This window comes from Pholcus phalangioides, unplaced genomic scaffold (genome assembly GCF_987345545.1).
Source record: "Pholcus phalangioides strain wild (caught in Gottingen) unplaced genomic scaffold, Ppha-v1.0 ptg000005l_1, whole genome shotgun sequence".
Lineage (NCBI taxonomy): Eukaryota > Metazoa > Arthropoda > Arachnida > Araneae > Pholcidae > Pholcus > Pholcus phalangioides.
Window position 1 is genome coordinate 4,697,358 of NW_028301598.1, and position 60,948 is coordinate 4,758,305.

Here is a 60,948-nt window from a genome sequence, read left to right on the forward strand (position 1 = left end):
TATTCCGGGAGACTCCACATCTTACAAATCGGTTGACACTGTCACAGACACAGCGCAGACAGTTCTGTATCCTGCAGAATTTCTGAACTCTTTGGATATTCCGGGTGTGCCACCACACAATATGACCCTCAAAGTCGGATCACCTATAATGCTTTTAAGAAATTTGGAGACACCGATACTCTGCTATGGCAACAGACTCTGCGTGAAGAAATTGCACAATTGCATCTTTGAAGCAACGATTCTAACTGGATGTTACAAAGAAAAAGAAGTCTTCATTCCACGTATTCCAATCATCACCGAAGAAATGCCATTCACTTTCAAGCGATTACAGTTCCCGATTCGTTTAGCCATGACAATCAACAAAGTGCAAGGCCAGTTGTTAGCAGTGGCAGGTATCAACTTACTTGAGCCCTGTTTTTCACACGGACACCTTTTCGTCACCTGTTCGCGTGTTGGTAATAGAAAAAATTTGTACATCTACACACCTGATGCGAAAAAGAAAAAATATTGTGTATCCACAAGCGATTGCCTGAAGATTTTATATATACAAATACAAATACAAATACAACGCCACAACAGGCAAAATGCCCAACGAGGTGGCTGATAAAAACATGCCCATAAAAATATGGTTGTCATATGTTTCAAAAATACAGCAACCCAATTAAAAATGCAATTAACACAAATTACAAACAATATATACACATGATAAAATATTATACAATGCCCATAAAGAATACTTATGGTTGTCTTATTCTAAGAATGGATAGCTTCTCGATTTACCCCAACATGTTTATCGTATTTCTTTTTAAACGTGTCAATTGTGTTACAATTTACTACCTCCGGGGGTAAGCTATTCCATTTATTAACAACCCTATTGGAGAAAAATTCCCTGCGACACCATAACCTTGCATTGTCCCTCACCAATCGATACTGGTGTCCCCTTGTAAAAGCAGTCGATTGGCGGTGTACTAAAAGTTCATGGTCCATCCTATCCATCCCATTGAAAATTTTGAACACTTCGATCATATCTCCTCGACACCTGCGTTCATCCAATGTAAACATATTCAAAAAATGAAGTCTTTCTTCATAACTCAAGCCCTGTGTGCCAATAAGGACACGCGTAGCTCTTCTCTGCACCCCTTCAACCAAGTCTATGTCCCTCTGTAGGTATGGTCTCCAAAACCTTACAGCATACTCCAGTCCAGGACGAACTAAGCCTCGAAAAAGCGGAAGAATGACTTTAGGAGAACGCGAAGAGACCTTTTTGAAAATGAGACCAAGCATTCTATTCGATTTTTTGACAACCGCTGAACAATGTTGAGAAAATTTAAGTCGCTCGTCAATGAGAATTCCCAAATCGGTGACTCTAGTTGCATCCGGGATAGTGACACCATTCAACTCGTAAGATAACCATGGGTTGTTCGAACCAAAATGAGCGACCATGCACTTATCTACGCTAAACGTCATGCCCCATTCATTTGCCCATGCTGCAATCTTGTTTAAGTTGGTCTGGAGCAACTCCCTATCGCTTTCATTCCCGATTACCCCCATTAGCTTCACATCATCTGCGAATTTGCTAGTAATTCCATCGATACCCTGATCGAGTTTGTCGATAAAAAGTGAAAAAAGTATGGGGCCAAGGACACTTCCCTGAGGAACTCCACTTGTGACGTCTGTCCAACCAGAGAATTCCCCGTTCACCATAACTCGTTGCGACCTATCTCTTAACCACGATTCTATCCAATTCAGCAAGTTTCCCCCTATTCCAATCTCGTGTAAACGCTTCAAGAGTTTGCCATGTTGGACCCGATCGAATGCCTTCTGGAAATCAAGGTAAACCACGTCGACATTTTTGCTCTTACCCAAAGCCTTAGTCACGTAATCATAGAAGCAAAGGAGGTTAGTTACACATGACTTCCCCTTCCTGAACCCATGCTGATTATCCGACAATACATTATTCTCGTCTATCCACTTCACAAACTGCCTTTTGATGATAATTTCCAAAATTTTCGAGAGGGAGCTCGTCAAACTCACTGGACGATAATTAGACACCACTTCTCTACTACCCTTCTTAAATATCGGAACAACGTTAGCCAGTTTCCAATCTCTCGGGACGATACCCTCAGCAACACTACTCCTGTATATCTGTGCGACTGGCCCCAACAATTCATTAGCACCTTCCCTGAGAACCCTGGGATAGATATCATCTGGTCCTGGTGCTTTGCTTGCACATACATTTCTTAGAAGATTTAGGACCTCCACGTCTTCCACTTGAATATCGTTGAGCGTTTTATTACCCCATGCAACACCCGTATATCGAATATCATTATCTCCATTAAAAACCGACGCGAAAAAGTCATTGAAAGCACTACACATGCCTACATTGCTCTCTACTTTTGAGCCTCCTATCGAGAGGGGGCCAACTGTCCCCTTACATCCATTATTGACGTATCGAAAAAATGCTTTTGGGTCAGAGCCAATGTTATCTGCCAACCTAGATTCAACTTGCTTTTTACTATCCCTTATCGCTTTCTTCAACAGTCTTCTTTTATCAGTAAACAATGATAGGTCACCTCGTCCACTTTTATACTCTCTGAATGCTCTTTTCTTTTCAAGATAAAGGTTCCGCACGCTATCCGTGAACCATAGAGGGTGTGATGTACAAACACGCTTTTTTCGAACAAAGGGTATGACGTCGTGCAAAACAGAGGACAGCTTCGTACTAAATTCTTCCCATTGACTTACCACCCCTACTGATTCCAACCGGTCTTTGAAAACTTCCGCTAACCTTCTTCGCAAAACATCAAAGTTAGTTCTCCGAAAACAAGGAACCAGTCTTTTGTTATCAACCTTACCCGAGGAAAAGTTACAGAGAAATCTGACGATACGATGATCACTGGAAGAAAACTCTTCCCCCACCGAAACATGTTCAACTAGATCCTCAGAACTAGTAAGAACTAAATCCAAAATAGCAGTACCCCTAGTGGCTTCTGATACATGCTGATACAAAAAATTTTCGAGCACCAACTTAAGAAAGTCTCTTTCATACTGATTTCCAGATGAAAGGTTCTCCCAATCAATACCCGGGTAATTGAAATCCCCTAGTATGAGAACCCTCTTTCGCTTACACATGTAGGAAATTTCATCATGCATTTTGGCGATATAATTTTGATCCCTATTCGGTGGATTGTAACAAACCCCAACAATAAGCTTATGACGTCTTTTGTTCTCAAGTTCAACCCATATGGTTTCAATATCACTTCTCTGCACGTTACACTCTCTAGCCTTCAAACATGATTTCACGTATATCAACACTCCACCCCCTTTCCTATCAGATCTATTTCTCAAAAAAGTATCGTATCCGGAGATGTGTAAGAAAGATTCATCCCCATCGTTTGCCCAAGATTCTGTAATGGCTATAAGATCCAAGTCCTCCACAACTATCATAGTTTCTAAAAAATCTTTCTTGTTACCCAAGCTCCTGGCATTTATTAACACACATTTTAATTTGCCCGGTGGTTTGTTGTCAATCGAGAAGCCATCCAAGTCAGAGGTGGGTAATTCCCCGTCAGTACTGTTGTGATTATCATTAACTAACCCGCATTCCCGACTACGTGGTCTGGGAGTAAAAAACCTGACCTAAGACTATCGTAAACCTCCCAGACCCCTCTCTTATTTAGATGGATCCCATCCGAACGAAGCCACCTATCGGTAAATGCGGGAAGCTCCAAGAACGTGACCCCAAGTGAGGAGCAAATGTCCTTCAGGCCTATATTGAATTGGTGGATCCTACTCCTATATCCCCTACTACCCCTTGGCAGCACTGGAATCACTGCCACATCTGAACCCCCCTCCCTAGCGGATAATAGTAAATCCCGGTATTCTGACAGAGACTCACTAATATTCGCTCCTACCTGATTTGTTCCCACCCACAGAATCACCCGCAAGGGCAACTTTCGGCGATGAAAAACGTCTCGAACGTTGCCAATCTTCCCCCCAGGAAGACAACAGCGCTCGAAACCCCGAAAATCCCTACACACTCGGTTCCCAAGTTCCCTAACCATAGAATCGCCGATGATTAAACCCCTATCACTATCCCCCTCTACCTCATCCACGACCACCCATTCGCCCTCTAAAATGTCGTTGTTCGTGGAGATTGCTTCTTCATCAATAGGTGGCTCGACGACCAGAGGGTCCGTTATAACCGGACCCTCTAGCACCCTAACTTTTTCCCGTAAAGCTTCGACGTCGTGTTCCAGCCTTTTTCTATCCAAGCACCCTTTACAATTGAAACTATCAGCTACTATACCCCTAGACCAGGGAAACCTCCCGTCGCAAGCTCTACACAACACTAGTCGAGGTCGAGGCATACTAACACTATTGCTAAAGCTAGATAATAATAATAATACTTAACAATACGAAAATGAGAAACGTTAACTGGAAATTAAAATAATGTAAAATACATTACTATGCAAAATATACGTAAGAGACTATACGAAAAAATTACGTAAAGTAGAATGCTCAGCACTAAATCACGAAGAATAAAATAAATATGTATATAAAGAATACAACACCTTCTAAAAAAAGTATTAAGCTACGAAGTACAATTTATACTTATTAGAATTAGCTAACTATCTCAAAACACTAACACTACAACAATAGGCCCAAATGGAAGGAAAACAACGTTATTGAGAGTACCCGGGAAAAAGTATACACTGTTTGCTAACACTAACGTCCAAAACCTACGAACTTATATCAAAGAAGCGAGCGAACCTGGCGAAAAAACAACGAAAATGAAATGCGAACGAGAAAAATAAATATAAGTCGATCGAAAATACACAACGAAAATTTAAAAAAAAATGAGAGCAATATAAAAAAAAAAAAAACCACTTATCTCACAATCCAACGTGCGCTAAAAAAAAAGAAAATCACCGCAGAATATGACCCAACAATAAACAACACGCTAAGTAAAACTCACGAGAACGAAGAAAAACACAAAGAAAGACACAAAATGGCGCACTGGCGTGTCGGTGAGCGGAGCGCGATAATAGCACGTCCGTTCCCAACGACGTCGAAGACGATTATTATTATTATTAATTAAAATATTTAAAAATAAAAGTAATTTTTTCTTACTTGATGCAGAAATTTTTTGGAGTAAGAAATAATTAATAAGCTATACGTATATATAAATTTTTTACCGGGCGGGCAACGTCGCCGGGTATCAGCTAGTCTTATATATAAATGTGAAAGTATGTATGTTTGTATGTATGCTCTTTATACAAATCTACAGTTTTAATCCGATCGTCGCCAGATTTTGCATATATACCAAACAGGACCGGGATTGAACCGTAGGCTACTTTAAAAGTTCGTCAGAGCTGGGAAAATGCCCGAAATGGGCGAAAAACTGTCGGGCAACAATGGTTTTGGGGTCTCAACAATCACTTTCGGAACGTTTACTTTGGTTACCGTGGATTCCAACAATGCGTTTCAGACGTGAATATATGACTTTACAATGGTTTGTCACACCTTTAATTCTGTTATTATAATAGTTTATTCTTTTATAACGGTTTGTCACTTTTCCAATTTAATTTCAGAAAACCCGGGAAGCGCCGGGTATTTCTGCTAGCCTATATACAGGTTGTCCTGTAATCCTGTAAGTGATAATGCGGCCTTTATCTCATCAACCGCTCATCGTATAGGTATAGTTTCAATTTAAAAAATGCGTAAAAGGCGTTTGAATAATATTCGCTGCACAAGCTGGACGTATGACGTCGCTAACAACAGAGAACAACAACTACGACGACAAAACTCAGAATAAAAATGTTCAACGCCAGCTGATGAACTCAATTCTTGCCTCAAATCATCAACACTCTGGCACGAAGTTAAAAAATTTTCATTATCCACCAACATGCGAGTTCAACTGCAAAATGACTCAGCACTGCTATCATTTTCACATCAGTTGACCAACCAGTAGACCCAAGCACTGGACCGATTGCGTTCCCAAATGGATTTTGCCAGTTGTTAAACTCAGTTCAAGAACTTGCAGACAAAGTCTTCCCAAAAATTCAACAAAATGACCAAAACCATGAGTGGCTTTCTGAGAGCGATTCTTTCACCGAAAAATGACAGTGTGAACAAGATCAACGAAAAAATCCTAAAAATTATTCCAGGAGACTCCACATCTTACAAATCGGTTGGCACTGTCACAGACACGGCGCAGACATTTAGTTCTGTATCCTGCAGAATTTCTGAACTCCTTTGGATATTCCGGGTGTGCCACCACACAATTTGACCCTCAAAGTCGGAGCACCTATAATGCTTTTAAGAAATTTGGAGACACTGAGACTCTGCAATGGCACCAGACTCTGCGTGAAGAAATTGCACAATTGCATCATTGAAGCGACGATTCTAACTGGATGTGCCAAAGGAGAGAAGACGTCTTCGTTCCACGTACCCCAATTATCACTGAAGAAATGCCATTCACTTTAAAGCGATTACAGTTCCCGGTTCGTTTAGCTTTTGCCATGACAATCAACAAAGCGCAAGGCAGTCGTTAGCAGTGGCAGGTATCAACTTACTTGAGCCCTCTTTTTCACACGGACACCTTTTCGTCACCTGTTCACGTGTTGGTAATAGCAAAAATTTGTACATCTACACACCAGATGGACAAACAAAAATATTGTGTATCCACAAGCGATTGCCTGAAGATTTTAATTAGATTTTTGAGTAAGAAATAATTAATAAGCTATACATATATAAATTTTTTACGGGGCGGGCAACGTCGCCGGGTATCAGCTAGTCTTATATATAAATGTGAAAGTATGTATGTATGTATGTATGTATGTATGCTCTTTATACAAATCTACAGTTTTAGGCCAATCGTCGCCAGATTTTGCATATATACCAAACAGGACCGGGAATGAGCCGTAGGCTACTTTAAAAGTTCGTCAGAGATGGGCAAATGCCCGAAATGGGCAAAAAACTGTGTGGCAACAATGGTTTTGGGGCCTCAACAATCACTTTCGGAACGTTTACTTTGGTTACCGTGGTTCCCAACAATGCGTTTCAGACGTATATAATGCCTATACAATGGTTAGTCACATCTTTAATGCTGTCAGTATAACAGTTTATTCCTTTATAATGGTTTGTCACTTTTCCAATCCTCCCAGTAATTAAAAAAAACCCGGGAAGCGCCAGATATTTTTGCTTGCATGTATACAGGGTGTCCTGTAAGTGCTAATGTGGCCTTTATCTCATCAACCACCCATCGTTGAGGTATAGTTTCAATTTAAAAAGTGGTTAAAAGGAGTTTTAATAATATTCGCTGCAGAAGCTGGACATATGACGTCACTAACAACAGAGAACAACAACTACGACGATAAAACAGGGAATAAAAATGTTCAACGCCAGCTGATGAACTCAATGCTTGCCTCAAATCCTCAGCACTCTACTTCACCAAACACCAACTCTGGTCATATCGCTACATTGCAATTTACTGCCATTAGTGAGATGGGTTTAAAGTGAAGGTGCTGTCTATCGGTGGTCGCCTCGAGTTCGTTAGGACATCAACACTCTGGCACGAAGCTAAAAAATTATCATTATCCACCAACATGCAAGTTCAACTGCAAAATGACTCGGCACTGTTATCACTTTCACATCAGTTGATCAAACTTGGCAATGGAAGAATTCCCGTAGACCCAAGAAGGACTGATTACGTTCCCAAATGGATTTTACCAGTTTTTAAACTCAGTTCAAGAACTTGGAGACAAAGTCTTCCCAAACATTCAACAAAATCACCAAAACCATGAGTGACTGTGAGAGAGTAATTCTGGCACCGGAAAATGACAGTGTGAACAAGATCAACGAATTCTAAAAATTTTTCCAGGAGACTCCACATCTTATAAATCGGTTGACACTGTCACAGACTCAGCGCAGACAGTTCTATATCTTGCATAATTTCTGAACTCTTTGGATATTCCGGGTGTGCCACCTCACAACTTGACCCTCAGAGTCGGAGTACCTATAATGCTTTCAACAAATTTGGAGACACCGAGACTCTGCAATGGCACCAGACTCTGCGTGAAAAAATTGCACAATTACATCCTTGAAGCAACGATTCTAACTGTATGTGCCAAAGGAGAAGACGTCTTCATTCCACGCATCCCAATTATCACTGAAGAAATGCCATTCACTTTGAAGCGATTAGTCCCGATTCTTTTAGCTTTTCTATGGCAATCAACAAAGCGCGAGTGCCAGTCGTTAGCAGAGGCAGGTATCAACCTGCTTGAGCCCTGTGTTTCTCACGGACAGCTTTTCGTCGCCTGTTCGCGTGTTGGAAATCCGAAAAATTTGTACATCTACACACCAGATGGAAAAACCAAAGATATTGTGTATCCACAAGCGATTGCTTGAAGTTTTTAATTAAAATATTTAAAAATGAAAGTAATTTTTTTTACTTAATGCAGAAATATTTTGATTAAGAAATAATTAATAAGCTATATATATGTAAATTTTTTACAGGGCGGGCAACGTCGCCGGGTATCAGCTAGTCTATATATATAAAAACGAATGTATGTCTGTAAGGTTTGTCATTCATGCATTACTACACCGATTGCCATGAAACTTCGGGAAGTTTCATGGCACACTCCCGCGAAGGTTTCTGGCATAGTATATCTATCCTAGGTGGCGCGCGTATCGAAGGTTTCTGGCTTAGTTGTATAGCGGGTGCTAGACAACGGCGATTTATATGTTTTATTTTAAAATTGCACTGGCAATTGCATCATCTGGAATTGCGGCAACACTTTTGGATGGTGGTCGAACAGCGCATTCAGCACTGAAATTGCCGTTGAATTAATTGCAAACCACTGAGACGCCAACATGCAATATCACCAAAAATTCTGGAATGGGCAAAGTTCCCCAAACATGTGAACTTATCATATGGGACGAATGCACAATGGCTCACAAAAAAGCATTGGAAGCGCTTGATCGTACACTGCAAGATTTGAGGGAAATGGACAGTCCTTCGGTGGAGCACTCATTTTATTGGCTGGTGATTTTCGACAAACTCTGCCAGTTATACCATGTTCCACACCCGCTGATGAACTTAATGCATGTCTCAAATCATCAGTTCTATGGCGACATGTAAAGAAATTGACTTTGAAAACCAATATGCGTGTTCAACTACAAAATGATGCATTCGCCGAACGTTTCGCAAAACAATTGCTGGATATTGGGAATGGGAAGATGGCAATAGACAGATCTACACAATGTATCACCCCCCCCCCCCGCAAAAGCGTAGCTCAAAAGCCCTGCTGCAGAAGGTGAGCATTTGAACACACACACATAGCTTCTCTATAATATCTATGAAAATATAGGCTTCGGCCCCATCTGATAATTAAAGCCTTTATAATTTGAAATAAGTACCTGGATTAAACGTTATAAGTGGATCCCGCGTATAACGCTTTTCCAAAAACCGCCATAAAAGTCGTTTTTCCCCTTGCAAAGTCTTTGTAGTCTGAGCATTAGTTGAAGATGGGAATACGAAAATGAATCGCACTAAGCGGGAAAAGGTTCTAAGAGCAGTGCCGCAACCAGATGCTTGATCAGCATCTTGGTGTCCCTTGTAATGTTAAAGGGCAGGTAAAAGGTTGAAATTCACGCCCCCCCCCCGGTCCAGCGCCCGGGGCACCATACCTACCTCCTCTTCTCAAGTTTCGGCCTTGAAGAACGTTATTAAATATTAATGAAAATCATTCCAATTTGTATGAAAGTAAGCTTTTGCTATTTAACGTATCTGTAGCGAAAAACTGTTTTTGAATAGGTTTTTGACAACAATTGTCTGCACAAAATTGAATAAGAAATTTATTATTTTAAATCACGCAATATTAGAATTTCATTTGGAAGTTTTTTCACTCTTAAATTTTTCTTAATTATGCAGTATTTTATTGAAATATGCGTCAATTATTTCTTGTTATCGAAAACAGTCTATACTTGTTTCAATAACTTTTAAATGCTATATTTTCATATTTAAAAACATTTTCATATTTTATCTTGACGTCCTATTCGAATAAGCAAGATTTACCATTTAGTATTTCGTGTATTTGTGTTTCCAAGATTTTATATTTCCTGATTAGTAATTCCCTGAAACTCGTGCTAAGGTGGTTCCAAATTAAAGTTTTCATCCTTTATGAGTTGTTTATTTGAAACCGAACCAGAGATTCAGGTTAGGAGATTGAAAGTAATTTTGATGTTCAGTCAGAAGCGCATTTACGGTTTTGCCGCCTGTAGGCTGCACAAATTTCACCGCCCTTTCACTCTAGTCTAATTTTCTCGACTACTCTATCCTCGAATTTTCCATCCCATGCTATAGCCCCCCACTCCTGCAAGTACACCTGTGTTAAAGTCACTCTTTTAAAGGTCCGTCCCACGAGAGTTTGCTAGGGGACGCTGGGTGAGATAATTAAAATTAAAGATAATAAAAGTCTTTGTCAGGATCCGCGGTCGTCTCGGGCTTCGGGGAAGCAATAATTTTTATGGCTTTCAATACAAAGGCAGAGGAACGAGCGTCTTCCTTTGTGAATGACCGAACAAGTACGGATTACTTCACGCCGGCTGTGGTTTTTGCGGTTTATGTCCAACAAAGACTTTTATTATCTTTAGACTTTTATTAACTTTAATTATCTTACCCAGCGTCCCCTAGCAAACTCTCATGGGACGGACCTTTTAGTCCGTCCTACGTGTTTGCATGTCTGGGTACATGTTTGCACCCTGTTTTGGTCCCACACGTGTTTGACGCTGGTTTTGGTTATTGTTTCGTTACCTGCACACGCTCTAGACAATACCATCTTAACGCATTCCCCGCGGGCGGGGGCCTCAAATACAGAGAGGCCTCTGGTTTAAAATTTTAAAAGTAAACGTATCTCGCCAGGTAGGGGGCTCAGAAAAATTACTTTTTTATTAGGGGCCCTTCATAGGGCCCAGTATACACTTCTGACGTCTAACTCTAGGCCACTCACTGAACTGGTCCCTCACTCTTTATATCATTCATTTGTTCATTCACATTCTTACTCACGCTCTAAGTCACGCCTTTGCTCATTCACGTGCTTGCAAACTCTAGGTCACTCACTGACCCGGTCACTTGCTGTCTGGGCAGAGGTGGGTTTATTTGAGGGTTATAAAAATTTCACCGCCCTTCTCCCATTTTGCTAATTTTCTTGGCTACTCAATCCTCAAATTTTCCGACCTTCTGAACTTGCCGCCCTGGGCTATAGCCCACTTAGTTCTCCTGTAAATAGGACATTGTCTTCAGTAGCGGGGCATGAGGATGGTTAAAATCAGTTGCAAAAAAACATTGAGGGGAAAAACAGAAAAATTACCAGCAAAAAAAAAAAAAAAAAAAGGCTGATGGAATTGAATTTTTCTAGAACTAATAGAGATATGAATTATTAGTTCAGTAGACTCTCGATAATCTGGCACATATCACACCAGGGTGTACTGGGTTAACGAAATCGCCGAATTACTGCAGATTGATTGAAAAAGTCCATTTAAATAACAAACTTCTGCTCATAAACATGTGCGCACTATGTTTTCCTCTTCTATGCTCGGAGAAAACCGGCCTAAAAACACCGGATTATTGAAGAGATTATCAAAAGTCTGACTCTATACGTAGTAGTATGGGAAACTTTATTTGAAGACAAAGATGGGTTTCAGACGCAAAAAAATTTCATAAATCGGGCATACAAAGCTGGGAATTTGTAATTTTTTTTTAATTTTCTCGTCTCGTTTGAAAATTATAAGAGGTAAATGAGGAAGTTAAAGGTATTATTTGTAAATACAGACATGTCATAAATGGGTGTTTTACTGTGTGTAGTACTTATTTTCATTTTAAGAGAGAATACAAGTTTGGTGTGCTATAAAATTGTTCACAGAAAGACAAATTAACTGTCTAGAACGTGAGTAACTGAAAGAAGACTGCTTAATGTTCCCTATACCAATCGCCAAGTCCTCGTAGCGTATACGTGAACACGAAAAGTTGCTGTAGTGAGCGTAGCTCGGCTTTGGATGCTTGAGTTTCCAGCAGTGGTTCCGAACCTTTTCAGTGCATACGCCAAGCAGATCATGAGTAAATACTAAACAAGGTATTGAGCGAAACAAGCAAAGTCCACAGAGGGACCCCACGGATGGAAACAAAGTCCCTTTGGTTGGGTCCAGTGCCGAGTGGGGAGTACTGAGCTGATATGAATTAGTACGAGACAAGCAGAGCCAATTGAGGGCCCCCCACATGGATCTGCCGGCAAATAGATAGAATTCTCTATCGAACGAGACAGACCGCAGAGGGCTCACCTGGAATAACTGATGTAAACAAAGCTCATTTGGCCGATCCCATCACCGGCATTCAAAGTCTGAAAAGGGAAAACATCTACCCCGTTTTGTACTGAAACCGCCTTATCACGGACCTTACATATGAGAGGACAAAAGCTACGTCGCATAGGTTCAGCTTTTTATCTGAAAGCATGCAGTAATTTAAAGTTTGAGCGGTCACAACAAGCTCAGTGCGACCCGTTACGGGTAAGGGGGCTGTCATTGTGTGTGTGCGTAGTACCTATTTATTTGATAAATACTTTGTTGTTGTGCGTCAAGTTCATGCTCCCAAGGATGGAGCTGACAGGGCCGGGGACGATTCTCATCATCTTTTTTGTTTTTTTAAGCTATAAATTAACCATAAAGGGGCCCGTGAAAAGTCTGGTCTGGGGGCCCACTAGAGGTTTTAGCCTAAGAGCCCCGCTCTAGGATGTGAAGGCCATGGTCAGGGATTTATATAATTTTTTTTCCTTCAAATGTTCAAGGATCGTCTCTATTGAACGAGGTTTCTTGTATCCGAGTTAGCTTAGAATTCATTTCCTCTGGTTGACCCAGATCCTTATTTTATTCATATTATTTTGCCTAATTGTTATCATAACGTCACAAAGAGAAACGTTTAATACTTTCACAGGGATCAAAAAAATTAAATTTAAACGGAAAGTATCTATCTACTTGAAAAGCTGGAAAAATAGCATTTATCAAATACATCCGGATGAATTTTTATTTGTGCACATTGCTTTGTCCGATTAACTGTGAGCTTTAATTTTTATCAAGCGAAGGAGGAAGAAGTAGTATTCTAGGAACATTTTAAAAAACAATAATTCTTCATATGCTTTTCATATTCTGCTCTATTTTCATCTGTAAAGTTTTTATTTATTTGTACAAGTGCTCATGATACTGTTAATAAAAAACATTTTTAGCTGGTAATGTGCATCAGAATTCCTTACAATGTTTATAAATATAACACACATTATTCAGTCTGCACCTCAAACTTTTTTCATACGCTATTTTTTGCGAGGGTAGCCGGCACAAACGTTCAAATTTATTATCAAAAACAGCTTATTTATTAATTGTAACACCAGTTGCTGCAAGCAATTTTTTAAATAAGTATGTTGCATATTGAAAAAATATAATTTTAATTTAGATTTAATTTTTAACTGCCTTCTCTCAATTTTTAATTAATTTTTACTTTTAATTAAATGTAATCGTAATTAATTTCAATGTTCTATTAATTTTAAATGAAAATTAATTGAAAGTTTTAAATAATTTTAATTCTTAATTTTTTTATTAGTTTTTTTATTTTAAGTACGTTTTGGCACCTGCGGACACCAGGTTGGGTCTCACCGATCGACATCTTCACTGTAAAAAATCGCCCCCCCCCCAACACATCACCCTGGATCCGCGCCTGATCACATTGCCAACAAACTTTTGTAAGATGACATCAACCAAAGAGGAATTGATTCAAAAGGTTTGCCCAAATATCGCGTGGAATCACAAAAATCATCAGTGGCTCAGTGCACGTGCTATATTAGCAGCTACGAACAACGATGTCAATGCCATCAATTTCAGCATTCAAAACGGAATACCAGGCGAAGCGACAACGTATAAGTCCATCGATACTGTGGTAAATCAAGACGAAGTTGACAATTACCCAACGGAATTTTCGAATTCACTCGATTTGCCAGGTATGCCACCGCACATTTTAACATTGAAAATTGGCGTGCCTATCATTCTTCTCCGAAACATCAATCCACCATGACTTTGCAACGGTACAAGACTTTCGGTGAAAAAGATGATGAACAATGTCATCGAAGCTACAATTTTGAATGGGAAATTCAAGGATGAAGATGTATTGTTGCCACGTATTCCAATGATCCCAGCAGATATGCCATTTGAATTCAACCGTTTACAGTTTGCGGTGCTACTCGCTTTTGCAATGACCATTAGCAAAGCACAAGGACAATCACTGCAAGTGTGTGGCTTATCCGTGCTTCTCACATGGACAATTGTATATGCTATCATAACGAGTTTCCTTGAATTTACTTTCTTCTGAGATCGCAGCAACGCGTGACGGGTCAGCTAGTCATACATGAAAATGTTAGGCGTCAAAGCGAATTTCTTAGTTGCTATAGTGACCTGACTTTTATAAACTGTATAATCAATAAATTTTGATTACAATTAATAGTATTAATAGATAAATTATTAAATTAATGAAATACACACACACCGTATATTCGACCCTTTAAGCAGATTTAACCCGATATATCGTCAATCTCTCGCCTCTAATTTTAGCGTTTACAAGACCAGACATTTTGCAAAGTTGATCTTTCTCAAAAACGTTTTAGTTTACCTTATTTGTTATTTTTGTTAGTTTCGTCTAATTTTTTTAAATTCCCAAAAGTGTTTTTTTTTACTCCAAAAAAAAACAAAAAAACAAAAAACCATCAATGTCTGCTCAAGAGCCCCCCCCCCCCCCCCCCACTCGAATTAACTTTTGGAGGGGCAGAAAAGGAGCGCAAGGAATTCCTTTTAGGAAAATTCCGAGTTACTAACTTTCAAAGAGCATTTAAAATTTAAACAAAAAAAATACTTAACAATTGTTCTGGAGCCTCTCAACCCGACCCTCGTGGAGACCATGGTTTCGTTATTCCAACAGTGCAAATTTGTGAATCCTCCACAATTCATTAATTTCACAATTTATCTATCTATGAGACAAAGAATATGCACAGGAACGGCAATAAAAGATCAATGCCATATGCAGCTGGATTACAATCAAGGATGAGTTGAAAAACATTTGCCACACCATAGCTTCTTGTCTAATTTCTTGGTAAGTATTGATATGGGTCCCCATATCCTGAAGCAGGGGATTCCTAAACTGGAATCTTTGGCGAGGGGTCTCCCCCCCCCCCCCCAAACCAGACTATTTCCTGAATTCCACTAATTTGAATTTATAGCATGAAAACAAAAAAACAATGTTAATTATCTTTACTGTCAGCCCTATCATTGTGGGGGGGGGGGGTGGAGGAGGCAGGATTATTGGTGTTGCTACTGTAGAAAAACTAGTTTTTTTTCTCCTCATGTGTGGAAAAAATATACTGTGTACATCATATTTTTCAAAAAAACAACCAACCAGGGACTTTTTTATGGCAGGCATTCCCTCAGTGATGGTAACTCGTGGGAAAAATTGGCCAAAATTGGTCAACATGGGAAATTTCTTGGCGTTTGGGAGAAATTTTGAGAGTTCAGCAAACAAAAGAATTTTTATTGAAAAAAAATATATAAGTGCAAAACAAAAAATGCTTTTCTAGTGTAAAATACTTGATTACATACTTCCACCAATAGATGGCAGCACAATTTTCGGAATGTGTGGGAAAAATTTAGTAATTTTGCTTGACGAGGTTACCATCACTGCATTCCCTCATTGTATGCTTATCAGCGGCACTCTCTTCACTGAGTAGAAAAGACCGTTCTTTAGGTTTAAGCCAAGTGAAGCCAATGACGAAACAACGAGGTCTTTTGTAATCAAATCGAATAAATATCTTTTATTCATGGCTGCGTAACTTCCAGATAACATTAACTGTATGCAATGAACTAGGATCTTAGCCATATGTTCAGAATTAAACATTTTAGAGCTGTTTGAATAAAAAAGAATTCTTTTGTGAAAATTTATGGTAGTTTTTGTGAAACAAAAAATACTTATCTCAGAGAATATTTTGTACAAACATTCAAATATAGGCTGTAGTTTTCAGTGTGCAATGTCTGGCGGAAGTGCTCAAAATAAGCTATAATTTTGGTAACATATCTCAAAAAGTTATAAAAATATTTCAGATCTCTCTCGGGGGGATTTTCTTGTTTTATACAGTACTAGCTGATACCCGGCAACGTTGCCCGCCCCGTAAAAAATTTATATATGTATAGCTTAATAATTATATCTTAATGAAAAAAATTTCTGCATCAAGTAAAAAAAAATTACTTTTATTTTTAAATATTTTAATTAAAATCTTCAGGCAATCGCTTGTGGATACACAATATTTTTTCTTTTTCCATCTGGTGAGTAGATGTAAAAATTTTTGCTATTACCAACACGTGAACAGGCGACGAAAAGGTGTCCGTGTGAAAAACAGGGCTCAAGTAAGTTGATACCTGCCACTGCTAACGACTGGCCTTGCGCTTTGTTGATTGTTATGGCAAAAGCTAAACGAATCGGGAACTGTAATCACTTGAAAGTGAATGGCATTTCTTCGATGATAATTGGGATACGTGGAATGAAGACTTCTTCTTCTTTTTTCACATCCAGTTAGAATCGTTGCTTCAATGATGCAATTGTGAAATTTCTTCACGCAGAGTCTGGTGCCATTGCAGAGTCTCGGTGTGTCCAAATTTCTTAAAAGCATTATTGGTGCTCCGACTTTGAGGGTCAAATTGTGTGGTGGCACACCCGGAATATCCAAAGGAGTTCAGAAATTCTGCAGGATACAGAACTAAATGTCTGTGCCGTGTCTGTGACAGTGTCAACTGATTTGTAAGATGTGGAGTCTCCTGGAATAATTTTTAGGATTTTTTCGTTGATCTTATTCCCACTGTCATTTTTCGGTGCCAGAATCGCTCTCAGAAAGCCACTCATGGTTTTGGTCATTTTGTTGAATGTTTGGGAAGACTTTGTCTGCAAGTTCTTGAACTGAGTTTATATATATAATAACTGGCAAAATCCATTTGGGAACGTTATCAGTCCAGTGCTTGGGTCTACGGGAATTCTTCCATTGCCAAGTTTGATCAACTGATGTGAAAATGATAGCAGTGCCGAGTCATTTTGCAGTTGAACTCGCATGTTGGTGGATAATGATAATTTTTTAGCTTCGTGCCAGAGTGTTGAGGCGACCACCGATAGACAGAACCTTCACTTCCAACCCATCTCACTAATGGCAGTAAATTGCAATGTAGCGATATGGCCAGAGTTGGTGTTTGGTGAAGTAGAGTGCTGATGATTTGAGGCAAGCATTGAGTTCATCAGCTGGCGTAGAACATTTTACACACATTAGCACTTACAGGACACCCTGTATACAGGCAAGCAAAATTACCCGGCGCTTCCAGGGTTTTCTTCAATTACTGGGAGTATTGGAAAAGACCCAAACCATTATGAAGGAATAAACTGTAATGATGGCAGCGTTAAAGATGTGACAAACCATTGTAAAGACATATACACGTCTGAAATGCATTGTTGGGAACCACGGTAACCAAAGTAAACGTTCCGAAAGTAATTGTTGAGGCCCCAAAACCATTGTTGCCCGGCATTTTTTTGCCCATTTCGGGCATTTGCCCAGCTCTGACGAACTTTTAAAGTAGCCTACGGCTCAATCCCGGGCCTGTTAGGTATATGTGCAAAATCTGGCGACGATCGGTCTAAAACTGTAGATTTGTATAAAGAGCATACATACATACATACATACTTTCACATTTATATATAAGATCATGAGCACAATCGCACCGTTTTAAAAAGTACCCCGCACGTAGTCAGTTGCCTTTATTAATTATATAAGTAAGTATACGACGTATATTACAACATTTGTCTTTTTTGGTTACCACCAACCAGAACTTGGAACTCGTCAACTAGAAATCGAAGCATCGATAACACATGAGCGCCACTCACCTTTCCAGTTCAATTGCAATGACAAAAACAAAAAGTAGTTGAAGGTTCAACAGATTAAAAGGCGGAATCTCAAATAAAAGGCTTTAATTGTTCGAACGTAAACATCATTTTCGGTTTGACGAGGGTTACGGGAATGATAAAATAACTTATTTATCGGCGAATTTTTTTCAAAGTTTCATATTCCGATATTTACCGTTTCAGATTAAGAACTATGATGCTCCGCGAGGCTATATTTCCGTAATCGGGTTTCGTGCCAACTTGGCGAATTTCTTTTCTCGCCAATGTGTGATACTTGCTTATATGTGGTAGCTGTGTTAGAACAGCTCTATGTGACGTCATAGCATCCTGTGACGTCACGAATATGCAGAAAAGGTCGATTTTACAATTAAATGAGAACTAATGAATTGAAATTGATTTATTATGTCAGATAATTAATAATAATTTATATTTATTATAAATGTTATTATTAACAATTGTAATTAATAATTTATACTGTAATAATAAGAAATACAAATTAATATAATAAAACGAAGTAATATTATAATAATAATTATTATTTTGATGTATATAACCTATGTTATATTTATAGTCAGTAATTATAAGTTATTATAGTTATTAATTACTTCATTAGACTGTCGGTACATTCCTTTCGTCGGATTTTATCCTTACTGGATTACAGATCTCTTGGTGCTGTTGGAACAAAGTCAATAGTTACCCAGGGCGACCGAGCGTAGCGAGGGAGCTGTGCCCCGCGACCCCCACGCCCGAAGGGCGGGTCGCCGCAGCCTGCTGCGGCGAGGGAGCGAGCGTAGCGAGCGGGAAGCGGATATATCCGCGGCGCAAGCGAAGCGCGCCGCGTTACTTGTTGGTCGATTTTCTTGCTACAGGGGTTTTCTACAGGTATGATGGTCATTTTATCAAGAATGACCATGAATGACCATCTTGCTTGAACCAATCAAGCAAGAAAATCGACCAACAAGTAACGCGGCGCGCTTCGCTTGCGCCGCGGATATATCCGCTTCCCGCTCGCTACGCTCGCTCCCTCGCCACGCTCGCTCCCTCGCCGCAGCAGGCTGCGGCGACCCGCCCTTCGGGCGTGGGGGTCGCGGGGCACAGCTCCCTCGCTACGCTCGGTCGCCCTGGGTAACTATTGACTTTGTTCCAACAGCACCAAGAGATCTGTAATCCAGTAAGGATAAAATAATCTTTATAATCAGTATAATGACCTTTATACTGTTTTTTTAGAATATTTATTTCATTAAATAATAATTAATATTATTATGTAATAAATTAATGTTATTCATATTAATCAAGTGACGTCACAGTCTGGCCAATCGCTGTCGTGGTTATAAATGCCATCAAATACAGTGAAATTCAAGTATTTGATTCGTCAAAGCCGCACAGGTGGTCAAGGGCGTCCGAATTCCAGATGTCAATAAAAAAACAAACATGGCGCCCCGGTGGAAGAATATATAGCCAGATTAAAACGCTCATATTACCTTTAGTTTAAATTCATCACTTCAATAAAAGATTATTTATCATAAAATTGATGAAAGGTAATTATATATAACAATTAAAGTTAGTTTCAGTGTGTGGCATGATCAAAAATTAATAATTTAGGGAATATCATCGCTCCACGTCTTATTAGGGTTAACATAGATATAATTCTTGAGGAATTATGGGTAATATGAAACTCGCCAAACTTGTTACAGAGATTTCGCCAAGTTGGCACGAAACCCGATTACGGAAATATAGCCCTCCGCGACATGGAGCATCTGAATGCAGACCCTCTTCCAGGGATATTTGCGCAAGAGGATGCAGAAACGAACGCAAAAGTTCATGCCCTGATCTTCGGACCAGCCGTATGGAGGAGGATTTTTCTACTTTGAGTTTCATTTTCCAGAGAACTATCCGTTCCAGCCACACGTGGTGGTGTTCAAAACTACTGACGACGGAACAGTGGAATACGAACCGTATCTGAAGAATAACGGGGAAGTTTCACTTAGCCTCCTTGGAACAGAATGGGATCCACGATACGGACTTCGGCACGTACTGATTGAAATCCGAAATCTCTCGAAACTCGAACCAACGCTTTTTATTGGCCTCCGCGTAAACCCAACGAAGTACCCTACCGCGAAGTGTCAAGATTCAATACTCTGCGCGTTGCTGTGTGTGTGGCATGCTGGAAGAAACTAACGGCGATGGAATGCCACCTGTTCTCAAGCACATCATGAGGACAGCTTTTTCTAGAGAAGTTCGAGTTCTACATGCAGATGTGCTGCAAGCATAGCACTCCAGGCAACATCTTCGTATCGTGGTGGTTGAACACAAGCGATATATGTTTCCTTTCTTCATTAGTCGAAGAAAGGTTTTTCAACTACGATCAGCTGAAATCCAGATTGATTGCCATGAAAGAACAATTGAAGGGTGGCACAGATTAGGGAGAGAGGAAAAAAACTCACATTTAAACCAGATTGAGTTAATTTCAGAACTCTGTGTGGATGCATCTGATTCTCCGACACTGTATGTTCCCTTTGAAACTATTGCTCCAGATTTTTTAAATCGGGCATAACTTACTTTATTACGTGTACCAGAATAAAATAATTCTTCCAAATAAATTTGTAAAACCATTTCGGGCAAAATCGCCATTTGAAATTAATCAGTTTCCTTAAAGGTGGTACATAACAACAAATGTCAATCACCACTTCATTGTACACGCAGGTACGAACCACAGACTGTCGAACCCTAGGGTGCCAGTTCGTGAAAATGTCCCGACAAGGACCAGCACCTCCTAGAGATTGGACTACGACGGGCCTCTAGGCCTCTTGACGTCTACTTACTGACGTCAAGAGGCCTTTTTCCCTCGGAATATTTAGGGGAAAAAGTTAAGAAACGAAATAGGATGCTGTGTTTCAAACTGTGGCGAACTTGTTAGGTAGTCTGAATGACGTTTACGGCAAACACTGCAGAGGCCTATTTCTAGGTGCTGCAAGGACCCCCTCCCAGTCCCTTTGAAGCACATCAGTTCTTTTATGCGCTCTCCAGTCAATCAGTTACATGTTTCCGTGTGTAGTGGTTATCACGTGCGCTTCACGCGCCCAATGTCCCCGGTTCGATCCCGGGCGGAAACAAGTGAAAGGTTTCCCAACGGCCATACCATGCTGAAAACACCGGTTCTCGTCCGATCACCGAAGTTAAGCAGCATCGGGCGCGGTTAGTACTTGGGAGGGTGACTACCTGGGAACACCGCGTGCTGTTGGCATCACTTTATGCCGCAGTAGGCAGCGCGTCAGTCTCATAGTCAATCAGTTACAGTGCTGGTGTGTGTACAATGTCGCAGTCACTGAAGTAATCTGTAAATATGCCGCGTGTCAATTAAGTGATTTGGAAATGTGCCATAGTTAATTTTTTACAAAATTCGGTCTGGCCTCGCGGTCATACCAGATGCCTTCGAGGGTCACATTTGGCTCATGGGTAGAGCATGAATGGATGTGAGACACCAGCACCTCCTAGAGATAGGCCATTTCACCTATTGCAATTGGATACAGCAAGCTGACGCATGCGACACCTTTATACCTTTTTTTCAGTATATCCAATGAAAATAGGTGAAATGGCCTTCAGTGACATCACACGCTTCATCACGCGGAGGCCTTATTCTATAGGTGGTGTTGGATAGACTCGCCTTCAGTTAACTCTGTCGTGTTCATCAAAATTGAAAAAAAGGCTTAAAACATTCATACATAATTTATTTTTCCGACGTACGTACACATTTTTCCAACATATAAAAACCTATTTGAGCATTGAATGCACTTCTCGCATCAGACAAAAGCCAGAATCATCACCTCCAAGTTCAGAAAAAAGAAAGCTTTTATCATACAAGTTATTTTCCCCAACATGGACTATGTAATGGTGAATGCGATAAGTAGGTTACTGTGCATAATCGCAAATCGTCTCGGTGAGTTCGAAAAATGAATGACCTTTATCGTTGATTACACGTAATACTCAGGCGTACCTAGTAAATTTGAGAAAACTACTTGAAATTTATCACTTTTACCGGCGTGGTTATGCATAATAGTAATAGCCGTGTAATTGGTGATTTTCCAAAATTTGTAGGTGTGATATATACGGACATCGATAGTAAACACTCCTATTTTATGAATTTCGGGAATTTTTTTTTTATAATCCTGTCCCAGTGAGAATCTTTTAATTGAGAACTTGTAAAAATTCGTTCGCTAAATCAATAATTTCTAAAAATGGGAGTCCATTATATCGGGTGTCAATAATAAAAATTGTTAAACAGAAGTTCGTTATATCGGGGTCCGGTTGTAGATTCTGTAAATACGTATTATACTGGGGTCTGATTGAAAATTCACGAAAACTTAAAAAAAAATTTAGGAGTTCACTATATTGAGGTCCGATGTCAGAATTTGCCAAATAGGAGTCTCGTATTTCGAGGATTTTCGGAAAAATTCATTAAATCGGTTCGTTCATCGCGTCCGGTTCAGACTGGCTCACTCGTACGGTCTTATATATTATCTTACCACGGCAATGGGACTGGTTTTACCATATTTGCCAATATGAAAATGCGATTACGCATAATAACCGGCAAATGCGATAAATTTAGTAAGTGTGCTCACGTATTGTGCATAATCACCGTTAAAACGTATAAACTTGAAGAAAATCAATCAGAGCGTACATATCGAATGCAAAAATCCTCCATACTCGTAGGTTTGGCGAACGTCGGAGCAACAGTAGGCGTAGTTTATGGTTACCAGAGCAAATAAAAAATCCATAACTGGCTTATGCATCGCATTTTTTCGGCGTCTTTTGGTTCATCTAATATGGAATCTGAACGCTGTAAATAGGGAACGAACGTGTACGAAAGAAGTAAACAAAACGTAATTTTGGCAACAACCTCCATATAAACAATAGGCACAAGCGTCGCTATTAAAAAGTGAGTAGGAAAAAAAATGATCTAAACATATAGTACACGAGAGAGCTGGTCACACTGGCCGAAATCTCTCCCTGGATGCATAACAATGTTATCCATGATGGTGTAGTTTCCTTGTTTTTCTTACGTATGGAGAAACTGGCGGGATGTCGACAGTATTTGTAGGCTTAGAAAGTTGTCCCGTTCGAAATCCCGGGAACATTGCTTGCTTCAAGCTGATCAGGACTTTGGTGGCGTGCACAATGGCAGGACTGGTGCGGCTGTAGTCACTCCGAGCAGCTCGTTGAACAGGACGATGGCGAAGAAGAACGTCCCGATCGCGACTAGTGAGATGGCTCCCGCGACGATTAATCTACTTTTCCAGCTCGATAGGTCGCGGTCCCTTTTCAGGATGACACACATCAGGCAGATACCTGCATAAGAAAAAATATATCATTGCAAAATATGGTATGGACCAGCATACACAGACGCATCGGAAACAAGTTCGTCTACCGAGCCTGGGCGACACCTTTTATAGCAAAAGGTCCGATCCCGTGACGTCACTGAAGTCGTCCTTTCACCTGTAGCCCATTGGATATAGCAGACCGACCGACGTATGCGAAATCTACCTTTTTTCGCCGTATATCCAATATCGAATCTGTATATCGACTATAGGTGAAATAAACGACTTCAGTGACGTCACGAGCTTCGGGATCAGGCCTTCTATGAGGCGACTACCGTAGATGGGCCTTCATTTTCCACCCAACTCCACTGGTTGGAAACTGCCGTATGGCTATATATGACCGGAGTTGGTGTGCGATATAAAGTAGCTTACAAAGACGGAGGTACTCTTCCGCAGGGCAGTCTTAAGAGCACCTTGCCGCCCCTCCCCCGCAGTCAAATTGATTTTTTTTCTGAGTCCCCCCACTATATATGATTACTTACCAATTTACATACTAATATCGAAAATCTTGAGATCTCATTATCACAAGCGCCCCCCCCCCCCTTCTTCAGCACTTGTGGCCCGGGTGCGCCCATGCATTAAGGTACTGCTTTTCGTTATGACCATACCACTTAGTGCTTTCTCTTGGCGAATTTTCTGTGAATTTATGCCTCCTATATTTGAAAGTGAACCAAAACTGTGCCACAGGTCACATAAGGGATCTATAAATGCTCCACGGGTCGCTTAAGCGTTCTGGAACTGTGCCACGGGTCACTCAAGCGATATGTAAACCTGCCGCTTAGTTTATTTTTGCAAAATCCGGTTTGAGGGGGCAGGCCACATCAGATAACCGCCAGTGGCACGTTTGGTCCGTGAGCCAAGGGTTTACCATATATGGCTTAGAGGGTGGGTCGCGATGAATTTATTAAAGAGAAATTTTGAGTTTTGAGTGCATTGAAATTAACAGAAATTGATTATAACAACATGTAATAGTATTATCTTCCGAAATTTGAATTAAAAAAAATATTTTTTGCATTAAAAAAAATTTGATCTTCGGGGGGTGGGGGGGAAAGGGTGGCTTGTCCCCAGCGTACGTCGCTGATTCCAATGTGCGTTAAGAGAGGGCAGAGCTGACGAAATGTTGCTGACAAGGGGGGGGGGGGGTTCAGAGATTTTGACTTTTGCCGACAACGGGGAGAGTCAAAAATGGCTAAAAATCTGACGTAACTGGCAGACTTTACGAATTTTGCGACACTCATTCCTCAAGCTTCCGAATTCACCACCCTGGGCTATAGCTTTATTAGCCTCCAACCCCCCCCCCCCCTCTGAAAAATACGCCACGACCCCCAGCTTAACGGCCTTTGTATGCGATTTTCGGTCAAGACATTACCTGGATATACGAAAACGTTGATCGCAGTCACGGAGCTGAGCAAGTTGATGACCTTGCCTATGCTGCTCGTGTAGAGAGCGACCAGCAACGACGATCCACACCAGCAGCTGGCGATGACTATCCGCCTCCTCTTCTCGCCATCGATGAATTCAGCTGCCGAGAGACCCCTCAGCTCTGAGTAGAGACCGTCCACGGCACCCCTGGTGGGAAAGCATATCATGTTAAAGGTTTCGTATGTATACCACTTGAAAAGACTGGACTGTGTGAAAATGACTATGTACAAAGTGTCCCATAAATTCGTGAATAGCTTTAAAAATTCATAAAAGTTGAAGAAATCTGTATATTTCAGGATGTCTTAGCCCTTTTCAGCCGCGACCCATGGGACTGTTTTTTGAAATTACAGTGACCAGTGACGACGCTATAGATGCAATTAACAGGATTGTAAGTTGATTTGTACGACTCATCTAGTGAACCCCCGTGAATCAAGTTTGGTCGTGACCCATAGCTCAAGGATCCTTACTGAAAGGGCGATTGTATCACCTATATAGGAAGTCCTCGCGAATGAAGTTTGGGTTGAGACCCATAGCTTAAGAATTTCTGGCCGAGGGTTTATTTGTACGTCCCATCAAGGAAGCCTTTGCGAACCAAGTTTGGTAGTGACCCATATCTCAAGAATTCCTGGCTGCAAGTGGATTTGTACGAACCATCTAGGAAGCCCTGCGAATCAAGTTTGGGTCGCTATCCATTGGTTGAGAATACCTGATATATTTCAATACAATTTGCGAAAATGTTCGAAACCAGGAATTTTTTTTTTGCAGTACTGGGGGAAAATTTTTTGTTCTACTTTTTGTCGATAGAGGGTGCTGCGCGAAAACACACCGTAGAATTCACCACCTGAATCTTTCTTCAATCTCTTCTGTGTCCGAAACGTTCATAAAGCTTCAGCCAATGACTCGTGGCTGAGGTCAAACAACTTTAGCAATTGTGCTTTATGTTCCAATGGAAACGTTACGCTCCTTGAAAACTCTACGTAAGCGCAAGTAAAGCGAAAATTGATAAATGAGCTGCTAATCTTACACCCTGCATTGTATAGGACTCCGATTTGCATATTTTCAATGATTTGATTTTGTGCAGCGGCTTCTGTCGACAAAAATTTGAAGTAATTTTTTTTCTGCACCCCAGCAAAATACTTCGCGAGAATAACTTGTTCGAAAAACCCCATAGAAATATACCAATTCTTAAATAGTTTTTCGGTTTTCAAATTATGTACGTATTTACTGGACACCCTGTACGTATCTGTATGGTAAATACCTTCCACAGAGAGCCAACACCGGATAAGTGACTATCATCTTGACTATGAGAGCTCCGACACCGACCATAACGACTGGATCCGTGGCGTCGTACATCTTCATGACGTTCGGCTGGACGCTCGTGCCGAATGTCAGGAAACCGTAGCAGCCGATGGTGGAGTAAATGACTAGCAGGAATCCCATCGCCAGTAGGCAGGATTTGGCGAAATTCACCAGGTTACGCTCCTTGAGGCAGGCGTATACGGGTACGACGACTTCTTGTGACTGTAACAAACAAAGACAATGAGGTACTAACTGATTTCGCCCAGCAGGGCCTGAAAAGAAGCAACAAATCAAAAAAAAGCATGGTCATCTCATTTGAAGGGACAAGTTTTGCACCGAATTGGCGCAAACCATTCAACCACTTTACGATCAAGGAAGCAATATCGCGTCCAACCCTTTTTTTTTTTTTTTTTTTTTTTTGAAGCCGAGCACAACTCAGGTCTATCGCCATGGGCAATTTACTACCTAGTGAGTTGTGCCGGAAGTGTAAGTATGTGTACCTAACAGTCTGAGTGCGTATTTAGTGTTGTGTATGATTTTTTAGTGCTGCCATCTATATCTCAGAAGTGAAGTGAGTGTAGTGTAATGACTGAATATTTATACTGTTTGTAGGACTGTCGCTCTCTGTGGCGAGACTTTTTAACGGGGAGATCGGCTCGCGTCCAACCCTATAAAACAAAGTTTTTTCATCTTTGTGATGAGGAGGGAAAAACCTATTCTAAGGTTATGCAATTTTTTTAGTGGAAAAAAAGGTGGCCCTCTGTATCCGCCTATACCCAACACATAATTAGTGCTCCTCTGCAGTCCACTAAATACTTGCAGAACTGGGACATCAATAGTCAAAGCTTTGGAGGGGTTCTCCATCGTGCAAGAATTGGATTATATCGAGTTTGGCCCAGAGCAGGTCCTCGAGCAAACCAGCCGATGCTTTTGCCCCTCGAGTGCCCGAATCACAGTTCAAGATAAAGACCCCTCCCTGCCTACACATCCTATTTTCTCTTTGGCCCAGTGATGGTAACCTCGTCAAGCAAAATTTCCCTTTTTACTAAATTTTTCCCACACATTCCGAAAATTGTGCTGCTATCTATCGGTGGAAATATTTAGTTAAATATTTTACACTAGAAAAGCAGTTTTGCATTTATACATTTTTTTTCTTCCAATAAAAATTCTTTTGTTTGATGAACTCTGAAAATTTCCCACAAACGCCTAGAAATTTCCCATGTGGACCGCTTTCGACCAATTTTTCCCACGGCAATTTCCCATATTCGTGGGAAAAATTGGTCGAAAGGGGTCCACATGGGAAATTTCTAGGCGTTTATGGGAAATTTTCAGAGTTCATCAAACAAAAGAATTTTTATTGGAAAAATTTACCATCACTGCTTTGGAATAAGCACTATGTTTTCCGGGTTGACTTTTCGGAATTCGGCTTCATACTGATATCGATAAAATCACCATCAACGCTAGGAACACTTTGCATCATCGTCATTTATGCGTCAATCGCTCCTTCTAAGGCATCTAGAAAGGAGGGTGGACTCATTGTCCTCAATCTTTGAACATAAAATTGGTTTTGCCTCTTCAAGTGACGTCTAATTGTTACTAGAAGAGTGCAAGATAGGGAACAGTGATAGGACATATAGCCACTACAATAGGGGTATCCGCCTAATAGGACACCCCTATCCAGCCGCCTTAATAGGACATAGCGAAAATACTGACGTCACGCTTTGCTCAAAGATAGCGGATGAGCCAGCCTGGGGATTCAAGCTGTAGCCAATCACTGTTCTTTATCGTTGCTTTTTCTTTCAACGATTTCCGAGACATCACTCCGAGTGGAAAATCTGTTCTTTGCTCAATGATGTACGACGAGACCGCTCTCCTCTAAAGGCGCCTTAACTCGAAGTAATGCGCATGTAATTAGAATTAACGTTAGGCATCTATACGAAGACTCACCTGATAAGCGAGACATAGCACAGGAACAACAGCGCACAGTTCAGCAATGCTTTCCGGCCTACAAAATAAACATTATAATTGATAAATTAAATTTTCGAGGAGACACCAACATCTAAAAAAAGTATTCATTTCAACGTTATACTTGCTCATTTCGAAGATATATGGCAGCACCTGCTTATACTTGAAAAAAGACTTTTTTTTTGATTCGTAGCTACGCAAGGATTCAACATTTTCTTGGCGTGATTACGCTTTGATTGTAGGGGGACTGACGGGTAGTATTGCTGTAATGCCAATTATCTAAATGTTCCGCTTTTGCCTGGATGATACATGGTCAGTGATTGGGGGAGGTGATTCCTTAGTAATGTGAGGAACACTAAAACGGACATTTTTAGACTCTTCACAGGAATAATATGTGACTTTACGATATGTTAATGTCAATTTATGGTATTTAGACAAGTTACTATATCAATACCAGATCTAGTCACACATCAGTTCAATTTGTCTACTTCTGAATCTTCACGGCAATTGTTCCAGAGACTCGTCGCCGCGGAAGTTTTTTTACCGTGGTTACAATTCGGGTCTTGAGACTCGTCACGGCGATAATTTGTGGGCTCGAGACTTATCACGATAAGAACCTTGCGACGCATCAGTGACAAATTTTGGTCTACAAACTTATCACGATGACAAAATTGAGATGCATCGGTGACATCTTTTGTCTCTGGATTTATCACGATGACAACCTTGCGACGCAACAATGATGATTTGTGGTCTCTAGAATTCTCACAATGATAACCGTGCGACGCATCAGCGACGATTCGCAGTCACCAGACTTCCAACTTAGAGCCGATTTCCCCGCTAAAAAGTCTCGCCACAGAGAGCAACAGGCCTACAACGGTACAATTATTACATGTCACTCATAGTTAGAAAAATTGACAGCAGTACTACACACATATATAACAAGCATTACACAGAAACAAACTTCGTTAGGTTCAAAACACGTACACACACATACTTCAGCATTTACCAATTCGTTAGAAGTTCCGTAGAAGAATAGGAATGAGTTGCATGTATGGTTTAGTAGTAGTCACCAGACTTATCACGATGACATGGCCTTGTCAATCACGCCATGCATGTGACAATATTTCCTATTGAAACTCGTCGCGGCGGACATATTTAACCCCCACGGTTACAACTTGTGTCTTGAGACTCGATATGACAATAACCTTTTAACATGAAACTCGTCACGGCGGTAATTTTTGGTCTCGAGATTTATCGCGATCAAAACTGTGCAACGCATCAGTGATGATTTGTGGTCTCGACTTCTCACGATGATAACCATGTGACAGATCAATGACGATTCGCAGTCACCAGACTTATCACAATGACAGCCTTGCGGCGCATCGGTGACAATTTATGGTCTTGCGATGCATGTGACAATATTTTCTCTTTAAATTGGTCGCGGTGTAAGTTTTTGACCCAGTTACAATGTGTGTGTCTTGAGACTCGCCATAACATTAACTTTCAACCTATCGTCAAGGCGATAATTTGTGGTCTCGAGACTTATGCTACGCATCAGTGACAATTTTGAGTTTCTAGAATCATCACGATGACGAAACGCATCGGTCACGATAAATCGTCTCTAGATCAACCTTTGGAAGAGTCGGGCCACTTCATTAGCTTAAAAACGTGTCGTGGGCTACTTCGGTGATCTGTAAATGTGGTACCGATCAGTCAAGTGATCTGAAAATAAACCGTGGGCGTGGGCTACGTAAGTGATCTGGAAATGTTTCGTGGTCCTTTTTAGTGATCTGGGAATGCGCTGCGGATCACTTTACACTTTAAGCGGCATAGGAGAAATCACCGAAAACCTCCGGTAAAATGCTCTCTTTTTTTTTAATGAAGTAGGATTTCTTCCGATTTTCAGTAGGTGCAAAGTAAAGGGAATAGGAAAAGCGTTCCATTGAGAAACCAATTTTATAAAATATCTGGGCTTGTCAATGCTGAAAAAAAGCGCTTTTTAATGAGGCGAGATATCTCGTGAATGCCGCTTAAAGGGTTATGTTATCTGTAAACAACCCGCTTAGTTCACTTTATAAAATTATGTTTGAGGTCGCAGACCATATCAGTTGACTCAGAGGACCAGATTTGGCCAGCGGTTGAGCAATAATTTCTATAAAACTTTGGTACTGGTTGAGCATTTATACCTACAGAGGGACAGAGTCTTGGTTGAAGGGGGTGCAGAGAAGAGCTACGCGTGTCCTTATTGGCACACAAGACTTGAGCTATGAAGAAAGACTTCATTTTTCGAATATTTTTACATTGTAGGAACGCAGGTGTCGGATATGATCGAAGTGTTTAAAATTTTCAACGGGATGGACCACGAGTTATTAATACATCGTCAATCAACTGCTTCGAGAAGGGGACACCAGTATCGATTGCTAAGGGATAATTCTAGGTTGTGACGTCGAGGGAGCTTTTTCTCTAATAGGGTTGTCAGTAAATGGATTAGCTTACATCCGGGGGTTGCGAATTCTTACAAAATTGATACGTTTAAAAAGAAGTACGGTAAGCATATTCAGATGAATCGAGAAGCTATCCGTACTTAGATAAGACAACCATAATATTTTTATGGGCAGTGTATGATATATTATGAATTTTTTTTGGTGATTATGCTTTTATATTGGGTATTTTGGTTATATTTGACATCCATATGTTATTTTTTTAGGCACAATCTTTTCTGCCACCTCGTTGGGCGATTTGCATCGTTTGTGGCCTTTGTATTTGTATGTATGCTCTAGCCTTAACACGATGATAACCTTGCAACGCATCGGTAACAATTTGCGGTCTCGACTTATTGATAATTTTTGTCGCACCACTGTCATTTTCTGCGCACGAGAGCTAATTACACCGAGACCCACAGTTTGTTGCCGATTCCGAGCTGCAGCATTAGACATTTCTGCCTTTTTTTTTTATAATCATAGAGAGGTCGGTGCGCTAACTCCCCGGTGACTCCCTAAGGTAGCAATCTTTCCTCTGTGGTCATATCACCGTTTCTGATGTACCGTCTCCCCGCGTAGGAAACGGGTATCAAACTCGCGACACCGCTGAACAGTCTTTGGTACTTTTGGCGCGTATCTTTATCGACCTGGGTTTACACGCCCCTCTAGACTTATTACGATGACAACCTAACGATTCATTTGACAAAATTTGTTCTTGAAACTTACTCGGTTCGGATAACGGGAGCCTTCTCTAAATCGAGTTTGTAATAGCCATATACTGTCAGAAAAACTGGATACAGCATCGCAAATATACCCAATGACCTGAAATCCAATAAAACAAAGTAAGTTTGACCATGTCCAAAAACTATTACCAGAGCAATTGAATAGTTTCAAGAATGATATGTCTTACCCGGCGTATCTGAGGAAATCGACTCTCCGACAGTAGCACAGAGGCAGGACAAAACAGATCGTGATGGTCGAGACGGTGAAGTGACGTTCCAGGTACCACTGGTGGCAGAACGTCGAGCCGAAGATCGACAAGAACACTGCGGGAGAAAGAGTAATGAATTTCAACAGCAATCTTGAAACGACCAAACCAAAAGCAAGTCGATTAATTTAACCAATTTCACTTACGCCTGTCGAGCTGATCGCCAATTATGATGATCACGGCGACGCCAACTCCGTAGCAAGTGCACGTTATGGACAACGCCGCCAACTTCTGAGCTTTGCTGCCGCACATGGACATGAGGACGTCGTGGTAAGTGACGTCGCTGTTGACGTCGGAACAGTAAGCCAGGATGAGCATCGTCAGGATTATCATGACCAACATGGACTGGAAAAAAACATTAAATTAATGAGCTGAAATTTTTCTTCTTATGAGATGGAAACTGAAGAAAAATGGTGATTGACCGGGGGTGTTGAGGATGGGCCAGTCAGTAAAAGGACACTGAAGAAAGGTTAAAAGAGTACGATACTTACGAGCTGAATGAATGTTGCTGATGCGATCCCACCGGCTTGGTTGTAAGCAGCCGGGAAATTCAAAATTCCGATTCCAAGAGCTGCATTGATCAACAGGAAAGCTGCTCCTGCCCAACTTACGCCTGCAATGAGTACGCACGGATGTAAATATTTTGCTATAAATAACATACAAGTTATGGTCCATGTTCGAATTCTGGCGTCTTCGTAAAATTTCCACCGTCTAAATCATAGTTTCCCAACCATTTTTGCCCCATCGCTCCCTTCAGAAATTTTTTTCTCCCATCGCCCCCAACGCAATCTGCCCCATAGGATCCGTAATTAAATCCGTAGCTTCTACCGCCCCCCTGGAACATTCCATCGCCCCCCCCCAGGGAGCGTTAACGCCCACGTTGGGAATCACTGGTCTAAATCAAGAGAGTTCAACCTATTGGAGAGTGCGAGCCACTTCATTTGTCTGAAAACGTGGCGACGTTTTTTCAAACGGGCCACTTGAGTGATCCATAAATGTGCAGCGGGTCAATTAAATTATCTGTAAATGTATCGCACGTGAGGTCACTAAACGATGTCACATAATTTCCACAAATCAGAATTCGCAATGTCTCTGACGTGACGTGGGACCGTTTAAGTAATATCCGCATAACGTGGCCTACATCAGTGATAAATGTGGGTAATATTAACACATCAATAACAATTCCTCTTTCGAGACTTGTCACACTGATGGGGTACCTCGTCGATAGGCCACAGTGATAGTTCCCAGTTTGAAGACTTTTCATACACCGGCATCACATGTGCTGCCGACAGACACATCAGTTATAAATTTCGGTATCTACAAATCACTTAGAGTTCCTCTCCTCGAAACTCATCATACTAGTAATAATTCCGTGTCTCGAGACCTGTCATATCCATATAACGTGGCCTACCGATACATCAATGACCTTTTTCGTTTTGAGATACTGACATGTCAGTGATAAAGTTTTTGGTAACATCGACACACCAGTGACAATTACTTCTATCGAGACTCGTCACACTGATATTTCGTGACCTACTGACAAATCAGTTACGATTCTTCGTGTCAAGACTCATTGCACTGACATTACGTTTCTTACTGACACATCAGTAATACATTTTTGTCATACGACAATATGTGGCTCACCGACAAAGGGATTCTTCCTCTTCTCGAGACTCGTCACCCTGACGAGTCACTACCCATGTTGTCTGCCGACACAGTGGTAATGCTCCGTCTCGTTACTCATTACGCTCACATAACGTGGCCAATAACGGTGACAAATTTCGGCAATGCGGTATTTACATATCCAATGAACAATTCCTCATCTCACCAACATTACGTGGCCTACCGACACATTAGTAACAAATTTTGGTCTAACGACTGTCTGGATTCCTAGCAAGATATTAGAGATATATTGCGGTCTTTAGACTCGTTACGATAACAAAGCATGGTCTAGACCAGCGATTCCCAACCTGTGGGTCCGCGGACCTCACTCCGGGGGTGGAGATTCCGTGAGTACTTTGTTAGGGGTCGGCGGGGTCGTTTTCATTTACTACCTTTGCACATCCAGCGCAGTGAAATTGCAATTTATTACTTCAATGCTACCCGATATGCAAATTATCGAAAACTATACATTTTGGATTTTATGGAGGGCGTGGTGTAGAAATTAACCTTCGCTATGGTGGGATCTGGTGCATTGACTACAGGGGTGCGCGGCATCAAAAAAGTTGAGAAACATTGGTCTAGTGCAGTGTTTCCCAATGGGGGCGATAGAAGCTACGGGTATAACCTACGGGCACGCTTAAGTTGGGGGCGATGAGAGAGAAAAAAAATTTTAAGGTGGCAAGAAATTTGGGAAACTAGGTACTAGACCAGTTTCCCAAACTTTTTGTTCCATCGCCCCTTCGGAAAATTGTTTCTTCTCTTCGCCCACAACTCAAGCCAACCTATACTACCATTATCCTACATTAAATCCAAAGCTTCTATTCGTCTTTCGCCTAGACCCCCACAGGAGGTGATACCGCCTACTTTGGGAAACACTAGTCTAGCGATAGATTGGTCAAAATTTGTAACGCACCATTGACAATATTTGGTACTCGCATATTGAGGTAGATATCATATACTGGGCATTAAATATCAATAAGTTTTCTTTAAAAGAATTTTATATATCTAATTTCTGTTATTTAATAAATTTCTGTATGCACCCATCCTTCGGGAACGCTTCGATATCTTTTATAGATGTGTAGCAGGGCGTGTCTGTGCTTTCAATGGCACTCATGGCAACATGACAAAAATTTACAGGAAACATTAAAAACGGGAGAAATTACCTTCTTTCTCTGCCTGAACAGGAGGCAACATAGGCGTTGCCGTGCGACATACTTCAGATATGCTCACAGATTTGTTAACATCCGCAATCGGTAGCTGATGTGACCGGAAAGACGGTGGCCAGGCTTTACTGACGAATGGCATCAAGTGCGGTGGTAAATGATCCCCGTTCCTTCCATTACTTCCTGTAATAATAAGAACGAAACGGTGGTCACACGGCATCAACTTAAATTTAAATAATCAATTTATAAATAACACGCATTTGAATAGAAGATGCCATCTGTTTGGGTATTTTGACAACCCATCAAATATCAATGGCTTCTCATGGTAATAAATTGTATTCGTGGATAAATTTGAAGTATCCGACTACCTTTTACTCGTTACTTTTCTATAAAATGGTACTGGAGTGAGCTTTAGTAACATTTTCAGGTATAGTGTCTCAAAATGATGAAAACTATAAATTTTGGACCACCCGTGTCATTTTCCATGAAGAAAAGTCAATTTTATATCAAATTTTAAGCAAAGTCCATGCGATTCATTCTCATGGTAAGGGGTCATTCAAGTATTACGTCAGCATCGAAGGGGGTAGGGGGTAAAAAGGGGTGTTTGATGACGTAAGCAAACTTCAAACCCCCCCTTGTCATCAAAAGTCACCAAATCCGAAACCCCCCAAGCTGCTGACGAAACTTTGCTGACAGGGGGGGGAGGTGGCACGTCAAGAATTTCTTAAAATCTGCTTACGTAATACTTGAATGGCCCGAATGAGCCAAAATTTAAAGGATTGCATGGTATGTTCGTAAGTTGCACCCAAATCTGTTGATATACGTGAATTTTTCGCAATTTAATTTAACATGTCTTGTATAAAACACTGTAATTAAACAAATTCGTCTAACAGATCTTAAGTTTTGATACAAAACCTCAAAAATATACGGCAGAATACAAAATAATTTTATAACGATACAAAATCAATTACTATGATTTTGGAAACTATATGCAAACCCAACTACGGTAGAACCTCCCGATAATGGGCACCCAGGGGACCGCGAGCGGGGAGTGCAAGCTATGGGATGCAAAGTGATGTAATCTCGTTTATAGGACTTTAACATTTATACGACGTTTGGCTTCGGCCGCAATTGGTTCCTATATATTTAAATGCTAAAATGGATGCGTTACAGTGCAAAAGTGACACACCGGTGGTTATGCATGATCACCAATCACCCAGATATATAGGAAGTTTGATTAAATTTCACTACATTTATCACTTTTACCAGCGATTGTGCACAATTCCCAAATAAAGTTTGAAAGTCCGATAAATATGGAAAAATTTATAACCTTTTTTTATCTCCATCAAAAACCACATTCACACACAATTATATTTACCCGTATGTGATACGGGTAAGACACGGGTCTTCACACTTGTGATACGTGTAGTGCGCGTATCACAGGTGTGAAGAGAAGATAAAAAACCATTCATAACACATTATCAGTCTTGTAATGTTGGCTTTCTTCACACGTAACAACAAACAGAACCAACATTACCGTTTCAATTCATCATCCTGGACCATAGTTATGTTTGATTAAGTAATTGACTATCATATTTACCAACACGAGTTTGGGGTTAAACAATGTTTAGCCGAATATGATAAATTCAAGGTTTATCACCACAAATGAATAAATTCGAGTTTGCCTGATTTTGTCCGCTATTCGAAGGGTGTCCGCTAACGAGGAGTATCCACTCCCCGTTAAGGGAGGTTCCACTATAAAATGTCACAAATAACATTGGTTATGACCAATTTCAATAAACACTTTTAAAGTTTTCATTAACTGATTACTCGTATGTAAAGACGCAACACTAAAGTGGACGTAACTTCGATTCTAAGCGTCATATAGGCAAAACAAGGCTTGTTTTGGAATCACAAGATATGGGGGGGGGGGCGGCTTTCATAAATATATACATATTTTTGTTCAAAGTGACGTTTTAAGCCACGTTCAAACAATACACATGAATCGATCATATTGAGACCCAGAGATATTTGAGGAAAAAGATGAATCTAACCTCTAAGAGAGTAATCGTTATAAAATACAGAAGTGGAGATCAGCCTGTCGCGCTCATGGTGGTCACCGTCATCGGAATAATCCCGGTTTGCCCGGAAGAAGCTGGACGGGAAGAAATTCGAGAAGTCTGGAGGTAAACTCCGCCATATCGCCTTGGATCCGTCGTGGAAAAAACTCGACTCGGACATCGTTTCTAGTCTTGAGTTTATATAAAAATAGACCGGATCTGATTTTTCTGTCACACACTAGACACTGACGATGTGCTCACCACGGCGACGACAACGACACCCATGTTTGACACCACGTTCCTGACCACGCGTGCTGTAAGTGTAGTGTGATCATAAAAAAAAAGTACGATACACATCGTGCTTTCGTACGGTTCAAGACCGTTGATCGATGAAACCCGATCGCCGATCATCGATCCCTTTCAAAAATAATCGAACACCAAACACTAATTTTTGCTGTGAGGATTTTTAACCTTGAATACGGTGAATTTCAGTTTTTCCTTTGCCCCCGACGTTTCGTCCCTAGCACGGTTCGTTCCTGGTGCATTTCACCCCCGGAAATTTCGCCCCTGACATTACGCTTGCCCTGACCGTATGAGAGGTCAAATAAGCGACCGTATGAGTATTCAAGAGTGGCCAAGTGAGTGAATATGTGTGTGACTAAACCAAAATAAAACCAACCATGGCCCCTGCTCTGTTCCCATGGGGATATAAGTGAGTGGCTGTATGAGCGACCAAGTGCGTGACAGTATGAATGAAAAAGTGAGAGACGGTCACTCACTTGATCATTCACATCGTCATTTACTCAACCATACAATCACTCACACTCACTGACTCATATATCCAATATCACAACCATTTTCTCTCTCATATAGTAACTCACTCACTTATACGGTCGCTCACCCACTTATATAGTCACTTATTCAGCCAATCGATTACTCGGTCAGGGCAGGTGAAGTGTCAGAGGCGAAATTTCCGGATCCCGAATTCCAGAAGAAGTCTTAGGATTCAGGGAATGGCCTTTCCAGCTATAAGCCTGTATAATGTTGAATTTGTAGGAATTGAAAGTATTCAAAGGTCTCACTAGCTGGCTGATGAGAAGACGAATTCACAAAGAAAAATTCAACTGTTCTCGTGGGGAATCGAATGTCCTTTCTTTCCGGGTGAGCGCACTAGACCACTACGCTATAAAGGCAACGAGCCTCTTTCCTTTAGAGCTAGTGTGCGTTGAACGAGACTTCCCTTACAGAGCCACTTTAGTGATCTATAAATGTTTCGTGGATTCGAGTGATCTGGAAATGTGTCCGGGCCACTCAACTTCTCTGGAACTGAGTCACACATCACTGAAGCGATCTGTTACTATACCGCGGATCACTTACTTAATCTGGGAATGGGCCGGGGGTAACTTGAGCGATGTGGAACCTCACTGGGGGCCCGTTTACGTGCTCTAAAACTGTAAAACTGTGCACATGTCACTCAAGGACACCTAAATGTGTCACGGATAGCTTAAAAGCTCTGGAACTGCGTCGCGCGTTACTTGAGTGATATGTGAATGTTCCACGAGCTTACTTCAGTGATCTGAAAATGTGACACGGGCCGGTTAAATAATTTGGAATTGTGCCACAGGTCACTTAAGCGATCTGTAAATGTGCCACTTAGGTCATTTTTACAAAATTAGGTTTCAGGGGGTCGGCCATATAACCCCCAGGACCGCATTTCGTCTGCGGGCCAAGGGTTTACCATATATGGCTTAGAGGGTGGGTCGCAATGAATTTCTTGGAAAGAAATTCTGAATTCTTTTCAACTATCATTGAAATGAGCAGAAATTGATTGTAATAACATATAAAGGTATTTTCTTCCGAAATTTTAATTTTTTAAGAATTCTTTTTTTTTGCAGCAAAAAAAATTTTTTTTTTGATAATTGGGGTAGGCGCCCCCCCCCCATCCGCCTACGTCTCTGTCCCACCGATGTGCGTTAGGAAATAAGACGCAGAGCTGATAACAAAATTTTGATGACAAGGGGAGGTGGTGTCAGAGTTTTGTTGACTTTTGTTGACAAGGCGTTGGGGTCAAAATTGGCTAAAAATTTGCTGACGTAATACTTGAACGGCCCCAAATGTCTGGGGCGAAATTTCCGGATCCCAGGAGAGGGTGGCTGAGAGAGAGAGTTTCCCCGTGTGTAAATAATGACACACAACTTTTTTAGATTTATCCCTGCTAGTTCAAAATTCTGTACGTCGTCGTCCATATTTGTTAGCAGAAGCTTGAACGTAAAACAAGGTTGAACATTCAAGCCAAAAAAAAAAAATCTAAATATCGTCTCTGTTGTTGCTGTCGTTGGTGTTGTTTGGGTTGAAACCAAAGAAAATTGCGAATTTCCAACGTCTAAGAAAATGAATTTGTTCAAAACAGAAGAATGATGACGATGATGATGGTGACACTGTTAGAGGCTATAAAAGGAATGGACGTAACCCAGTGATGGTAACCTCTTCCAGCAAAATTTCTCTCAAAAATTTCCCTTTTGACCAAATTTTTCCCACGCATTCAGAAAAATGTGCTGCTGCCATCTAGCGGGGATATACGTAATCAAGAATTTTACAATAGACATGTATTGCACTGCATTAATTTTTTTATTTTTTGCCAAAATTCTTTTGTTTGATGAACTCTCAAAATTTCCCACAAATGCTGAGAAATTTCCCACTAGGGTGAATTTTGCCCAATTTTTCCCTCGAATATAGGAAAATTTCCCACGAGTTACCATCACTGACGTAACCGAATTCGTTGAATAGTTCGGGCGGTTGGTTGGACAACTTTGGCTTTGGTTTTGGCGCCGGGTTAGAGTGGAAGTCTCTTTGGCTCCCTTTTCTCTTTCAGGTACTATTTTATCAAACAAAGAGATTGATGTGTGTGTTCATCAAGGAAGCCGTTCCGACGAACGATCCCGAGCGGCGGGACATCTTTTGGCAACATTAAGTAAACAACACATTGATGTCGATTTTCATATAGGTGTTAAGACGAATACTGAATTGTTATTGAGAATTAACCCCTATACGATCACGGACGAAATATTCGCCAGTGGAATTGATTCAATCCTGTTGTTCTCTGCGTTTTCTTCCCTCTTCCCCCCCCCTCATCATCACGAAGCTTTATTGTAACCCTATCTCTACGGAAATTCTCTTCGTCCCAGTTCTTTCTTATACTCCTGTGTGAGTAACTTTCCCCTCCCCACACATAATGTATCAGTCTACTATATATATGTAAGAGCGAAACAGTACACATAGGGTGAGGGTGAAAAAATAAATCTACTGCATAGTCTTTCATCTACTTATCTTTATTATACTGTTTTTTTTCTCGTTTTTTTTTTCTATTTATTTATTTTTCTTCCTTCTCTTCTATTTTTTCTTTCTTCTTCCTTTATTATAACATGCGATTAGGTTAGGATAAGGTTGCCAGATTTATTGTCATCGATACACGTCAAATAGAGAACATCAAGACTTGTTGCCAAAAGCCTGTACGTGAGGCGGGGGGAAGGGGGGAAGGGGTTTGCCAACAATGAGTTTCCCCTCCTGTTATGAAACGGCTCTGAAATGATGATATTGTTACGAATGCGCTTATTGTTGCTGCGATAGATAACAATGAGGATTGGAAAGATCATACATACATACACCTATAAATACGATGGCGTTTAGTTATTGTCTAACCATCTGCGAATGCTAGGGGTTAATGAAAATGGGAAGTTCTAGAGCGCCGTGAGCTGGAACTGACTAATCACCGTTAGGTGTTTAGTAATGGGAGTGGTGGGACTTGCTTAATAAGACAACCATAAGTATTCTTTATGGGCATTGTATAATATTTTATCATGTGTATATATTGTTTATAATTTGTGTTAATTGCATTTTTAATTGGGTTGCTGTATTTTTTTTAAATATATAACATCCATATTTTTATGGGCATCTTTTTATCAGCCACCTCGTTGGGCATTTTGTCTGTTGTGGCCTTGTATTTGTATTTGTATTTGAACCCGGATTCGACCTTCTTTCGTGTTTAACGTGGCAGAAGGTTCTAAAAGTAGAATTGCTGGATAACTTCGGCGTTGTGGCGGGAGTACCGGAGACATCGTGTGTGCCCTCCTGTGAAATACGGCTCCTGTGGTTTGCCAGGAGGACAGAAACAGGTCGTTCAGAATTTATTTCATCCGACATGTTTAATGCGTCAATTTGTGGCTACCGTGATCTGGTCTGGGACGATTGAACGGGGTTCAAATGCCGAGTTGGATCCGGGTAATACTAATGAATGAAAGAAAATTGTGACCAATTCGTGTTAAGCAGTATATTTAACAAGATCCTTGTAACTGCATAAAACAACTCTTTCGTTGCTGAACAAAAAACAAAAAGCATATTATTCTTGGACGGAAACCATGGGTCCTACCAGGTTTTAATGTTTAGAAAGATCTGAGACAGACTGACGTCTATCGCTCGCGATTACTGTAGATGTTCATTCTGAGAGCGTATGCGCATTGGCGACAAATGTTCGAAAATTGATACACAGCGAGAACTCCTAGTAGTCTACGCAGAGCTTCGCGTAAAATTTCCACTCATTTCCGCCACTAGGTGGAACTACTAATTTTTATTTTTGAAATTTCAGTTTTACGCCAGACGGCGTTACAGTCTAAATCTGCAGGGCTTTGGGAATTCCCCCTCCATCTAAGACATCAGGGGGCGCAGTAGTTTTCATCTTGTGACGTCATAATTTTGATTCACCATATGTTAAACGGGACATCTCAATCATAGTGTAGTATATTTTTATGTATTGTAGTGAGGGAATAACAGATTTTACCGTTAGAGTTGACCATATTTTAAACTGGATATCTGAACCAACAATTTCAACCAATCAGAAGACATTAATATATTTTATTAATTTGCATTAAATTTCATTATACAAATCCGAGATATTATTGTAAAAAGCATGTTTTAGCCCATCAGAGATAAAATGTCGTGTATAATCACTATTGATTGATCTAAAACGCCCTGTATAATTGAGTCAGTAGTTCTTTGTTGCAGCTTATGGACCAGATTAGGGACTCAAGAGTATCATTTTGTCCTGGGGCCCCACGGCAATGTCAGTTCTGACCTGCCTGACTTCCTAGGTCAATAATTATTCGTTTAGAGACTCATCACACCGACATCTTCGCACGTGACCTACCGACACAGTTCCTCGTCCGTCTCGAGATTCGTTTTATTCATATAACGTAGCCTGCTAACATATCAATGGTAATTCTTCGTTTTGAGACTCATCACACAGGCATACGTATCCTATTAACGCATGAGTGACATGTTTTGGTAATATCGACAAATCAGTGACAATTCTTTCTATTAAAATTCGTCACACTGGCACATCACTGACGATTTCTCTTCTTGAGATTCGGCACACTGATATTATGTAGCCTATTGACAAATCAGTGATGAGAGACTCGTTGCATTGGAAAACTGGAGAAACACTCACGCTATGTCGCAAGAAGCAACATAAGCACTTCTGCCCCCCCCCCCCCCTCCGGAGAGGGGGACCCGAGCATCTTCGGGAAAACTATAAGTTATTGATACGCCAAAGATTACATACAGTGCACCGTAATTAAAATTATGTAAATAAAAGAATCAAATAAATCAAGTGAAGGTCAAAGTGCAACGGGCACCGATAATAAACATTTATAGAAAGTTGTATATAATCATATCGCAAAGGCGCAATCAGAAGCCGCACTGACATTACGTGGCTTACTGACACATCAGTAATGTATTTTGGTCATACGAAAATACGTGATTTAGCGATACATATCAGTGATAATTCTCCGTTCCGAAACTTGTCATGCCCGCATAACATGGCCGACCGAGACAACAGTGATAAATTTCGGTAATACTATATCTACACATCAATGACAATATCTCGTTTTGAGACTCGTCACATTGATGTTACGTGGCCTACCGACACAGTGATAAATTTTGGTCATACCGACAATACGTGGAGTACCGAAATAATAATTCTTTCTCGTCTCCAGACGCATCACACTGACATAACATAGCTTACCGACACGTCAGTGCTGATTCCTCACCTAAAGACTCACCATGTTGATATTTGGTGGACTACCGACAAATCAGTGATAACTTCCCGTCTCGAGACTCATCACACCGACATAACATGGCCTACCGACACACCAGTGACGATTCCTCTTCTAAAGACTCATAAAGCTGATACTCATAGCTTACCGACAACACATCAATGATTCTTCCATGGGCGGAGATACGGGAGAGGTATGGGGTCAATGTCTCCAATCTATCTCCGCCTATGAATTCTTCCTCGTGTCAAGACTCATGATACTGATATTAGATAACCTACTGACACATCAGTGATAATTTCCGGTCTCGAGACTCGTCACACTAGCATTACACGGGAAGATAATTAGTAGACGTTTATCAGAGACATTGTATATTCCTAAAACATTCCGAACAGAATTCTTCCACTGATTACAGCGGGATGAACGTAACTGGACATTGATTTTAGAAGATAACTTATTATATATATTTATTTACCTTCAATAAATTTAATAATAATTGGCCGATAAACGATAATTTTGATAGAATACAGAGAAAGTTCAGGGGTTAAGGGAGGTCGAAAGCTTTAAATCTCTTATCAACTTCTTCAGAAACGGAAAAATTAATAAGCAAAAAAATCTGCATTCTTGCAGAATCGATAAGCCCTACACGGGGTACCCAAGGTCACTCCTCGTGATAGAATTTTCTCGAATGAAAGAGGATATCGTCGGGGGACATCAGGACGTCGATTTCTGCACCGATAAAGTTTGTCTTCTGGGAACTGAAACAGATTTTTATTAGATACAACATCAATAATCACGTTTGTGAAACGTGATGTTGCCTATATTTTGAAAGAAATTCGAGGTTTTCTGCTAGGCTCACCTTTAGGTCCCCTTTCGTTCATGGACATGGCCTTTCCATGCTCCAACAGCAAATGAGTTGCCTCGTTTGGTTGGTGATGGGACCTGGTCTTCCATGTTGTCCTAGAGAAGACTTTGTTGAAGATATCTTTTGACAATGAGTCCCATTGGATGTTGGGTATGGACATGGAACTGACGTTGAATTTCATCTTTTTTGTACGTCAGCTTCTATCGAAGGTTCTCGGCTTTCTAGAAATGAAAAACATTAATTAATATATTATTAGTAAAGCCTAAAAATTCCTAAAAATGGCACTAAAAAAGAGCCATTTACAATTTATGGAAGGAAGGAAATGTAACTAAAAACTAATGTGTGTTAAGGGTCCAAAAACTAGCTGAAACATTGGTTGCGTTTAATACGTCTACTGTTTCAATTAGAGTTTAAAATAACTGCATTATTATATAAGTTAAATTGATTTCAAACCGAAAGTAAAGTGTTTGATGTCCCTCAGGATTGGGTCAATTCCAAAGCCACCATAACCAGCCACGAAGCCCTAAGAGAAATTGATCTGTGGGGCTCCTTCCAGCTGCGAATATTTCCCGTTTATTTGATGTATTATTTGGGATAATCATTGTCATTTCTATAGTTGAAACATAGCTATCTATAGCTACCATAGCTTCTATTGCATAGTTTCTCAAACTTTTTATTCTATTGCCCCGTCTTCAGAATTTTTTTTCTCTCATCGCCCCTCAACTCAAGCGAACCCATAGGATCCCATGTTAAATCCGTATCTTCAACCACCCCCGTGGACCGTTTCATCGCCCACCAGGGGGCGATATTGCCTACTTTGGGAAACACTGTTCTATTGTAAAAATAAATTTAACTTCTTTTTATATCACCACACATGCGGGACTCCTTCAAGCGCTGGCGTCTTTGTTGCAGCATCTGTAGGACACCCCTGAGGGTGACTCTAGTCCAGTGATTCCCAACGTGGGCGTTAACGCCCCCTCGGGGGGCGGTAAAAGCTACGGGTATAGCATAGGATTCTATGGGTGAGATTACGTTGGGGGGCGCTGGGAGAAAAAAATTTCTGAAGAAGGGGGTGATGGGACAAAAAAGGTTGGAAAACTATGCTCTAGTCTGTTTAATCGAATACCAAATATGTATGTAAAATAAACAGCCATGGTTGTTTTGCAGTGCGTTTGTGGTGAAAAAATAAAATCAAAACAACGTGGGCCTCTGAGCCCTGTCCGTCCGCTCCTACTCCACTTTGTGTGAGCCATGACGCCAACTTATGACGTCTTGGGACAGTCATCAGTCAGTTATACATATGCAACGCAGTCAAGTGCCTGTAACGCCTTGAAATATGTAAAAGATTTAAGGCGGAACGCATCTGGTCATCTCAGCGCAATGTCTGAGCGAGACATAATGTGAAGCATATGGAAAAACTAATTTCCAATTTTCCTCTGCTTTTCTAACATGGGCTGCGTTCACCTGGAACAAAATCATTCACGTCTAACGCCATCTGGTCAAAGCAAAGTTATTGCATAACAAAACCAAGATTCCCCTATCTCTCAGATCACTTATTCGCGTTTAAATGGGGCTGGAGGAACTCTTGATGGATCTTGAGCCATTCGACTGTGCACCGACTCGAGGCACCGCACTAGGAGGGGGTGCCGAATCCGAGTTGACAGGTCGGGAAAAAAGGTTAGTCGACCAAATAGAGTCTATGAACGGGGGGTACCGAAATAAGTCCCACACTGTTAGAGATTTTTTTCCTCGAACGACCCCTGTGTGTGATTGTGGCTGATAAGCAAGGTTGCAGCGCATTGCTTTGTACCGGGAGTCACATGGTGTTAAAATAGCTCTGAGCATGCCCAGTGGCGTATTTACAGAGGGACTTCGCGGGCTCAGGGCGGCAAGTTTGGAGGAGCGACAAATTTTAGGAATAAGCGGCCAAGAAAACTGGTACATAATAAGAGAAGGGCGGCAAAATTTTCTAACCATGGATCAGTCTCAGTCCAGAGAGCGAGAGACTAGGTCAGTGAGTGACCCAGAGAGTTTGCAAGCATGTGAGTAAACAAAAGAGTGCACACACGCGTGCGTGAGCAAAAGAGTGACCTAGAGCGTGAGCAAGCATATGAATAACAAAAAGAGTAAAAGAACTTAGAGAGTGCATGAGAGCATGTGAATAACCAAAAGAGTGACCTATAGTGTGTGCAAGCATGTAAATGATCGAAAGAGTGACCTAGAGCATGTGCAAGCATGTGAATGACCAAAATAGTGTGAGAGTGCGTGAATGGTCAAATGGGTGACCTAAAGAGTGTATGAGCATGCGGGTGGCATAGAGAATGTATGAGCATGAGTGTGATTTAGAGATTGTATGAGCACACGAGAGTGACTTAGAGAGTGCGTGACCATGAGAGTGACCTAGATAGTGTGTGAACATGAGAGTAACTAAGCGAGTGTATGTGAGTAACCAAAAGAGTACCCAAACATTTGATGATCAAAAGAAGGATTTTCGGTCACACAAGGTATTATTGAGACACAGGTTTATTGAAAAGCGGATTATAGCACAAGGCGGCGAATTCGAGGAGCGAGTTGTCAACAGAATTAGACTAGCATAAGGGTAAGGGTGGCAAAATTCGTGTAGCCTACAGGCGGCCAAACCATAAATACGCCTCAGAGCGTGCAGTAGAATTTCAACAAAATGTTAAGGTGCGTCGTATTATTTGACAACACCACGCCATGTTTCAACGTATACTGAGACGAGAGATTTCGTTATTTAGCTGCAAGAAATCCTTGAGACGCTGTCAAAGCTCTTTGACGTGCCCTCGACCGCATGCAATTTATGTATCTTACAATCAGACCACGGCCCCATTTTGGAATGAACTTGATCTTCTACTATGTATGGTGATACATAATCGTCAGGGCCCTCCACGACGGCATGTTGGAGCCGAGCCCATAGGCTGGCCATAAAAATCGATCATTATTTCTTATCAAACTAAATATATCAATTTTTTTATCACTATATTTACGAAGAAATGAACTTTTTTCACACTCAGTCTTTCATGTAATGAAATATAATTATTCTTAACGGTAATTAAATATAATAAATTCATGACAAGTTTTATACAGTATAGATTGTATGATTTTTTGTGTGAATTTTTTATTTATTTTTTTCGGTAAATTTTAAATTTTTATTTCATTCTTTCTGCAAATTTATGTTTCAGTTTTCTTCTTTAAATATTGATTTCATTTTTGTTATCGAAATTTTTGTTCCATTTCTTTTCGTTTCATTTCTTTTCAATTTTTTTTCTCTAATTTTTTTTTTCTGTGAATTTTCGTTTCATTTCTTTTCAATTTTTTTTCTCTAATTTTTTTTTTCTGTGAATTTTCGTTTCATTTCTTTTCATTTTTTCCCTCTAATTTTTGTTTCATTCCTATTCGTTTTTTCCCTCTAATTTTTGTGTCACTCCTATTCGTTTTTTCCCTCTAATTTTTGTTTCATTCCTATTCGTTTTTTTTCTCTAATTATTGTTTCATTCCTATTCGTTTTTTCCCTCTAATTTTTGTTTCATTCCTATTCGTTTTTTTTCTCTAATTATTGTTTCATTCCTATTCGTTTTTTCCCTCTAATTTTTGTTTCATTCCTATTCGTTTTTTCCCTCTAATTTTTGTTTCATTCCTATTCGTTTTTTTTCTCTAATTATTGTTTCATTCCTATTCGTTTTTTTCTCTAATTATTGTTTCATTCCTATTCGTTTTTTCCCTCTAATTTTTGTTTCATTCCTATTCGTTTTTTTTCTCTAATTATTGTTTCATTCCTATTCGTTTTTTCCCTCTAATTTTTGTTTCATTCCTATTCGTTTTTTCCCTCTAATTTTTGTTTCATTCCTATTCGTTTTTTTTCTCTAATTATTGTTTCATTCCTATTCGTTTTTTCCCTCTAATTTTTGTTTCATTCCTATTCGTTTTTTTTCTCTAATTATTGTTTCATTCCTATTCGTTTTTTCCCTCTAATTTTTGTTTCATTCCTATTCGTTTTTTCCCTCTAATTTTTGTTTCATTCCTATTCGTTTTTTTTCTCTAATTATTGTTTCATTCCTATTCGTTTTTTTTCTCTAATTATTGTTTCATTCCTATTCGTTTTTTCCCTCTAATTTTTGTTTCATTCCTATTCGTTTTTTTTCTCTAATTTTTGTTTCATTCCTATTCGTTTTTTCCCTCTAATTTTTGTTTCATTCCTATTCGTTTTTTCCCTCTAATTTTTGTGTCATTCCTATTCGTTTTTTCCCTCTAATTTTTGTTTCATTCCTATTCGTTTTTTTTCTCTAATTATTGTTTCATTCCTATTCGTTTTTCCCTCTAATTTTTGTTTCATTCCTATTCGTTTTTTTTCTCTAATTTTTGTTTCATTCCTATTCGTTTTTTTTCTCTAATTATTGTTTCATTCCTATTCGTTTTTTCCCTCTAATTTTTGTTTCATTCCTATTCGTTTTTTTTCTCTAATTTTTGTTTCATTCCTATTCGTTTTTTCCCTCTAATTTTTGTTTCATTCCTATTCGTTTTTTCCCTCTAATTTTTGTGTCATTCCTATTCGTTTTTTCCCTCTAATTTTTGTTTCATTCCTATTCGTTTTTTTTCTCTAATTATTGTTTCATTCCTATTCGTTTTTTCCCTCTAATTTTTGTTTCATTCCTATTCGTTTTTTCCCTCTAATTTTTGTGTCATTCCTATTCGTTTTTTCCCTCTAATTTTTGTTTCATTCCTATTCGTTTTTTTTCTCTAATTATTGTTTCATTCCTATTCGTTTTTCCCTCTAATTTTTGTTTCATTCCTATTCGTTTTTTTTCTCTAATTTTTGTTTCATTCCTATTCGTTTTTTCCCTCTAATTTTTGTTTCATTCCTATTCGTTTTTTCCCTCTAATTTTTGTTTCATTCCTATTCGTTTTTTTTCTCTAATTATTGTTTCATTCCTATTCGTTTTTTCCCTCTAATTTTTGTGTCATTCCTATTCGTTTTTTCCCTCTAATTTTTGTTTCATTCCTATTCGTTTTTTTTCTCTAATTATTGTTTCATTCCTATTCGTTTTTCCCTCTAATTTTTGTTTCATTCCTATTCGTTTTTTTTCTCTAATTTTTGTTTCATTCCTATTCGTTTTTTCCCTCTAATTTTTGTTTCATTCCTATTCGTTTTTTCCCTCTAATTTTTGTTTCATTCCTATTCGTTTTTTTTCTCTAACTATTGTTTCGTTCCTATTCGTTTTTTCCCTCTAATTTTTGTTTCATTCCTATTCGTTTTTTCCCTTTAATTTTTGTTTCATTCCTATTCGTTTTTTTTCTCTAATTATTGTTTCATTCCTATTCGTTTTTTCCCTCTAATTTTTGTTTCATTCCTATTCGTTTTTTTTCCTCTAATTATTGTTTCATTCCTATTCGTTTTTTCCCTCTAATTGTTGTTTCATTCCTATTCGTTTTTTTTCTCTAATTTTTGTTTCATTCCTATTCGTTTTTTCCCTCTAATTTTTGTTTCATTCCTATTCGTTTTTTTCTCTAATTATTGTTTCATTCCTATTCGTTTCTTCCCTCTAATTTTTGTTTCATTCCTATTCGTTTTTTTTCTCTAATTTTTGTTTCATTCCTATTCGTTTTTTCCCTCTAATTTTTGTGTCATCCCTATTCGTTTTTTCCCTCTAATTTTTGTTTCATTCCTATTCGTTTTTTCCCTCTAATTTTTGTTTCATTCCTATTCGTTTTTTTTCTCTAACTATTGTTTCGTTCCTATTCGTTTTTTCCCTCTAATTTTTGTTTCATTCCTATTCGTTTTTTCCCTTTAATTTTTGTTTCATTCCTATTCGTTTTTTTTCTCTAATTTTTGTTTCATTCCTATTCGTTTTTTCCCTCTAATTTTTGTTTCATTCCTATTCGTTTTTTTCTCTAATTATTGTTTCATTCCTATTCGTTTCTTCCCTCTAATTTTTGTTTCATTCCTATTCGTTTTTTTTCTCTAATTTTTGTTTCATTCCTATTCGTTTTTTCCCTCTAATTTTTGTGTCATCCCTATTCGTTTTTTCCCTCTAATTTTTGTTTCATTCCTATTCGTTTTTTCCCTCTAATTTTTGTTTCATTCCTATTCGTTTTTTTTCTCTAACTATTGTTTCGTTCCTATTCGTTTTTTCCCTCTAATTTTTGTTTCATTCCTATTCGTTTTTTCCCTTTAATTTTTGTTTCATTCCTATTCGTTTTTTTTCCTCTAATTATTGTTTCATTCCTATTCGTTTTTTCCCTCTAATTTTTGTTTCATTCCTATTCGTTTTTTTTCTCTAATTTTTGTTTCATTCCTATTCGTTTTTTCCCTCTAATTTTTGTTTCATTCCTATTCGTTTTTTTCTCTAATTATTGTTTCATTCCTATTCGTTTCTTCCCTCTAATTTTTGTTTCATTCCTATTCGTTTTTTCCCTCTAATTTTTGTTTCATTCCTATTCGTTTTTTTCTCTAATTATTGTTTCATTCCTATTCGTTTCTTCCCTCTAATTTTTGTTTCATTCCTATTCGTTTTTTTTCTCTAATTTTTGTTTCATTCCTATTCGTTTTTTCCCTCTAATTTTTGTTTCATTCCTATTCGTTTTTTCCCTCTAATTTTTGTGTCATCCCTATTCGTTTTTTCCCTCTAATTTTTGTTTCATTCCTATTCGTTTTTTCCCCCTAATTTTTGTTTCATTCCTATTCGTTTTTCTCCCTCTAATTTTCGTTTAATTTCTTTTTGTTTGTTTCTCTTAATTTTTGTTTCATTTCTTTTCATTTTTCCCCTAATTTTTGTTTCATTTCTTTCGTTTTTTTCTCTAATTTTCGTTTAATTTCTTTTTGTTTGTTTCTCTTAATTTTTGTTTCATTTCTTTCTCTAATTTTCTCGCCATTTCTTTTCATTTTTTCTCTAATTTTCCTGCCATTTCTTTTCATTTTTTTCTTGTGAATTTTTGTTTCATTTATTTTCATTTTTTTTCCTTGCGAATATTTGTTTCATTTCTTGTGAACTTTCGTTTCATTTTTTCTACAAATTTTTATTTAATTTTTTCCCCATAAATTTTTATATTTCATTTTTCTTCTGTAAACTCTTGTGTTTTTTTTCATTTCTGTAAATTTTTTTGTTTCTTTTCATTTCCGTAAATTCTTGGTTTTTTTTTTCTATTTCTGTAACATTTTGTTTCACTTATTATGTGAATTTGTATTTCATTTTTTTTCTCTGTAAATTTTTTATCTTTTTATTTCTGTAAATATTCATTTCATTTTTTATTACATAGATAAGATAAGTTTATTTAATTAGTTAAAACACGAACACACAACATTTTGAAGGTACGCTAGCTTTTTAGCCCCAAAAATAACAATTGTTACATGCTTGACGCTACAAATAATAATGACGGGGGTGGGGGGGGGGAAGAAGAGAAAAACTTTGTATACAGTATACAAATATGTTATGGTAAATGTGATAAATGCGATTATTATACATAATCACCGCAATTTCCGGCAAATATGCCGTAATGATGACCCTTATTAGATATTATAAGCCACGGCTTTATTATTGGATTCTTTGATAATATCGTTATTGATACAGAATATATTGCTGTTATGTTCTGTGATATTTTTATTGGAAACTTTTTTTTACAAATATTGAATTTCATGCAATTTCTTTTCAAACCCATAGCATGTATTATGTTTTTTTTTTTAAATTTATTTATTCACTTTTGGAGCACGTCTCTCTTTACGTGAAACATTAATTCAAATTGAATATGTATTAATTATATTCAATATTTTATTTTCTGACCTTAAAAGTATCTGAATCCATTTTAGTCCCAGGCTCAATTTCGACCAATAACTTCGAAAAATTTTCAATGTACTGCACATCGGGATGCACAACCTCCAGCCCGACTAGGGGTTGCATCCCGCCCGCGAAAGTTGTTCCGGTAGAAAAATATATATTTCCACAACACGATAAATACCTAGGCTGATCAATCATAATTCCTTCATAAAAATACGGGATATCGCAAAAAAAAATTGTCAAAGGCAAGTAAATTTGCCAATAACAGCCAAGAAATTTGTCGAAGGCCTTGTAAAGTGTTTCCATTTATAACCGAAAATATTGCCAAATGCAAGTGAAGTTTCCAATTACAGCCAAAACAATTGTTAAAGGCGAGTAAATTTGTCAATTACAGCTGGAAAGTTTGTTAAAAAGACGAGTAAATTTATCAATTACAGCCGAAAATTTTCTCAAACGTTAGTAAAGTTGCCTACTGTCGCTAAAATTGCTGAAAAATTGGCAATCGTGGAAACGAGGGTTCTGCAAATCAAAATGTAAATCACCAAAGATTAAAAACGTGTTGAAAAATATGTGAAATGAATACATTTATATTGGTATCACTAACTATGGTAATCATCATAATTATCATAAATATAATTATTCATATTTATCATAATGATAATTAGATTCATGATTATCATAATACAATAGTTAATAAGTCATGAAAATAATCTTAGTTCTTGATTTGAAAAATTCAATGAAAATATGTTGAGAATAGGGGAAAAACGGGACATTTTTTATAAAAAAAATTTCGAGGAATGTCACATAAAGTACGGGTCATGCGGTCACCCAATGTATACAAGTCTCTGGCCCACGAGCGGCAGAAATAGCGCATATCAGGTGCGTGGACTTGAAAGGTTGCGTGTAGGGCACCCCCTACTTGTGTTGCATATAATTGCAGATAATTTTTTTTTCTTTAGAGATAAAACCCTTCTAAGTTACCCGACTACGTTGAAAACGTCATTTTGGAATAAATAATCGATTTTTATTTTTCATGGAAGCCTCCCATTTCTTGTGATTGCAAAACAGGCTTTTTGTTTTGTTTGTATGGCGCTCAGAACCCAAGTTACGTCCACTTTAATGTTGCGTTTTCACATACAAGTAATCCGTGAATAAAAACTAAAAAAACGTGTTTTACGAAGAATGATATTTTTGACATTTTACTTGAGCTTGCGACATTAGTTCTAAAAATCTATTCATTGTATCATTACGAAATTTTAATATGATATTCTGCTATCTATTGTTGAGATTACGAACCAAAAAGTTTAAGGTTTATCTCGCATATTTTGTCTAATAACAGTGTTTTATAGACGATATTTAGAAGGAAATTTCCAAAATTTCGCACGTATTTTAACAAATTCGAGTGTAACTTATGAGCATATTATACAATCTTTCAAAATTCGGTTCATAACCTACACCAGTGGTTCTCAACCTGGGGCCATATGGCCCCCTTGCCCTTGAAAATCAGAAGAAGGATGATCCACGACAGGTAGTGAAGGGGGAGTCACAGAGAGCTGTGAAGAGAAAAGCTTTAAAAGTGAAACATGGTTGAAAAATATTATTACTTCCAGAATTAATCAGATCCGTCCATAGAACCAGGGGCATCTTAACCCTTGGGTCTATGTGGGCATGACCCGGGTCTTCATGTTTATAATGGAGGGAGGGGGACTGCACTATATATGGGATCTGGTGGTATGATTGTCATATGTAAGCTGTTACTTTTAGCTAAGTATGGAGGGCCGCCAGAGCAACGGTTGATGTGTTGGGAGGGTCGATTTATCGTGCATGTTCGTTAGATCGTCCCGTATTTTACACAGACCATTTTTTTTACCATATAATTCGACTCCTGGGAGAGATGATAATCCACCATTTGAATCCGTGCCTAGCCAGGAATCCAGAGATTGATCTGATTTATTAAAATTTCATTCATAATAAAAAAAATTGAATGTATCTCACTCTTGGATGAGGGTAGGGTGGGGGGGGGGGGGGCACGAGAAAAAAATGTGATCCATAGGGGGCCATGAGCTGAAAAAGATCAAGAAACACTGACCTACATCATAACCTAGCTGAATGTACTGTGAAAAATCAGGGGCGTAGTCAAAAATTTCATTCGGGGGACGGGACCAGAGTGATAAAACAATAGATTTGCCCATCTTTTTTTCCCTTTTCGGTCATTTTCTCACATTTCGGGGGGAGGACCAGACCCCCAAGTCCTCCCCCCTCGCTAAGCCCTTGTGAAAAATAACAAAACATTCCATTCGTTGAATTTTTCGCAATCGTGTTTCGAGTATTACACGAATTTTGCTTAAAATTTGACACAAAAATACTTTTTCATAGAAAATAATATGGGTAATCCCAAACTTGTAATTGTTTCAACCATTTTGGGACACTTCCCATCAAAAAATGTTATTAAAGTTCACTCCAGTAACCATTTCATAAAAAAGTGATCTCGGATACCTTAAAATGATTCAAAGGTTTGTGTTAACGAATTTCTAAAAATCAGAATTAACTACATTTGACGTCCACACCAAGAAATCCCGAAGTTTTGATTGGCTGTCGGGCAAACCACGTGGTTGTAGAGAAGTGATGATAAAAACGAAAAAAACGTACACGGGAAGAACCGAAAAAGACCTTGTTTTGTCTGCTATGTATTGTTAGGGTGACCATACGTCCCGTATTTCCCGGGACAGTCCCGGTATTTTCTGTTTTTTTGGCCGTCCCGACTTTTTGGCAAAAGTGTCCCGGTTTTTCCCGTATTTTACACGAAGCCAACTTGAATTTTTATTCTTTATTGAAGTCAAAGATTGACATTATTTTTCAACTCATAAATTATTTTACGATAATTACAACTATATATGAGAATATTAATCTCCCACATTTGATTGAACGTTTGTCTTTCGCGGAATACATTGTAATCCACTGCAATTTGCATCATTTCCCGCCATTGGGATTTTTCCGTAATTTCAACAATATTTGGCAACTTTGTTTGGTTTTGGCGTTGTTTTTGGCGACAATTGGCGATGTTCCGTATTTTCCCGTATTTGGAAACGCAATGTCCCGTATTTCTCTCGAGGAAATATGGTCAGCCTATGTATAGACATTATTCAATGACAAATTTCCGTATTCATCGATGTCCTCGAAAAAGATCCACTCGCATAAAAAATGCATTCTAACCTTGAAATGTATTCAAATAGACACAATAAACCAATATTGGTAATATTCTAATACAGTCGAATCCCGTTAGAATGAGACAGGAAGAATGACTTCGTTATAAAGGAATTCCAGATTACCTAGCATTGTTCTCATGTAGACTTATTTGGGGGATTATAGAAAAGTGTTCGTTAAAACGAGATTTTCGCTATAACGGTATTCGTTAAAACGGGATTCGACTGTACAGATCCTATCGCTATTATAAGATAGCTTTTAGGGGTATTCTTATATAAAATAAAATCTTTTCTTAAATCTTAACAATCTACGGAAATTATTTGAAAATACACTGCTGGCCACCGTAAATGCAACACCCTGAAGGAAGCATGCAAATGATATGAAATTTACAACATGCATTAGCGGAGGTGAGATATGCAAATGATTAGAATTTCAGCGCAGACGCACATCACGCGCGCCTGTGGCGCCACTTCAAAGCGCTATTTAAGGCTTGGAGATTTCGACGATTTGAAGTACGGCAATTGTGTTTTTCTTGCGGTTTTTTCAAAAAAACGATCAATTATGCCTCGTAGAAAACAGCGATCATCTTTTGATCAAGTATCCGAGTTCGACAGAGGAAGGATAGTGGCCTACCGAGATTGTGGATTATCTTTCAGGGAAATCGGTAGTCGTGTTGGACGAAACCAAACAACTGTAATGCGGATATGTGATCGTTGGATGCAGGAGGGTACGACGGACCGACGTGTTCGATCGCATCCACCTCAGTGCACCACTTCACGTGATGACAGGCGTATTGTGCGTATGGCAGTGACGGATCGCTCAGCCACATCACGAACCATAGCACAGCACATTCAGTCTGTACCGCATCATCCAGTGTCTGCGCGTACCATTCGACGCCGTTTACAGCAGAGTGGTCTGTCCGCAAGACGTCCATTGCTTCGTCTACCCTTGACGCAGAACCACAGACGTCTCCGCCGCCAATGGTGCGATGAAAGAAGGATGTGGACGGCACAATGGAATGAAATTGTCTTTACTGACGAGTCACGCTTCTGTCTGCAACACCACGATGGTCGGATTCGAGTCTGGAGACACCGTGGAGAGAGGATGCTGAACAGCTGCGTTATGCACCGCCACACTGGTCCTGCACCGGGTATTATGGTATGGGGCGGTATTGGATATCACTCTCGCACTCCTCTAGTACGCATTGCCGGTACTTTAAAAAGCCAGCGCTACATCTCCGAGGTGTCGGAGCCAGTTGTCCTTCCTTACCTTCAGGGCTTGCCCACAGCCATATTTCAACAGGATAATGCGCGACCACACGTGGCACGCATTGTCCAAAGGTTCTTCGTCAATCGCCAGATTGAATTGCTTCCCTAGCCAGCTCGCTCTCCGGATCTTTCGCCGATAGAAAACATGTGGGCCATGGTTGCTCAACGATTGACCCAGATTACATCCCCAGCTGCCACACCAGATCAACTTTGGCAACGCGTGGAAGCTGCTTGGTCTGCTGTACCCCAAGAACACATCCAAAGTCTCTTTGAATCAATGCCGAGGCGTGTGGCAGCGGTGATCTCCAACAATGGCGGCTACTCTGGCTACTGATTTTGGCAAGAACCACACTTCACAGAAGTCTATAAATTTAATCATTTGATGCTTGGTCAACATGTTATCTACAAAATAAATATTGTTGCGATATCTCTTGTCTTTCTTGGTGTTGCAATTTGGGTGGCCAGCAGTGTATAATTACCAATTATGATCATTAGGGGGTGGGGGCATTCAAGAATTATGTCAGCATCGATGGGGGGGGGGGTTTACGATTTGCTCACTTTTTATGACAAGGAGAGGGGGGTTTGGATGATGCTTACGTCATCAACCACCCTTTATGAAATTTTTTTACGGGCATCTTTTACTCGGTGCGCCAAAAACCAGAAAAACCTTTAGATAGTTTGTGGGCACTTGAAGTAACATTCACCCTCCCATTGATAAGTGCCCCACAGAGCCACTTTAGTGATCTCTAATTGTTTCGCAGATCCAAGTGATATCTGGAAATGTGTCCGGGCCGCTTAAGTGCTCTGGAACTGCGCCACGCATTACTCAAGTGATCTGTAATTATATGCCGCGGATCACTTAAATAATCTGAGAATGTGCCGCGTGTAACTTGAGTGATGTAGAACCGCACTGTGGGCCACTTAAGTGCTTTAAAACTACGTCACATGTCACTCAATGGATCTCTAAATGTGTCACGGATCGCCTAAGTGTTGTGGAACTGTGTCCCGGGCCATTTAAGTGATCTGAAAATGTTCCACGGGCCGCTTAAATGTTCTGGAATTGTACCACGGGACACTTAACCGATTTCTAAATGTGTCGCTTAGTTCATTTTTACAAAATTGGGTTTGAGAAGGGCAGGCCGCATCAGAAAACCCCGAGGTCCATATTCGGTCCGCGGGACAAGGGTCTTCATGCGATTTATTATTATATGGCTTAGAGGGTGGGTCGAAATGAATTTATTCTAGATAAATTTTTTGCGTTTATAGCCTTCACAAATGGCATTGAAAATTAACAGAAATTGATTATTACAACATATAAAGGTATTTTCTCTTTTGAAATTGCAATTTAAAAAATATTTTGCTGCATTAAGAAAAATACATTTTTGATCGTCCGGGAGGGTCCACCGTGTGGTCTCTGATCCCACCAATATGCGTTAGGATTCAGAGGGGCAGAGCTGATGACGAAATTTTACTGACAAGGTGGGGGGGGTCAAAAATGGCTAAAAATTTGCTTACGTAATACTTGAACGGCCCCTTAGAGCTTAAGACTGCGGTTCTTACCTTTTGTTTACTTGTGGACTTGTGTTTTACCCAATAGCGGCCCACGCGGCACTTAAGCAGCACATCTACTGATCACTCAGACTATCACGACACAGTCCCAGATTGCTTTAGCGGCCCGCAGCACATTTACAGATCACTTAAAAGACCCGCGGCACATTAACAGATCACCCCCTACGACTCGCAGCTCATTCACAGATCATTTGATAATTTTTGTCGCACCACGGTCATTTTCTGCACACGAGGGCTAATTAGACCGGGACCTACAATTTATTGCCGAATCCGAACGGCAGCCGTGTTTTTTTATACTCATCGAGAGGTTGGAGCGTTAACCTCTCGATGGGTCCAGGTTTTCCGAGAAGGGTCTTACAAATCCATTTACACTCATAGATTCTTGAGTTATGGGTCACGGCCCAAACTTGGGTCTGTCATGATCCGCATAAAGCCACTTACAGTCAGGGATTCTTGATCAGTGGGCAGTGGCGTCGGAGCCGGGGGTGCAGTGGGTGCTCAAGCACCCATGGTAATTTGTGACATGGATCCGAGCACCCCCAGAATTGATACAGAAATTAAAATTTCCGATATCAAACTAAAGCCGAGCACCCACAGTTTCGAAACACTTCCGACGCCCCTGTCAGTGGGCCACTACACAAATTTGATTTTCAAAGGTTTCAGAGATGGGGTTTTACAGTCCTACAACGATAAATCATTCAATCATAACACTTCACTCATAGTTAGAAAAACTGGTGGCAGATGGCAGCACTACACATAACAAGCATTACATAAAAAACAAAAAACTTCACGTCAGGTTTCACTGCACGTACACGCACATTCCCGCATGTACCGATTCGTTGAGGGTTCCGCGGGGGGGGGGGTTGCATGTGTGGTGTAGCAGTAGTAGGTAGGGCTCGGGGATCCATGATGTTCTTAAGTCAGCCACCTCGTTGGGCAATTTGCCTGTTGTGGCGTTGTATTTGTATTGTATTGTATTGTATAGGCTGTACATATACACTGACAGCCAGTGGCTTTTGTGCTACGACCCCCCCCCCCCACTTGATTCATGGGGTCTTCGGAGAAGGGTCACACGAATCCACTTACAGCCAGGCAGGGTCGTCTTAAGAGTATCATGGGCCCCAGGGCGAAGTGACTTTTCTTATTTTCTTAGGCCCTACCTGTCAAATTTGCGAAAATTTCAACCAGTTCTCATTTTTGTAACGCCCCCTCTTCTCTTGGGGCCCCCGGGCCGTGCCCAGGTAGGCCCATCCGTTAAGACGGCACTGCAGCTAGGGATCCTTATGAGTCATGACCCAAACTTGATTCGTAGGGTCTTCCGAGAAAGTCTTACGAATCCACTAACAGCCAGGGATTCCTGAGCTACACAACCCTAACTTGAATCGCAAAGGCTTTTGGGATGGGTCCTACAAATCCCCTTACAGTTCTGTTACAAATTTTCACTAATTTCGAAAAAAAAAGAAAGCAAACCAGAGAGTCCCGTGGGTCGCGAAGCTCATCCTTTTGTTGATTTTGGGTCGCGGCTGAAAAAGGTTAAGAATCAATCTATATACTGTATATAAAATTCATTTTCTGTGTGTGTGTGTGTAGGCCTGTCTGTGTGTATGTTCTGTATACATATCTACAATTTTAGAGCGATCGTCACCAAATTTTGCATATATACCAAATGGGACCCGACTTGAACGATAGGCTACTTTAAAATTTCGTCAGAGCAAGGCAAATGCCCCAAACGGGCAAGAAACTGTCGGCAACAATGGTTTTTGGGCCTCAACAATCACTTTCCGAACGTTTACTCCGGTTACCGTGGTTCCCTAGCAATGCGTTTCAGACGTGTATATGCCTTTACAATGGTTTGTCGTTTCTTTAATCCTGTTGGTATATGTATGATAGTTTATGCCTTTACAACGGTTTGTCACTTCTTTAATCCTGTTAGTATAATGTATATGCATAACAGTGGTTTATGCCTTTATAATGGTTTGCCACATTTTAAATACTCTTAGTAATGAGGCTTTTTGGATGGACGTCATAATCATCATCAGCATCGCTTTGAGGGTCAGGAAAAGGGTGATCCTCATAGAAATCAGTGTTAAAATTGCCGATTTTACTGTGGAAATGTGGAAATTTGGTGGGGTTTTTGGTCACATCAATAATTTTGAAAATTGTATTGAATTCTCGATTTTTTTAAATATTGAGTTCACTTAGAGATACGAAGCCCAGAAAATTAAATATAAAATAATTAGCCCCGGACATACTTTGTAGTTGTATATCCAGGCAATAACATTGATTTCAACTTTTTATTTACATCTTCTCAAGCATGAAAATTAATGTCCATGTATTGTCTTTTGATATTCAACTGCATAAATTTATGTAGGTTAGGATATTTTAAAATTAATTATGGGCCCGTAAAAAGTACATCAAAAAATTCCACAGCTTTAATTAAGCATTTTTGGAAGCTGAAACAGGCAGATGCATAACTTGAAGTTCGAGTGGGGGGGGGGGGTGGGGTGGGGGGGTGGGGGGGGAACGGAGTTACAGATGGGAAAATTGTAAAATGTGTTTCAATAGGGAAATACGCATTTGCGTTTCTGGCAAAACTCAGCAAAATAAGTGATCCAACCAGCTGATAATAAACCCAAAAGTGAAAATTCGCACATTTATGTTTCTGGCATAAGGGAGGACGACATGCTGAATATGCTTGTGATATCCTGGAATTTCTTAACTTGGATCTTATCGTTTTTATTTTTAATCGATAATTTTAAAAATCGTCACTAGTTTTCGTTGAATCGACTTACGTTTCCTCGTGGCGAAAAATTTGATCAAAATATTGATTCAAATATTTCCGAACACAGTCACTGATTTCGTATTGGAACATAATTTAAGATATTTAATCGGTTCAAGTCAAATAAATCAAGTTAAATTATAAACTTTTAATAAAAAATTTTAATCGGATTAATCGAGTCGATTAACTCAACTAAAATTATTAACTGCGATTAACAATTAATCGATTAATCGATCCAATTAATCGGAGCAGCCCTATTAAATATAAAAATTAAATATTACAAAACAAAACAAATTGGAAAATTTCACTCACCTGGAAATCAACGTCGGGCTTTTCACACACACACAAAAAACCCTCTTTAAGTTTTAGTTCCGCTTTTCGTTTTCAGTTCGTTTCCAGCGAAAAGTTTGAGGTCAAAAATATCCATCCAACGACATTCATCATTTCCTTATGAAGAAAGAAAAGAAAATTTCTCGTTTTTCTCTAAAACGCGAGAAGAAAGAAGAGGAACTCGGGTTCGATCCAGACCAGAGCAGTTCCAACCGGCAGACACCAGAGAACGCGAATTTGTGTCCCTGATAGTGACGTCTCACTGTCTCACTCACACTCAATCACTATCGTCACACACACGAACGAATGAAACTTGACTGAGTGACTGACTGACTGAACTGACTCACAACTGACCACGACAAGAGAAAAGAAGCCGAAGCGAACGGAGATGGCCTTCGACCTCTCATGGGCCTCGTCTGGGTCGAAATTCCAGATGAGGTGAAAGAAAGCAAAAATGCGTGTCGTCGTCGTTTTTTCTTTTTCACTTATATACTTACCTTTTCTTTTCCCGCTTCTTCCTACATTTATTATTGATTATTTATTTTCTCGGAAATCATTTATAACAGAAAATATTCGTATATAACGTGAGAAAAATGGCCG

At 39.7% G+C, this 60,948-nt stretch overlaps 1 protein-coding gene and 1 non-coding gene across 3 annotated transcripts; one reads left to right on the forward strand and one right to left on the reverse strand.

Annotated features, from left to right (window-relative positions):
• The first annotated feature begins 21,150 nt into the window (after positions 1-21,150).
• Positions 21,151-21,269, forward strand: LOC149085769 (5S ribosomal RNA). Its single transcript, XR_016192740.1, has one exon. It is a non-coding gene; the product is annotated as a 5S ribosomal RNA (ribosomal RNA).
• A 463-nt stretch (positions 21,270-21,732) lies between these two features.
• On the reverse strand, positions 21,733-60,694 carry LOC149085770 (sodium-coupled neutral amino acid transporter 7-like). Of its 2 annotated transcripts, XM_089232168.1 has the most exons (11): positions 60,331-60,694; positions 43,403-43,629; positions 34,380-34,562; positions 32,046-32,167; positions 31,701-31,899; positions 31,477-31,612; positions 31,293-31,388; positions 28,069-28,126; positions 26,081-26,343; positions 24,770-24,969; positions 21,733-23,371 (listed from the first exon to the last, which is right to left on the reverse strand). In XM_089232168.1, exons 2-11 carry the CDS (start codon positions 43,587-43,589, stop codon positions 23,178-23,180), a joined length of 1,638 nt encoding a protein of 545 aa, XP_089088294.1. In that variant the 5' UTR covers positions 43,590-43,629; positions 60,331-60,694; the 3' UTR covers positions 21,733-23,177. The 2 variants fall into 2 exon arrangements, with proteins under 2 accessions (XP_089088294.1, XP_089088295.1); XM_089232169.1 differs by lacking the exons at positions 43,403-43,629; positions 60,331-60,694 and adding an exon at positions 36,434-36,772.
• Between the last annotated feature and the right edge of the window lie 254 nt (positions 60,695-60,948).

Coding starts and splice junctions, on each gene's coding strand:
- LOC149085770 (XM_089232168.1), bottom strand. CDS start 43,589: ATGAAATTCAACGTCAGTTCCATGTCCATACCCAACATCCAATGGGAC. Junction 31,613..31,700: donor TGGCGATCAGCTCGACAGGC/GTAAGTGAAATT, acceptor TTTCTCCCGCAG/TGTTCTTGTCGATCTTCGGC. Junction 28,127..31,292: donor GCTCCCGTTATCCGAACCGA/GTAAGTTTCAAG, acceptor TTTATTTTGTAG/GCCGGAAAGCATTGCTGAAC.